Raw genomic sequence first — 56,371 nt, forward strand, 5'->3', positions numbered from 1 at the left:
GTAATTCCAACACTTTGGGAAGCCGAGGTGGGCGGATCACGAGGTCAGGAGATCAAGACCATCCTGGCCAACATCCTGTCTCTACTAAAAATACAAAAATTAGCTGGGTGTAGTGGTGCACACCTGTAATCCCAGCTACTCGGGAGGCTAAGACAGGAGAATCACTTGAACCAGGGAGTTGGAGGTTGCAGTGAGCTGAGATCGCGCCACTGCACCCCAGCCTGACAACAGAGCAAGACTCCGTCTCAAAAAAAAAAAAAAGAAATACATGTATTAAGTTACTTTAAATATGTATCCTGCAATTTTAATTGCTTTTATTCAGAGTGTCAGTCAGGGTACCCACTCCACTCAAGCTGGAAATAAGATGCTGTCCATGTATGTTAAAAGTGATCCTTAATAGTTCCTTAAATGTAGCCCTCTTGCTAATCTGGAGGCTGCTGAGGAATTCTATCTTGGATAGCATGGTCCTTGCCCATGGCAGTACTGGTGCCGAAGGAGTGACGTGTAAACCTCTGATTAGGAGCTTTAGGACCCAGTCAAGAGCCCATTTAGCACAGACTGATGTTAACATACGCACTGACATGCCACATTGATTGGCTCCTCTGTCAGAAACACAGCTTGCGGAATCCAGTCCAGCACTCAAATGAGGCACCTGTCATTAAAGAGGCCTTGGGCACCAGCTCTGTAGTTAAGGTCACAAGTGCCTTTTTAATCTCTGCCAAGGAATAATTTGGAATCCTATATCTGACCATGTCATTACCTCAAAAAACTCTGAATTCTCCAAACTCCACCAAAGCCTCTTCTAGGCTTAAATTCTGAAATGAAGGATCCTCAGGTTGTGATGGCTCTAATTGCTAAAAGGTGGCCTGTTCACGACATTCTCGTGATTTACATTTTTAAATACCCTCTCCTTTCATTAGGTGGGGATTTATCTGTCATTGGTATCCATTGTTACCACAGGAAATGACCTGGCCTTGGGCCCTCCGCACAGGAAACTGTGGGAACCTGGGCTGGCTCCAGTGCTCATGTGTTGGCTCCAATCCAGATGCTTCCATATGAGGAACTCCTAGTTGCTGAATCTGCACAGTCCAGTTCTCAGTGGACCTCCAAATCCTAATAATATATTTAGGACTATGAATGACAGATAATTTAACTATTATAATTTTTATTTAATTATTGGAAGATTGGCATAGTCACACCTCTCTACTAAAAATAACACAACCAGGCCAGGTGAGGTGGCTCACGCCTGTAATCCCAGCACTTTGGGAGGCCAAGGTGGGTGGATCACTTGAGGTCAGGAGTTTGAGACCAGCCTGACCAACATAATGAAACCCCATTTCTACCAAAAAATACAAAATTTAGCCAAGCGTGGTGGTGGCACCTGTAGTCCCAGCTACTCGGGAGGTGTGAATCGCTTGAACCCAGGAGGTGGAGGTTGCAGTGAGCTGAGATTGCGCCACTGTACTCCAGCCTGGGTGACAGAGGGAGACACTGTCTCAAAAACAAAAAGTTAAATTAAAATAAAAGAAAAAAATAACACAACCATAGGAGGATAAATTTGCTCATTAGAACATCAACATCTGTTATAGTCTCCTCAGGCTGCCATAACAAAGTACCACAGACTGGGTAGCTTAACGAACAGAAATTTATTTTCTCACAGCCCTGGAGGCTAGTCATATCAAGTTGACAGGGTTGGGCCAGGTGCAGCGGCTCACGTCTGTAATCCCAGCATTTTGAAGGGCCAAGGCGAGGGGATCATTTGAGCCCAGGAGTTCGAGACCAGTCTGGGCAACAAAGCGAGACTCCTGTCTCTACAAAAAAAATTAGCTGGGCATGGTGGCACACACCTGTAGTCCCAGCTACTCAAGAGGCTGAGGCAGGAGGATCGCTTGATCCCAGGAAGTCAAGGCTATCACAGTGAGCTGTGATAGCACCACTGTACCCCAGCCTGGGTGACAGAGGGAGACCCTGTCTCAAAAGAAAAATAAAACTTGACAGGGTTGGTTTCTTCTGAGGTCTCTCTCATTGGCCTGTAGATGGCCACCTTCTTCCTGTGTCTTCCCCAGTCTTCCTTCTGTACATGTGTGTCCAAGCTTACTCTTCTTATAAGGATACCAGTCATATTGGGTTAAGGCTTACTTTAATGACCTCATTTTAACTTAATTATCTATTTAAATATCCTATCTCCAAATACAGTCACAGTCAGAGGTACTGGGGGTTAGGATTCCCACATACGAATTTGGGTCGGGGTCACAATTCAGCCCATAACAATATCTAAAATAATAATCTGCAATATATCTTATCTCATTATAAAGCTTGGTGTTTCCCTTGTAATTCTTCAGTGACTCTTTGTTTTAAAGGGAAAGTATTTTATTTTCATGCCACCTTTTCCTTAGATAATTAGAAAGTTATCTTGGGGCAAAAATGTTGAGGTAATTAACATGATGGACTTGAAAGCAACATTTTAAAGCACAGAGCATAGTTGTCATCATTATGTAAGCATTTTTTATATCTTGCATTCTTAGGCTTTGCTTCTGGAATTGAAGGGGCACACCACCTGCCCGTTTACCACCCTAGAAATCATTGATTGCAAGATGGATCTGTGGTCTCTAGAGCGATTTGGGAAGGCTCTGCGGTTCAGTAGTTTGCATTCTCTTGTCCTTGATTACTGCAAGTAAGGCTGGAATTCCTGCAGGGCTCTTACTGCAGTCAGCTGGGGAAAGCAAAGATGGGGAGGGTTGGGGGGTTGCATGTCCAGTTTCCTTGCACCTTATCAAGGGATGGCTGAAGAGGACCCTCTAAAACCTTCTTAGAGTTAATGTTTCTGAGTAAATATTAGAGTTCTCGAGAAAAGTCACTTTCATTTATTTATTCTTTCAACAAATATTTGTTGAAGGCTAGTTTATGCAAGATATTGTGCTCAGTGCTAAGAAAGATACAAATATAGAAGGCAATGCTGCTGTTCCAGGATGTCCTTGGTACAGTAGAGAAGAGATGCTCTTAAGGCAAGGTAGAAAATCTGAAGACCACAAAAGATGTCCATGTATATTATTTTGGTAGTTTGGACAAGGGAAACCACAATTCCCTAGGTGACGGGTCAATATTCACCAGATGAGGAGGTAGAAAGAAAGGTGTAGTGGGCTGGGCACAGTGGCCCTCACCTGTAATCCCAGCATTCTGAGAGGCTGAGATGGGAGGATCATTTGAGCTGAAGTGGGGGATGAAAGCTGTGGTGAGCCAAGATCATATCACTGCATTCCAGCCTGAGTGACAGAGCAAGACTCTGTCTCAAAAAGAAAACAGAAGAAAGAGAGAAAGAAAGATGAAGGAAGGAGGGAAGGAAGGAAGGAAGGAAAGAAGGAAGGAAGGAAGGAAAGAAGGAAGGAAGGAAGGAAGGAAGGAAGGAAGGGAGCGAGGGAGGGAGGGAGGGAGGGAGGGAAAGAGGGAGGGAAAGGTGTGGTGTTGGGGAGGAGTGGAGCAAGTCCTTCAGAGCTGGGGTACCAAGCATGTTAAGGGAATGTCCACAAGATGAGAATAATAATAATATTTCCAGCTAATGGTTAATGAGTGTTTATTGTGTGCCAAACACGATGCAGGGATGAGCTCATTTATCCTCCCAACAACCTCATAAGCTATGCACCATTACTATCCGTAGACTGTGGATGAGGTCCACAGACTTGTTCAAGGCTATTCAGTCCCCCGGGGATGGAACCTTGATATGGATTCAGGTTGTCTGAATCAGAGCCCACCTCCGATCCATGACACTAGATTGCCCGGGGTCTGTAAGTTGCCATCCACAAACAACTTCAATCTGTGTGTACGAGCTGGAGTAAGTCACAGAACCTTTATGGTCTGTAATGAAATGATCTCCCGCACTCCAGGAGTCTGTGATTCTGTGACTCTTCCCATGCAATTGGGTGGGGCCTTAGACTCAAAAGGCCAGTGGGCTGTGAGGAGAGAAGGGAGATTCCAGCCTGAGAAGTGGTAGCCCAGAGACACAGAACTGGGATCCGGTCAGGGCCCTGGTGGTAAAAGCTGGGGAGAGGGCGTTCTCTGTGGAGGTTCTCAGGGTTTCTGAAATGCTGGGAGGAACGTCAGGCAGGGTCTTGTAACAGGGGGCAGCAGGAGCCCAATGCACACAGGACACCATGCAGTGACTGCAGGATCTGCTTGCGAGTCCCCCAGTTTCCCACTCTATTGGGCAGCACCAGCCCCACTGCTAAGAGACCCCTCCAGGCCCCATCTCCTAGGAGGGGCACCCAGAGACCTGCACTGGTGGGAAGACAGAAGGATGAAAGAAGGAATTCTCTTCTTCAGGAGACAGCTTGTTGTAATAGTCAGATGACATACTGCCGCTGACGCCAGGACACTTAGTGTTGTCAGGGTTGCCTAGCTGGGAATCACCACCTGAGACCTTAACACTGGTAACATTGCAGGATACTGGCCTCTGGGGGTTGCAGTTCTCTCCTCACTGTCTCCACTGAGAGGCCATGAGGTCCATCAGACAGTTGTTCTTTCTCACACAAACTGCATCCCCACGCCCACCTTTGTAGGTGGCTCAGGGAAGGCCCTCAGTCATTACTTGTTCATGAATTGATACATGTTAAAAGTTATTTCTGTTCGTCTTACCCACCTCATTTTAAGATTCAAGCTTTGACATTCCAAATTCCTTAAAGATGTTGCTTTCCTTCACTAAGCCTTGGTTTCCTGACCCGTGGCTTTTACCATTACCTCCCCGCAGAGGCTGCGGATGAGGCACAAGATTTCACTTTGCAAAGTAAAGCCTGCAATGCGAGAGGAGGGAACAGCCCTGCTGGGAGTCTCTAGGACTCCACCTGTCTCTGCCCTTCTCTGTAGGTCTTCTCTCTGGGGTTTAGAGCTTGTTCTCCATCCGCTGCCTGGATTGGGTAGTTCCAACCATCTTCTGCTCCCTTTACCCAGGAGGCAGACTTCCGGCCCTTTCCCTCATGCCCAGGCTACCCACTATGGCCAACCCAGCCCACCCCCATAGACAGCCCTGGCCCTGGAAGCTCAAATTAGGGATCAGCAGAAATGCTGCTAATTATCCTGGAAAGGGCTTTACAATTAATAATCCAGTGAGTGGCACAGGTTTTTGTTTTTGTTTTTTTTTGAGACGGAGTCTCGCTCTGTCGCCCAGGCTGGAGTGCAGTGGCACCATCTCGGCTCACTGCATGCTCCGCCTACCGGGTTCACACCATTCTCCTGCCTCAGCCTCCCGAGTAGCTGGGACTACAGGTGCCTGCCACCACACCCAGCTAATTTTTTTTGTATTTTTAGTAGAGACGGGGTTTCACTGTGTTAGCCAGGATGGTCTCCATCTCCTGACCTCATGATCCACCCGCCTCGGCCTCCCAGTGTTGGGATTACAGGCATGAGCCACTGCGCCCGGCCCCACAGGTTTTAAAAGTCACTAATTTGGCCGGGCACGGTGGCTCATGCCTGTAATCCCAGCATATTGGGAGGCCAAGGTGGGCAGATCACCTGAGGTCGGGAGTTCGAGACCAGCCTGACCAACATGGTGAAACTCTGTCTCTACTTAAAATACAAAAATTAGCCAGGCGTGGTGGTGTGTGCCTGTAATCCTTGGTGAATTTCAGAGCAAGACTCTCTCTCAAAAAAAAAAAAGAAAAAGAAAAAAAGTCACTAATTTGTTTCTATTGTGAAAATTGTCAGATTAAAATGGAGTCACTTGTGTTGAACAACAACAACAAGAAAACCTGACAAACAGAGCCGGGGAAGGCCATGAAAGAAGGGCTCTCATGCATAAATGCCTGGTAACAAGAACTATCACAAAAGACCCTGCAGCAACCACAGCCTTGCACAAGACCATCATAACTTTACACAAAAAAATACTTCTATGAGGACATCTACCCAGTAACTGTCCAGCCTTAGTCTGGTGCCACCCTTGTTATTGATCCTTGTAGTCAAGGATAATTATCTGAAAACAATGATGTAATCCTCCTCACTTTTCATTGAAAGACCGTTGTCTTCCTCTGCCTCCCTGAATATGCACATAGTTTACCATGGCCTGCGTATTCCCATTCCCATTGCAATTCTGGTTCCGAATAAACAGGCTCCTTTTAGAGAGCCTCTCTGTTATTTAAGTTGACACTGTCATTTCTTTTTAGATTTGGAAATGAAGAACTTGAGAGCATTTTCTCTGGCCTGGAGAACAACCAAAGGCTTCAAGGCCTCAGTCTGCGTTACTGTGGTCTGGGACCTCAGAGCGGGCTAAGGCTGGGTTCGGTCATCAGCCAGAGTGCCATTTGGTGAGACGTGTCCCCCGCTGCCCCCTTCTAATCTTGGCTCTATTCTGTCTTGAGTTATACAATCTGTTGTAATTCTAATCATCCTTTCCCCACTCTTGTTATTTTTGCTTGCCTTTTCTTAACCATAAGAGAAGGTCCTTTAGTTGAGTTTCAAAATCAGTGGTGTCATACTGAATGCAGGTGTTTGGCCAGCTGACATGGTCACTAGGTCTATTTTTTATGACATGACCTATTATTAATTAATTAATTATGATTATTCCTTATTATTTTATGACTAGGTATATTATCAGATGAAAACCTTACATCAATTTTTTTTTTTTTTTTGAGACGTAGTCTTGCTGTGTCACCCAGGCTAGTGTGCAGTGGCACAATCTCGGCTCACTGCAAGCTCCGCCTCCTGGGTTCATGCCATTCTGATGCCTCAGCCTCCCCAGCAGCTGGGACTACAGGCGCCCGCCACCACGCCCGGCTAATTTTTTTGTATTTTTAGTAGAGATGCTGTTTCATCATGTTAGCCAGGATGGTCTCTATCTCCTGACCTTGTGATCCGCCCGCCTCGGCCTCGCAAAGTGCTGGGATTACAGGCATGAGCCACCGTGCCCAGCCCTTAAATCCAAATTTGAGGAAGTAGAACTACCATAAAATAAACAATGTATTCTGCTTCCTTCCCCAGCGAGCTGTTCCTTGATGGCAATTACTTGGAATGTTCCGGAGCACTGGCTCTTCTCAGGCCCATAGCAGGCTTTGCAGAGACACAGGGGAACGACCAGCCAGCCCCAGGCTCACCAGACGCTGGAAATCCCCCTCAGCAGCTCCAAGGTAAGTGCTGGGGGACTTGGCACTAAAATCCTGTTGGTGCCACCTAAAAGGAGGATGCTTTGCTCTGTGATTAAAAGTGACCTTCTCAGTGGTCAAGTGTGATTCTTCTTCTTGAGTATGTGTGGGAGACAAAATAACGGCAAAGATGTCTTTGCCCTAATCTTCAGAACCTGTGAATATGTCAGTTCACCTGGCAAAAGGGACTCTGCCTGCATGAGTTAAGGATGAGAGAGGGAGATCATCTTGGATCATCCTCATGGGTCCAGTGTAATCACGAGGATCATTATAGGAGGGAGGCAGGAGAGTCAGAGAAGATGTGACCATGGAAGCAGAGGTTAGAGTGATGTGAGGAAGGGGCCAGGAGCTGGGGTACGTAGGAAGCCTCTACAAGGTGGAAAAGGCAAGTAAACTATTTTTCCCCAGGGCCTTTAAAAGAATACAGCTCTGCTGACGCCTTGACTTTTGCCTTTAAGACCTATTTCAGAGTTCAGACCTCCACTATAAGATCAGAAACTTGTATTGTTTTAAGGCACTAAGTGTGTGGTCATTTGCAACAGCAGCAATAGAAAACTACTACAGTGTGTTAATCAGATTCTTTAGGTTAAAAGTGAAAGCAACCCAAACAGGATTAAAGACCAGTATGGGTTTATAGGCTGACATAACTGGGACATCCATGGGTACAGCTGTCTCCAGAGATGACTGAATTCAGGGGCTCAAACCACCCCATCAGGAGACCCAGAATTTGCTGCTCTTGACTCTACTTCCCTTCCAAGGGTTGGCTTTTCTCCCTCCGGCTGCAGCCAGGCTTTCTCCAAGCAGGAAAAGACAGCTGATGTGCCTGCCAACAGTCCCAGGGCTACATCATCATGACTGTAATCAAACAGAAAGTGAAAGCTTCTTTGTTCCAATGACTATGTGTCAAATCCCATACGGAGATTCTGATCGACCCTCCTTGGGTCACATACCGACCTCTTGGCCCAATCTCAGGTCAGGGCGAAATGTGATTGGCCAGGACGCATCCCATGCCCATCCTGGAGGGTAGAGCACTGTGACCGGCAGCTCTGCCAGCACTACTGGATTTGCAGTGGGGAACTGGCAGTCCCCAAAAGAGTAGGCAGGTGGGAGGAGAAATGCAGGACAGACAAGAACAACAGCTGCTTACTCCCCTGTAAATGGCTTTCCACAGCTGACATTTAACTTCAGCCGACAGCCACATATTAGACAGTAGGGTGAGGAGTAGATGGGAAAGAGAGGCTAAATCTGGCAACCCTATTCCATTCCCATCACGTGTGAACAAGGTTTCTCAGTATTTCAACTATAACAATGAAAAATGGAAATAGAATTGATGCTGAACTCTGCCTCATGCTAGCAGTAATATTTAATGAATACATGAATTAATTATAAAAACAAATAAATAAAACTGCAGTATCCATCTCACTGAGCAATGCATTCAAAAAATTTATTTTTCTATGTAATTAGAATCAATTACATACTTTTAAAAATTGATGAATAACTGGAGAAGAAACTTTTTTTTTGAGACAGGGTCTCACTCTGTCACCCAGACTTGTGTGCAGTGATGTGATCTTGGCTCACCACAACCTCTGCCTCCCAGCTTCAAGCAATTCTCCTGCCTCAGCCTCCGGAGTAACTGAGATTATAGGTGCAGGCCACCATCATACCCGGCTAATTTTTGTATTTTTAGCAGAGACAGGGTTTCTCTACGCTGGCTGGGCTGGTCTCAAACTCCTGGATGGCAGCAATCCATCCATCTCAGCCTCCCAAAGTTGGGATTACAGGTGTGAGCCACTGCACCCAGCCTGATCCCAAGAAATTTTGAAATTTGAGTATTTGTACATGTAACATTTTTATTACAAAGAAGTATAATAGGATTATCTATAAAATCTTTTTTTTTTTTTTTTTTTTTTGAGATGGAGTCTTGCTCTGTCGCCTAGGCTGGAGCGCAGTGGCATGATCTCGGCTCACTGCAAGCTCCACCTCCCAGGTTCATGCCATTCTCCTGCCTCAGCCTCCCAAGTAGCTGAGACTACAGGCGCCCGCCACCACGCCAGGCTAATTTTTTGTATTTTTAGTAGAGACAGGGTTTCACCGTGTTAGCCAGGATGGTCTCGATCTCCTGACCTCGTGATCTGCCCACCTCGGCCTCCCAAAGTGCTGGGATTTCAGGCGTGAGCCACCGTGCCTGGCCTATAAAATTCTTTTTAATATAAGATTTTACAGAATAAACAGAATGGAAATATACGTAAAACACAAGAAGAAAAGGGAATAATGTAAAAATGTCAATTGCTAAAGAAGAGTTTGCTCATGTTTTCTGTTGTTGCGATATTCTGGTAAGTGATGGCGAGTATCAAATGGTTTGGTTTATATTCCACTTGATACACTTAAGGGAATGATATAACAGATTTTATTTTTAAATGTCACTATTTGCCATATTCTAAAAATCTCTTTTGAAAATTTAAAAGTGATGATGGACTGGGCCTGGTGGTTCATGCCTATAATCCCTGCACTTTGGGAGGCTGAGGCGGGCAGATTACCTGAGGTCGGGAGTTCAAGACCAGCCTGACCAACATGGAGAAACCCCATCTCTACTAAAAGTATAAAATTAGCTGGGCGTGGTGGCTCATGCCTGTAATCCCAGCTACTTGGGAGGCTGAGGCAGGAGAATCACTTGAACCTGGGAGGCAGAGGTTGCGGTGAGCCGAGATCGTGCCATTGCACTCCAGCCTGGGCAACAAGAGCGAAACTCTGTCTCAAAAAAAAAAAAGTGATGATGAAAAACTTAGATACCAACCTAAAAATGTGCAAGATGGTCCATAAACTTTTTAATATTCCTCTATGTTGTTATGAGAACAAAAATGTTTGAGACCACTGCTGTTTGAGGACCAAATGTTTGACCTCCTGTTCTGTGAGCTACTCCCAGGCCTCTCGGTAACTCTTCCTTCTGGCCAGAGTCAGCCACAGGGGCTTTCAGTTGAAAGGGGCCCAAATGCCTTAGGATCCAATGACAAGTTTGTTTTCTTAATCATAATTACTTGTTACAGTGTAGAAATACAATTTTATTTGTTGTTTTTTGTTTTGTTTTGTTTTGTTTTGTTTGAGATGGAGTCTACCTTGTCACCCAAGCTGGAGTGCAGTCGGGCGATCTTGGCTTACTGCAATCTCCACCTCCTGGGTTCAAGCTATTCTCCGGCCTCAGCTTCCCAGGTAGCTGGGATTATAAGCATGAACCACCATGCCCGGCTAATTTTTATATTTTTTTTAGTAGAGTTGGGCTTTCGCCATGTTGGCCAGGCTGATCTCGAACTCCTGACCTCAAATGATCCACCTGTCTTGGCCTCCCAAAGTGCTGGGATCACAGGCTTGAGCCACCGTGCCCGGCCTGAAATACTTTTTAATACAAGATTTTGCAGAATAAGTAGAATTGAAATATAAGTAATATGTCAATTTTTACATTATTCCCTTTTCTTCTTGTGGGCAGGAAAGGGTGCGGGTGGGCAGGGAGGCCTGCTGGGTGGCCGCTGACCTCTAGGAGAGAGCTGTCTACCCAGGTGAGACAAGGGCAATAGCAGGGAAGGCAGTGAGAAGCAGTCAGACTCTGCATTATCCCACTTCCTAAGGGATTGGATGTAGGGTACAAGAGAAAGGAAGAGTCCAGAATGACTCCAGAGTGATATGTTCTAATATGTTGCTTTAAACATGCCAAAAAAGAGTTCCTCCCTGCTACATTCTTACTAATTCCAGGGCCTTGGAGTCACTTTTATAGAGGGCAGCTTTGAAATGTAAAGAAGAAGCAACACGAGGCTGGCAGGATGGTTCTTGGGGCTCTACTTGGTTGCATGTTCACCCTGAGACTCTAAGGAAAGAAACACAAAAACCACAGGACCCAGCTGGGTGCAGTGGCTCACACCTGTAATCCCAGCACTTTGGGAGGCTGAGGCAGGCAGATCACTTGAGGTCGGAGTTTGAGACCAGCCCGGCCAACATGATGAAACCCCATCTCTACTAAAAATACAAAAAATTAGCCGAGTGGGGAGGTGCACACCTGTAATTCCACCTACTCTGAAGGTTAAGGTGGGAGGATCACTTGAACCCGGGAGGCAAAGGTGCAGTGAGCCGAGATGGTGCCATTGCACTCCAGCCTGGGCGACAGGGCAAGACTCCATCTCAAAAAAAAAAAAAAAACACAGGACTGAACTGAAGTGAATGTGATCTCGACAAGAGGTCAGATCATTCTCTTTTGTGAGAAATATCTCTGCCTAAAGTGAACATAAAATAAAGGCCATAACCAACATCGAGGTGTGTCAGAAACCCATTCATTTGACTTTGAACAGGCTGCTTTTTAAAAAGTCTTTTTTTTTCAACCAGCCAAACAGAGAGGAAGTTCAACTATGAACCAGATTACAAAATCGTCTGAAGCTGTAACAGTGAAAACTACTTCAGGGAAGAAAAAGAGAAAAAAAGGTATTTTTTCTGTTGTCGTTTCAACTGTTCCTTCCACTTCCCTCATCTTCTAAATCACTTCCTCCTTTCATGAGCTGTGTGTTCCACTACTAAGTAGTTGCACCAAACAGAGAAAAACTCAAGTGGAGAAAAAAGAACACTCAATGTCTTGTGACTTCATGTAAACCAAACACCAAATGGCTTTGCCATGGCCATCAGAGGCATTCATCTTTGACATGTTCAACAAGAGTAATGGGGCCTCAGCTTGTCTGGGAATATCTCTGCAATGAACAGCCTGTGGAATCTGATCAGTTCAGCTCACAGACTTGCATCCTATGATTTTTACTTAGAATTAGCAACTGTGTAATCTAGAAGGAATTTTAAGAAATCAACAACTCTGTAACCTCTGAACTGGGTTAGACTATATGAGAAGCTATCTAAGTATTAAAGATGGGCAGCTAAGCGTTAGGGACCCGGATTCTATCCCTGACACTTCCACTAATGTCTGGCTCTCTGAATCCTCTTCTGCAAAATGAGAACTTTTCACTCACAGGATCCTAAACTCCACCCCAGCTTTACCATTTTGAAATTCTAAAGAGACAACGCAAGATTGTCACTGCGTGGTCATGAACACAGTCTTTGGGAAGCTCCTTGTGGAGGCTAATCTCAATTTGTGTTGTTCTGTTTTAGTCCGTTTCATGTTTTTCTCTGCCATGAGTCTGGGGGAGGGCAACTGGCCCTTATAATGAAGTTTGTCACCTTTTGGCTTTCTCTTCTTCAATATTCATCTGTTTTTCTGCAGTCTTTTTCTGTCCTGGAAATTATCCTTATAACTCCTCCGTGAAATCTCATTGAATTAGAAAATTACAAATTCTTATGATCCAAAATGTCAAATGAAAATGTAAAGTAAGAAAATTCATCAGACTGGCCAGGTGTGATGGCTCAAGCCTGTAATCCCAGCACTCTGGGAGGCCGAAGCAGGTGGATAACCTGAGGTCAGGAGTTCGAGACCAGCCTAGCCAACATGGTGAAACCCCGTCTCTACTAAAAAAAATACAAAAAAAATTAGCTGGGCATAGTGGCAGGTACCTGTAATCCCAGTGACTCAGGAGGCTGAGGCAGGAGAATCTCTTGAACCCAGGAGGCAGAGGTTGCAGTGAGCCAAGATTGCGCCATTGCACTCCAGCCTGGGTGACAAGAGCAAAACTCTATCTCAAAAAAAAAAAAAGAAAATTCATCAGACTGTCTCTGTTATCTGATATTGGCTAATAAAGGCTATTAATATAGCTTTTCCACTGGGCAGAGCTAGTTTTGGAAAGTCTATTAAAGGAAGAAAAAAAAAAGAACCAAGTGAGGTTATCATTTGTTTTTGACGGTGTCTTAGTCAGTTTGGGCTGCTAGAATAGAATACGATAAAGTGAGTGGCTTAAATAGCAAACATTTATTCCCCACAGTTCTGCAGGCTGGGAAGTCCAAGATGAAGGCACTGGAGGATTCAGTGTCTGGAGAGCGCTGCTTCATAGATGGCCATTTTTTTCCAGTGTTCTCTCATGGTGGGAAGAAGGCTAGAGAGCTCCCTGGGATCTCTTTCCTAAAAGTACTGTGAACCCAGGAAATCTGAGACAGGTCTCAGTTAATTTAGAAAGTTTATTTTGCCAAGATTGGGGACTCCCCCAGACACAGCCTCAGGAAGTCCAGAGGACATGTGCCCAAGGCGATCAGTGCACAGCTTGGTTTTATACATTTAGGGAGACATGAGACATCAATCAATATATGTAAGAAGTGCATTGGTTCAGTCTGAAAAGGCGGGACAAGTTAACTTGAAGCAAAGGCAGGAAGCAGGGAGGGAGCTTCCAGGTCACAGATAGGCAATACACAAACTGTTACATTCTTTTGAGTTTCTGCTTAGCCTTTCCAAAGGAGGCAAATCAGATATGCATCTATCTCAGTGAGCAGAGGAGTGACTTTGAATAGAATGGGAGGCACATTTGCCCTAAGCAGTTTCCAGCTTGAGTTTTCCTTAGTGATTTTGGGGGCCCAAGATACTTTCCTTTCATAATACAAATCCCATACAATGGGGGTTCCACCCTTATGACCTAATTATCTCCCAGAGGCCTACACTTCCTGTTTCCATCACATCGGGGTTTAGGGTTTCAGCATATGAATTTTAGGGTGACACAAACATTCAGTCCATAACAGAGTTACCATTTGGGAATATGTTCAGCCAAAAATTCTTCCACAGGAGTTGGGATTCCTGTGAAGATGAGAATAATCAGCATCTCCAGGACAAGTGGCCCTGCACTGGGCTGGATGACCTCAGAGGGGAGAGGAACTCTGGGTCGCCAATCCTAACTTGGAATCTAGGCTTAGTATCTTTTACCAGAAAGTGGTAAAAGAACAAAGGAGCATCTAACTGCATCACACTGTGCAGCTAACTCGGCACTGCAGAAAAACCAGTGGGTCAAGATCTGTTTGGGAGTTTCAAGCCTTCTGAAGGCTGGGGTCAGGCCCTGACCACTCATATTTCTTGAGCCTTCCTGATTTTAAAAACAAAAATTAATTAATGGCAAAGAAGGTTAAAATAAATAGCATAATATTTGATGACTTTATGTTTGATGCAATAACTCTCCTAACACACATAAAATCCCAGCGAATGCCTGCATAATATCATTAGGTAACAGTACCAGAAGGTGACTGTGGCCCTTTGTAAATGTGACTCTTCCTATGTGCCACACCCCCAGGGTAGCCCTTGCAGGTGTTAAACCCCCTTAGAAGGTGGATAGTTTGAGAGAAAAGTTAAAAAAAAAAAAAGAGCAATACAACTACTCATCCTTCAGCTTTTAAATAACAGCATTGTTGAGGCCTGTCCCTCTGAAGAGACCACCAACAGGCTTTGTGTGAGCAATAAAGCTTTTTAATCACCTGGGTGCCGATGGGCTGAGTCCGAAAAGAGAGTCAGCAAAGGGAGACAGGGGTGGGGCAGTTTTATAGGATTTGGGTAGGTAGTGGAAAATTACAGTCAAAGGGGGTTGTTCTCTTGTGGGCAGGGGCGAGGGTCACAAGGTGCTCAGTTGGGGAGCTTCTGAGCCAGGAGAAGGAATTTCAAAAGGTAATGTCATCAGTTACGGCAGGAACCGGCCATTTTCACTTCTTTTGTGGTTCTTCAATTGCCTCAGGCCATCTGGATGTATATGTGCAGGCTTGGGTTCAGAGGCCTGACATTCCCGTCTTCTTATGTTAATAAGAAAAACAAAAGAAGATAGTGGTGAACTGTTGGGGCGGCAAAAATTTTGGGGGGTGGTATGGAGAGATAATGGGCAATGTTTTTCAGGGCTGCTTCGAGCAGGATTAGGGGTGGCATGGGAACCTAGAGTGGGAGAGATTAAGCTGAAGGAAGATTTTGTGGTAAGGGGTGATACTGTGGGGTTGTTAGAAGGAGCATTTGTCATATAGAATGATTGGTGTTGGCCTGGATACAGTTTTGTATGAATTGAGAAACTAAACGGAAGACACAAGGTCCGAATAAGAGAAGGAGAAAAACAGGTATTAAAGGATTAAGAATTGGGAGGACCCAGGACATTCAATTAGAGAGTGCCCAAGGGGATTCAGCATAATTACTTGCTTGGTTGGCGAGTTTTTGGGCTCTATCCTTCAGTTTTTTATGTTGTCATATACCAGGCCAGATTGATTTAGGTAAAAACAACTCTTCATTTACAAATATGCAGAGTCCTCCTTTTTCAGCAGTGAGTAAGTCGAGGCCTATTCCTGTCTTCTTATATTCATAATAAGAAAAACAAAACAAAATAGTAGTGAAGTGTTGGTGTCGTGAGGGGAACAGGAAGCTGTTCGGTCCTATTTGCAAATTGAATTTTGTGAGTAAGGAAAACTAGTGTGCATGTGCATGTCCAATTAGCAGGTAAACACATGTAGGTGGAGGAGGCACAGAGGAAGAAGAGACATTTTGTAAGGCAAAACTGGAAATGTAAAGTGAAAAGATGAGGAGAAAAATTGATCTTGAGGGACAGAAGTTGGAAGGCTAGCTGCTTGTTTAGTTATCTCATTAGCATAAGCGTTGCCTTGAGCAATGGGATCTGATGCCTTTTGATGGCCCTTGCGGTGAATGACCCTAGCTTCCTTGCAAGTAGAGCAGCTTTAAGAGGAGTTTTTATTAAGGAGGCATTAATGATGGAGGACCCTTGTGTAGTGAGGAAATTTCTTTCTGCCCATATAACAGCATAGTGGTGCAGGATATGGAAGGCATCTTTAGAGTCAGTCTAAATATTGACACATAGTCCCTTTGCAAGAGTGAGGGCCTGAGTTAAGGCAATGAGTTTGGCTTGCTGAGAGGTAGTGGAGCTGGGCAGAGCAGCAGCCTCAAGGATAGATGTGGAAGATACTACAGCATAGCCTGCCTTTGCTGGTGAGTGGCGATTGGGCCTAGAAGAACTATCATCAATAAACCAAGTGTGGTCTGGGTGGGGAACAGGAAAGAGGGAAATATGGGGAAATAGGGAGAATGAATGGTTTAGTTAGGAAGGCAAAACCAGGTATCCAAAGGTGAAAGTACCTAACCATGTGTAGGAAGGAAAGTTGTTGTTTTGTAGAAGGAGTTGGGGTTTGGAAGATTAGCCAGACACGATCAGCAGGGAGAGAACGTGTGTTTTTATGAAGAATTATGCCGAGATAGGTAATGGATGAGGAAGAAATTTGGGCTTGACTGAAGTAATGGGAGCTGTCCCTGAAACCTTGCAGCAGTACAGCCCAGGTAAGTTGCTGAGGCTGATGGGTGTCAGGGTCAGTCCAAGTGAAAGTGAAGAGAGGCTGGGATGAAGGGTGCAAAGGAACAGTAAAGAAAGCATGTTTGAGATTCAGAAGAAAATAATGTGTTGTGGAGGGAGGTATTGAGGATAGGAGAGTATATGGGTTTGGCACCATGGGGTGGATAGGCAAGACAATTTGGTTGATAAGGTACAGATCCTGAACTAACCTGTAAGACTTGTCCAGTTTTTGGACAAGTAAAATGGGGGAATTGTAAGGAGAGTTTATAGGCTTTAGAAGCCCATGCTGTAGCAGGCAAGTGACAACAGGCTTTAACCTTTTTAAAACCTGCTGTGGGATGGGATATTGGCATTGAGTGGGGTAAGGGTGATTAGGTTTTAATGGGATGATAAGGGGTGCATGATTGGTCATCAAGGTAGGTGTAGAGGTGTCTTATATTTGTGGATTAAGGTAGGGAGACACAAGAGGAGGGTGCGAAGGAGGTTTGAACTGGGGAAAAGGGGAGCAATGAGGTGTGGCTGTAGCCCAGGAATAGTTCGGGAAGCAGATAATTTAGGTAAAATGTCTCAACCTAATAAGGGAGCTGGACAGGTGGGGATAATTAAAAAGAAGTGCATAAAAGAATGCTGTCCAAGTTGGCATCAGACTTGGGGAGTTTTAAGAGGTTTAGAAGCCTGGCCATCAATACCCACAACAGTTACGGAGGCAAGGGAAACAGGCCCTTGAAAAGAAGGTAATGTGGAGTGGGTAGCCTCTGTATTAATTAAGAAGGGGACAGACTTACCCTCCACTGTAAGAGCTACCTAAAGCACCCATGATGGTCCAGGAGGCTTTTGAGATAATCAGGCAGCGTCAGTCTTCAGCCACTAAGCCTGGAAGATCTGGGAAGGAGTTAGTCAGAGAGCTTTGGGCCAGAGTTCCAGGTGCTCTGGGAGTGGCTTCCGGGTGAGTTGGACAGTCTGATTTCCAGTGGGGTCCCACAGAGATGGGACATGGCTTAGGAGGAATCCCAGGCTGCGGGCATTCCTTGGCCCAGTGGCCAGATTTCCAGCACTTGAAGCAAGATCCTGGGGGAGGAGGTCCTGGAGGAATGCCTGGCCGCTGCAGTTCAGGCATTTTGAAGTTCTTCTGTGCTGGAGATGTGGCTGGGGTTTCTCTCACAGCGGAGGCAAGTAATTACAACTCTTCTCTATTATTGTACACCTTGAAAGCGAGGTTAATTAAGTCCTGTTATGGGGTTTGAGGGCCGGAATCTAATTTTTAGAGCTTTTTCTAATATCAAGAGCAGATTGGGTAATGAAATGTATATTGAGAATAAGACGGCCTTTTGGCCCTTCTGGGTCTAGGGCAGTAAAGTGTTCAAGGGTTGTTGCCAAATGGGCCATGAACTGGACTGGATTTTTATATTTGATGAAAAAGAGCCTAAACGCTAACTGATTTGGGAGAGGTCGGATAAAGAAAAAGGAGCATTAACCTTGACTATGCCTTCAGCTCCAGCTACCTCTTTAAGAGGAAATTGTTGGGCAGGTCGGGGAGGGCTAGTCATGGAATGAAACTGTAAGCCAGACAGGGTGTGAGGAGGGGTGGTGATAAAAGGATTATAGGGTTGGGGAGCGGAGGCTGAGGAAGAATTGGGACCTGGCTCAGCCTGGCAAGGAGCAGTCTGGGGAGGAGGGGAGAGGTCAGATGGGTCCGTAGAAAAGAAAAATTGAAAAGACTCAGCAATGCTTGGGGTTGGGACTGAGGGGACAGGAGGGAGGGAAAGAAGGAAGATTTGGGATGAGTTGCATTGGGAACAGAGACTAGGGAGGAGCCGATGTGTAAAAAGAATGCCTGGACATCAGGCACCTCAGACCATTTGCCCATTTTACACCAAGAATTATCTAGATCTTGTAGGATGGAGAAATTGAAGGTGCCATTTTCTAGCTATTTGGAGTCATTGTCAAGTTTGTATTGGGGTCAAGTGGTACTGTAGAAGAAAATAAGGCATTTAGGTTTTAGGTCAGGTGTGAGTTGAGGAGGTTTTAAGTTCTTGAGAACACAGGCTAAGGGAGAAGAAGGAGAAATGGAGGATGGAAGGTTGCCCATAGTGAAGGAGGCAAGCCCAGAGAAAAGAGAGGGTAGAGACACGGAGGGTGGGGGTACTTGCCCCCCAGGGGAGGTGGTGCTTTCCACCAAGGTGAAGGATTAAGGCCGGCATCCCCGCAGTGATCAGGCACCTCTGAAATGTGGGTGAATAATCAAGCAGGCATCCCCGCAGTGATTAAACACCAAGGGAAGACTGTCTTCCAGAGTCCGTGGCCGATGCCAGAGTTTTGGGTTCACAGCTAAAATGCGTCTCCTCTGTCTCTACCAGAAAAGGAAAGGAACTGAAATTAAGGTAAGGCAGAGATTGAAGAGTGGTGCCAAAATTGAAAGGAGAAAGAGGCTGAGGGATAGTGAGAGAGGTTGGAGAAGAGAATAAAATGAGACTGCTTACCTGATTTAAATTTGGTGAGATGTTCCTTGGGCTGGTTGGTCTGAGGACCCGAGGTCGTAGGTGGATCTTTCTCATGGAGCAAAGAGCAGGAGGACAGGGGATTGATCTCCCAAGGGAGATCCCCTGATCCGAGTCACCAAATGTCATGTGCATTTGTGTGAAGAGACCACCAACAGGCTTTGTGTGAGCAATAAAGCTTTTTAATCATCTGGGTGCAGGGGGATTGAGTCTGAAAAGAGTCAGTAAAGGGAGTTAGGGGTGGGACAGTTTTATAGGCTTTGGGTAGCTTGGGCTCAGAGGCCTGACAAGACCCAAGTTACAACAGTCCTTTCAGCTACTAATACTCCATTACAGACAAAGGATGCAGCCCTGAGCTTACAAAATGATGGGTTTATATGGGGGAGAGAAACTGTGGGGTTGTTTGTTGGTTAACTCTGCCACATATCACCTTGTGACGTTTATGGTGCCAGAGGGTGTAGGTAAAGTTTGTTTATGCTTGCCACGACCTCCCCTTGTGCGGTCTGGATGGTTTGTAATTGGGGTTTGCTTTATAGCAGTAAGGCCTGATAGGTAAAGTCTGCTGGCTTCACTGTGGTGCCTAGATAAGGGCTTAGAAATGTAGAAAGGCTTGGGGGAAGGGGAGTGGGGTTGGCAATACCAAGAAGCTTTTTTTGGGGCAGTTTGTCTCTAACATTCCAGCCTTTTAATAGGTAATAGAAGAGGGACACCATTGTCGTTTGGCTACTTCCTGCTGGGAAGGGGTGACGGTTATGAGGAAAGGCTGGACGGTAGGGACTGCTGTTCTTGGAGCTGTTGGTATTCCTGGAGCAGCATCATATTTTGTATTGTCCAGCAGGTGAAGGCTCTGATACAGTCCTGTAAAAACTGGGTTAGAAGGCATAGGAGACATGAGCTGAAGGCTGGAAAGAGAAGAATGGTTATGGCTGGGCCTAGGAGGGGTGTTAGCCATGGAAACCAGGTGCTAAAGGACCAGGAGGGCCACGCTGGCCATTGGGGGACATTTTTCTTAAATTTTTGTGTTCAGTCCTTTAGTCTTTTTACAGCATCTTGTACTAAGCCAGATTGATTAAGATAAAAGCAACACTGTTTATCTAGAAAAAGGTAGAATCCTCCTTTTTTGGCTGTGAGTAGGTTTAAGCCTCTGCGGTTTTGAAGAACTACCACTGCTAAAGAATCTATTTGTGATTAGAGAGTTGTGATGGATTTGGCTAAGTCTGCCAAGCTATTTGTGAGGTCTTTGGAGAGGGATTAGGAATAGGAAACGGAAGTGGCTAATCTTGCAATCCCAGTTCCAACTTCTGTAGTTATTCCGAGGGCTACTAACAGAGGTGTGAGTTGTATAGCATGGCGGTGTCAGATAGGGGTATTAACTGGGATTGGTAGGGGCTGGTCTCCTGGGGCAATGTTGATTTTTGGACTGAGGAAAACCAGGGTGCAGGTGCCTCTCCAGTTAGAGGGGAGGCAAATATAAGTTGAGGTACCACAGAGGAAAAGTCTGCCTTGGCTTTGTAGACAGAACTTGTTGCATATGCTGAAAAGATGTACTATTTTGTTATTTTCATGCATCCATAGTTCTAGGGTCCCGGCTAGGGCTGCTGCTGTAAGTGGTTGTAAAGGGTGGTTTGGTTTGGGCTGGGAGGCTTTTGGGCTGTTTTTTCCCAGTGTGAGAGGAAGCATTTTGTGTTTACTAAGATTCATGTGGGAGTGTGGCTGGATGTTGGGATAAGGAGACAGTTGCGGGTGGTGGGTGCAGGGATGGTGCGTGGAGAGGGGAGCCAAGGGAAGCGGGATAAACAGGGGAGATGTTGGCCGTTGTAGTACTCTGAATTTTTGTTAATGAGGTGGGAGGTGTCAAGGGCTGGGGGGCTGGAGAAAGGAAGCCTGTCTCTATTGTTGGCAGCTTTGAGAGTAGTATGTTTGGTGAAAGGTTTGAGTTGTAAGGTACAGTTTCACAGTTTGGAATTTAGGTGGCTGAGGGGACTGCCAGAGGGTAGATGTCATTGGATGCACAGTGATGCTGGATAAGATAAGATTGTGTGGGTTGTTATGGCTCCTAATATGGGTTTATTTACGGCTGCGGCAGGGGGATAGTTTGGGGATAGGTTGTGTAAGTAGGGATGTAAAGTTGTAACTGCCGGACCAAACTCGCTAGCTAACTGGGGGGAGATTTTTGTTAATGCCTGTATTTTGAGTTTGAGGGGGCTGTTAATGAGGATGTTAGGATGGTAGGTTACTTGGGTGGAAGTTCAGTTATAGGCTGAGGCAGGGATTACATTGTATGTTGTGGAGTGGAGGGATACGCAGAACCAGAAGTCTCTTGCCAGGGAGGAATTGGAGTTTTTTAGTTTCTGCGTAGGTGTTTAGGGGTCGTAGGTATTGGTTGGGCTGAAAGAAGGGTTGGAGTATTAATTATGGGACAGGTTAGAAAGGCAGAGAGTGAGCAGAAAAGTAAATAGTTTGATTTTGCCCGGAGTGAAGCCATAGAGAGAGCCTTGGAGGAAAAGTTCGGTTATCCACTCAAAAAAGGCTTCCAGAGTGTTGTTCCATGGGTGGAACCAGGAAATATTCTGTGAGAGGCATCAAGGAAGAGAGTGAAGCAGCAGGACGGACAAAAGCAGGGCATCTAGGGAGGATGTGGGAATGCTTGTTCATTAGCGATTGTGATTTTTGCCACAAGGATAACGATTAGGCAGAAGGCTAAAGTGAGGGAGACTTTTTGGCTGGTATTCCAACTGGAAGGAGTTATACTATATAATTTTACTGTAAACAATAGGGTAAGTAGTATAATAGATGGGGAATGGAGGCCTCCTTGAGAGGAGGCGGCAGAGCATATATGTCAGTTTGAAGTTACATTTTTTAGTGAGGTGAATAGGTGAGGGGAGAAGAAATATGGGTGGAGGAGGAGATATAGGGGGCGTGCATTAATATGGAAGGATTGGTGGAGAGATGTCAGAATTCTGTCGGTTTGGCACTGGGGTAGGACTAGTCTCGGGTCCTTAACTCTCCAGCCTCCCTGGAGGAAGGCTCCTTGTTGTAGTAATGAGACTATTTCAGTGGGGGCATATTGAGGTTGGATTGCAGGGGTAATGAGGAGGAGGGAGGCAGGAGCAGAAGAGGCTTCTTTTGCTGCTTTATCAGCCTTTCCGTTCCCTCTTGAGGTTTTATCTGTTCCTGTTTGATGTCCCCGACAGTGTATAACTCCCACTTCAGTTAGGAGGTGTGCGGCCTGAAGGAGTTGGTAAATAAGGGGGCCGTTAGTGATGGGGGTCCCTTTGGCAGTAAGAAATCCTCTCTCATGCCAGGTGGCAGTGTGGGAATGAAGAATGTGATATGCATATTTGGAGTCTGTGTAAATGTTGACTCATTTGCCTTTGGAGAGGGTTAGGGCTCTGGTGAGAGCTATGAGTTCTGTTTTCTGAGAGGAGGTTCCTGGAGATAGGGGCTTAGCTTCGATTACTCAGTTAAGGGAAACAACCACATACCCAACAATTTTCGGAGGGCCAGTGGGCCCAGAAGAGGAGCCATCTATGAATAGCTGGTTATCGGGGTTGGTGAGAGGCTCAGAGGAAATGTTTGGAAAGTGTGGCTGCAGGTGATCTAGGATGTCAGGGTAAGAATGAGTAGGAGGGGAAGAAGACAAAGGGAGTGAGGATGCTGGGCTGAGAGGAGCACTGTTGGCAAGACTGAATTTAGGATTTTTGATAAACAGAGCATGGAGTAATTGTATTTGGGAAGGAGGAAGGGAGCCTAATGCTTAGCGGGAGAGGAGATCCTATATATTATGAGGACTGTAAAAGGTGATATTTTGACTGCATGTTACTTTTTTGCTTTTTTAGAGTTAAAGTAGCTGCTGCTGCTAGCCTTTTAAGACAGGTTGGCCATCCTCCAACTGTGTTGTTTAATCGTTTAGAGAGGTAGGCTACAGGGAGCGAAGAAAGGAGGATTTCTTTTTTGTTGTCCTAAGACACCGAGGGCTGTTCCTCAGCTTTTGGCAGTATAGATAGTGAAATGTTGGAACATATCAGGTAAGGACAGAGCTGGTGTAGTGACAAGAGCGGTTTAGAGTTTGTGGAAGCTGGGGAGTATGTTATGTGAGGGATTTAGGGGTTTATTGAGAGGGTCTTTGGCCGCTTTATAGAGGGGGTGAACTAGGAAGCACAGTTGGGAATCTATATTTTAAAGAAGGCTGCTAACCCTAGGAAGGAAAGGATTTTGCTTTTGGAGGAGGGAGCAGGTAGATGATCTATTAATGCTGCTTGGGCTGGCCTCATAGCCCAGGCCTCAGGGGAAAGTTGAATTTCTAAGTAGGTTACCATGGAGGTGGAGAGTAGTGTGGAGTTTTGAAAGGATGTCTCTGCCTAGGAATGGAGTTGGGCATGAGGGCAGGACTAAGAAAGAGTGAGTGAAGGAAATGGTGTGCAGGGAGCAGAAGGGTGGAGTGGGGCTCGGGGTTTGGAGACTTGTCCATCATTTCCTATAACAGAGAGCTGGGAGGACTCGGTAGGTCCTGAAAAATTAGGTAAAGCAGAGTAGGTTGTCCCAATATTAATTAGAAAAAACATACTAGCCTACCTGCCACCACCAGGGTTACCTTGGCTTGGATGAAGTGATGGTAGTTGCCAGGGTGTCTGTTCCAGGGCACCGTCAGTCTTCAGCCGCAAGGCCGATGAGATCCGAGTAGCAGGTTTTGGCCAGCTCAGGAAGGGATGGGGGCAGCCCTTGTGGGGGTTGCTCACAGTATGACTTCCAGTGGGGTCCTCCACAGAGGCGCACAGCCTGGTGGGCTTACCTGGGTTAGGGCATTGTCTGGACTAGCGGCCCTCACTGCCACACTTGAAACAGGCGCCAGGTGGAGGTGGATTGCTAGGAGATTTCTGCGTGGAGCTGCGGCCCCATGGGCCTGCAGGGCCCCTGATGACAGAGGTAAGCGTTTGAAACTCTGCTTGTTTTTTGCCTTTTTTTCCTCATCATGATTGTTAAAGACTTTGAAGGCTAAATTAAGAAGGTGGGGTTTGAGGGCCGTTGTCAACCTTCTGAAGCTTGTGCTGAATATTGGTGGTTTTGGCTGGGGACTGCCTTTGCACCAGTAGGCTGGGCAGGAGCCTGGTAATGAATGGTACAGCATGTGCCTGAGCTAGGGTCCAGATACAGTCCCGGTCTTCTGGGGTGAGGGTGGAAGAGAAGATAACATAGAGGTCATGCCAGGTTAGTTCATAAGACTGGGTAAGGTACTGAAACTCCCTAATATAAAAGGCAGGATCCTCTGGAAATGAACTGAGTCTTTTGTTAATTAGAGAGAGATCAGTGAGAGAAAAGGGAACACGAATTTTATCAATACCTTCAGCTCTTGCTACTTCCCGGAGAGGAAGCAAGGGAGCTGGTTGCCGAGCATGTTGGGCCTGAGGACGGGTGAGGGGCAGAGACGGAGAGGACTCAGATTCAGAAGCAGGGTGGTTAGACAGAGGGGGAGAGAGGGGGAGAGAGGGGTAGAGCTGGAGCAGGGACATACAGTGGAGGATTATGATGCTGTTGGGGAGGGGGAAAATCGGCCGGGTCAAAGGAAGAGGAATCGTCAGCTGGGGCTGTGGGATTGGGGGCAGGAGGTGAGTCAGGTTTGGAGAGGGCAAGGAGAATTTGGAAAGTAGAACAGGACTGACAGAGGGAAGGGCAGCTATGGAGGGTGAAGAAATTCCTGAACATAAGGAATTTCAGACCATTTCCCATTGCAATGGCAAAAGTTGTCTAAGTTTTTGAGAACGTTGGAATAGAAAGTGCCATTTTCGGGACATTAGGAGCCACGGTCCAATTTGTATTGAGGTCATGCAGTATTACAGTAAAAAAATAAGCCTTTTAGGGCAGATTTCTGAATGGAGGCTGAGAGCTTTGAGACTGCGGAGGAGACACCTAAGGAGGGTGGTCTTGGAAGGGGTAGACTGAGAGGCTCTCATAGTGAATGGAAGGGGGCTGGGGTAGAGGAAAAAGAGACTGCTGGTGACAAGGATGGCAGGAGAGGGCATCCCCTTTCCTGTGGAACTTGTCTGGAATAGAGGAGGTAATTGTCAAGTCAGGCGTCCCTGAAACAGAGGAACCAGAGGCCCGGAGGCTGGAGGAAACCCTTGGTCCAGCGTTGGGTCTTTTGGAAACGGAGAGATGGATGGTCACGGGTTCTGGGGAATGGTAACAGTATCTTTTTCACTCACCCTGGCGGAGGCTTTGATGGTGGATGAGGTTGCCAGCAATGGGAGACTCTAGGAGAGTCTCTGGGTCTTCGGCAGGTTCTGGGAGGGGAAAGTTGGCTTGGAGAGGGGTGATAGGGGAGAGAGAGAGAGAGAGAGAGAGAGAGAGAGAGAGAGAGAGAGTCCCAGCCAGAGTCTGTCTCCTTCCCCGGTTTTGGCACCAGAATGTAAGGTCAGCTGAGAGAAAGGACAAGAGAGAGAGACCCAAGTTCAGGTGAGTAAGTTTATTGAACCTGCTGGCTGCTCCATTACAGACAGAGGAAGCAGCCCTGAGCTTACAAAATGAAGGGTTTATATGGGGGAGAGAGACCCTGGGGTTGTTTGTTGGTTAACTCTGCCACATATCACCTTGTGATGTTTATGGTACCGAGGGTGTAGGTAAAGTTTGTTTATGCTTTCCGTGACCTCCCCTTGTGCGGTCTGAATGGTTTGTAATTGGGGTTTGCTTTATAGCAGTAAGGCCTGATAGGTAAAGTCTGCTGGCTTCACTGTGGTGCCTAGATAAGGGCTTAGAAATATAAAAAGGTTTGGGTGAAGGGGAGGGATGTTGGCAATACCAAGAAGCTTTTTTTGGGGCGGTTTGTCTCTAACACCTCCCTAAATCATTTTATGAAGCCAGTATCACCCAAATACCAAAACCAGGAAAGGACATAACCAAAATAGAAAACTACAGACCAATATCCCTGATGAACATAGGTGCTAAAATCCTTAACAAAATACTAGCTAACTGAATCCAACAACATATCAAAAAGATAATCCACCATGATCAAGTGAGTTTCATACCAGGGATGCAGGGATGGTTTAACATATGCAAGTCAATAAATGTGATACATCACATAAACAGAATTAAAAACAAAAATCACATGATCATCTCAATAGATGCAGAAAAAGCATTTGACAAAATCCAGCATCCCTTTATGATTAAAACTCTCAGCAAGGTCAGCATACAAGGGACATACGTCAACATAATAAAAGCCATCTATGACAGACCCACAGCCAACCTAATGCTGAATGGAAAAAGTTGAAAGCATTCCCTCTGAGAACTGGCAAAAGAAAAGGATGCCCACTCTCACCATTCCTCTTCAATATAGTACTGGAAGTCCTAGCCAGAGCAATCAGACAAGAGAAAGAAATAAAGGGCACCAAATTGGTAAAGAGGAAGTTAAGCTATCGCTGTTTGCTGGTGAGATCATTGTTTACCTAGAAAACCCTACAGACTCCTCCAGAAAGCTCCTAGAACTGATAAAAGAATTCAGCAAAGTTTCCAGATACAAAATTAATGTACACAAATCAGTAGCTCTTCTGTACACCAACAGCTACCAAGCTGAGAATCAAATCAAGAACCCAACCCCTTTTACAATAGCTGTAAAAAAAAAATTAAATGCTTAGTAATATACCTAACCAAGGAGGCAAAAGACCTCTACAAGGAAAACTACAAAACACTGCTGAAAGAAATCACAGATGACACAAACAAATGGAAACACATCCCATGCTCATGGATGGGTAGAATCAATTTTGTGAAAATGACTACTGCCAAAAGCAATCTACAAATTCAATGCAATTCCCATCAAAATACTGTCACAGAATTAGAAAAATCAAGTATAAAATTCATATGGAACCAAGAAAGAGCCTGCATAGCCAAAGCAAGGCTAAGCAAAAAGAACAAATCTGGAGGCATCACATTATCTGATTTCTTTTTTCTTTTTCTTTTTTTTTTTGAGACGGAGTCTTGCTCTGTCACCCTGGCTGGAGTGCAGTGGCGTGATCTCGGTTCACTGCAACCTCTGCCTCCTGGGTTCAAGTGATCCTCCTGCCTCAGTCTCCCAAGTAGCTGGGACTACAGGCGCCCGCCACCATGCCCGGCTAATTTTTGTATTTTAGTAAAGATGGAGTTTCACCATGTTGGTCAGGCTGGTCTCAAACTCCTGATCTCAGGTGATCCGTCCGCCTTGGCTTCCCAAAGTGCTGGGATTACAGGCGTGAACCACAGCACCCGGCCTGATTTCAAACTATATTATAAGGCCATAGCTACCAAAACAGCCCTGACTGGTATAAAATAGACACATAGACCAATGGAACAGAATAGAGAACCCAGAAATAAACCCAAATACCTACAGCCAACTGATCTTCAAGAAATCAAACAAAAACATAAAGAGGGGAAAGGACACCCTTTTCAACAAGTGGTGCTGGGATAATTGGCTAGCCACATGTAGCAGAATGAAACTGCATCCTCATCTCTCACCTTCTACAAAAATCAACTCAAGATGGATTAAGGACTTAAATCTAAGACCTGAAACTATAAAAATTCTAGAAGATAACATTGGGAAAATCTTCTAGACATTGGCTTAGGCAGGGATTTCATGACCAAGAACCCAAAAGCAAAGCAATGAAAACAAAGAGAAATAGCTGGGACTTAATTAAGCTGAAGAGCTTTTGCATGGCAAAAGGGACAGTCAGCAGAGTAAACAGGCAACTCACAGAGTGGGAAAAAATCTTCACAATCTGTACATCTGACAAAGAACTAATATCCAGAATCTACAATGAACTCAAACAAATCAACAAGAAAAAAATAAACAATCCCATCAAAAAGTGGGCTAAGAACATGAATAGACATTCTGAAAAGAAGATATACAAATGGCCAACAGACATGAAAATGCTCAACATCAGTAATGATCAGGGAAATGCAAATCAAAACCACAATGCAATACCACCTTACTCCAGCAAGAATGGTCATAATAAAAAAGTAATAGATGTTGGTGTGGATGCAGTGAACAGGGAACACTCCTACACTGCTGGTGGGAATGTAAACCAGTACAATCACTATGGAAAACAGTGTGGAGATTCCTTAAAGAACTAAAAGTAGAACTACCATTTGATCCAGTAATCCCACTACTGGGTACCTACCCAGAGGAAAAGAAGTCATTATATGAAAAAGATGCTTGCACACGCATGTTTATAGCAACACAATTCACAATTGCAAAAACGTGGAACCAACTCAAATGCCCATCAATTAATGAAGGGATAAAGAAACTGTGGTGTATATATATGATAGAATACTACTCAGCAATAAAAAGGAATGAATTAATGGCATTCACAGCGACCTGGATGAGATTGGAGACTTTTATTCTAAGCGAAGTAACTCAGGAAAGGAAAATCAAACACCGTATGTTCTCAGTCATAAGTGGGAGCTAAGTATGAGGATGCAAAGGCATAAGAATGACACAATGGGCCGGGCGCGGTGGCTCACACCTGTAATCCCAGCACTTTGGGAGCATGAGGGGGACAGATCATCTGAGGTTGGGAGTTCAAGACCAGCCTGACCAACATGGAGAAACCCTGTCTTTACTAAAAATACAAAAATTAGCTGGGCATGGTGGCGCATGCCTGTAATCCCAGCTACTCGAGAGGCTGAGGCAGGAGAATCGCTTGAACCCAGGAGGCAGAGGTTTCAGTGAGCCGAGATCGCACCATTGCACTCCAGCCTGGGCAACAAAAGCAAAACTCCGTCTCAAAAAAAAAAAAAAAAAGGAATAACACAATGGACTTTGGAGACTTGGGGGAAAGGCTGGGAAGAGGGTGAGGGATAAAAGACTACAAATAAGGTTCGGTGTATACTGCTCAGGTGATGGGTGCAGCAAAATCTCACAAATCACCACTAAATAACTTACTCATGTAACCAAACACCACCTATTCCCCAGTAATCTATGGAAATAAAAAAAATTTTTTTTTCAAAGGAAAGGCTTAGGTGAGGAAGGACTTAAGTGAGGAAGAAGGGCCTTAATGCAAGCCATGAGCCTGCAGGTTTAGGTAGAACAAGAGGATGAGGGGAGGGCGGCCCTTGGCAAGAGGGGAGGTCATAGTAAGGAAGAGTTTGCATATTAGATGGAGAGTTTATACTTAACCTAGTAGACATTGGGAGCCATTAAAGTCTTGTTTCCCAAGGAATTCTTTGCCTCAAATCCTTTTATATCTAATATCATACTTATTTTATAGCTTCCTTTCAGGGCAGACTAGTGTCATGCTTTCCAGAGTTCACAAAGCAAATTCAACAACAGCTTCCCACATTTGACAATTGTTTTTGCTATCATAAAGTGTTTGGGGGGTGAGTTTGGTCTTTGGTAGAAGAGTTCTACTTGTTTCAAAGTAAAGGTTCAGATTGATCTACATCAGCCTCCTGAGTGACAAGTCCAGATGGTTTCCATTTGGCTCTAACTGGAAACAGTCAAACGATTTCCATGCTGACCTCTTTGTGGACAAGAGGCTTTTGGCCTGCTGCTTGGAAAGTTGTCCCCACAATGCCACTGAGGCAAAACACCCATTAGGAAACCTGATGCCTATTATTATTCCTCTCATTTGGAGTGATAAGAACATTTAGAGCAATACGAGAACTTGACAGCTTTACATTGAGCAACCGTTTATAAGTTAATAAAGGAAGCAAAATATCTTCTTTCTTTGTTTGCCGGAGTTAAAGATTTTTGTCCAAATCAGTCTTGCCTCAGTGCACCCCTGAAGATGAAGAGTTATTAGAACAAGGGTCCTCAAATTTGAGCAGCCTCAGGGGTACCCAGAGGGCTTGTTAAAACAGACTGCTGGGCACCACCCACCAGGTTCTGAGTGAGTAGATCTGAGTGAAGCTGGACAGTGTGCATTTCTATCCAGTTCCCAGGGTGCTGATGCTGCTGGTCCGAGGATCACACTTTGAGAATCACTGTTTTGGACTTGAAAAAATCAGACTGTCTGCTCCTGATTTATTTTGCACAATGAAGAAAATCAGAGAGCAGACCGAGGCTCTGAGATGCCTCTTCTCTGCCCTGAAAACTGCAGAACAGACAAGACTCAGTCCCATTTCCATTCTGGCTTCTCTGTCTTCTTCTATACTGTCTTCTATACTTTCTTCTTCTATACTCAGGGAAGCCACCTCTGAGCCCCATGGCTCTCTGTACCATGGGGATACAGGAACTAGGAATCGTGGGCCTGGAAGTTGATCGGTGCTCAAGTGGATGATGTCTGGCTTGGTCTATGCCTAGTCACAAACCTGCGAGATCCACAAAGAGCCAAAAGATAGCTGAAGACTGGAAGTCACTGTAAGGTCATCAGGAATAGCCAACCCCAGTTTGGATGGTTTCTCTGAGCCCTATTCAGCCATTGCTGCCTTGTTGCCTCAAGGCCCCCAAAGTTCTTGAAAGACCCAGTGAGGACTTGGGGTATCCTGTGCCTGTTCACTCCCAGCCCAAGCCCCACAGACAACCTCCAGGGCTGTTTCAATTTTGGAGGATTTAGGACAGGGAGAGCCAGTAAGTGACTTAGGCATGTACATGGGCCAAAAATCCAACCATAAAATGGTGTGTCCACAAACTTGGGATTGATCAGAACTTTACTACAGTACCTTGCCACCCAAGTGGCAAATACACTTCCCCAAATAAGGCATTATTGCTTGTATCATAGCCACAGTCCACAGAAATACCAGTGGCATTAAGGAATGCAAAGACCAAGTTCAAAAGTCAAGATGTAATCTTCAAAACAGCTTTATTAGTTGCAAAACAGGAAGTTGCCAGTTATAATCCTGCAATTATTTTATTTGGGGCTTCATCCTGGGGTGACAGCTAAACAATGGAAACCTTTATAGAAAGGTCCCAAGGCCCAAGGTGTGAATCATCAAACACTACATTTTGCCTTCTTAAGTCCTATAATCAAGCAAACAGTTTATGTTCTGGTTTGTAAAACTAGGACTTACACAGGAAATTACACACGTTCCTTTTCGATGGAAAGAAGCTATTTTTAACAAGTTAAAAAAATAATTCAACCACAAGGAGAAGGTCTACCAGGGCCTGGCATCCACAGATGAACATTTGAGTAGTGGTTAATCTGATGCCCCCAGAATGTAGAATGCCCACCTGTTCTGGTGGTCCCAAAAGAGGCCAGCAAGTGAAGGATATGGAGAGCCTCTCTGGGGGATGCTGGTTCCATGAAAATTTACACTTGACCTTTGAGTACTGGCCCATTTAGGAAACAGGGCTCTCCTTGGAAGAAATGAGAAGAGGTTTGTCAGCTGCGTTAAGCGAGGAGGTTCCACGCAGACAGACCACATGAGAAAAGGCTAACAGGAGGAAGGTGCCTGGTGTATTAGGCATCTGGAGGGGTGACTTTTGCCGTAGAGCGGTCACTGGGAAAGAGGCTGGAAATGTGACTGAAGAGGCCAGTGGACCCACATGACTGAAAGCCATGAATGCTGAGTTCAGGAGTTAGATTTTCTCCTATGTGCAAAGAGGGAGACATGATGGTTTTGAAGCAGGACAGTAGCATAGTGAGAACTGGGTTTTTGAAAAGCATCTTCGGCAGTTTTGCAGAATGTGCTTTAGAGAGAGGAATAGTTAGAGGATAGGAGACTAGTTATAGGCTTTTTTTTTTTTTAAGTTTAAATGCATTTTATTTTTAGACAACCTATGTGACATGTTTTTTTTTTTTTCTTAAAAAAACAAGGCCTTCACTCCACATAAATCACAGTCAAAATAAATGAAGGGCCCATTTATCTTAAGACCTGGTGTTTTGTGGATGGCAAGCAGCAGCCATTTATGATGATAGGTGATATATTCAAAGTAATTGCCAAATCTGTTAATATTTACCCATTTCTAAACCATTGTTAAAGAAAATCTTACACAGGGTCACACCATCCTCACGGTCGTTCAGAAGAGCAACCATGCCATCAGGATTCATGTTTTCATCAAAAAAGAACTGGTAGTTTTTGAAATTAGCAAGGATGTGCTTGATTTATTCTGCAGCCCTACCATAAAAGGTTTTACTCTTTCTGATCTCTCTCCTTCAAGTTCGCCTTTCATTGATTTCGTGTCATCGTTAATGTACTTCTTTTTTTTGTTTTCTTCTTGAGATAGGAACTCACTCTGTGGCCCAGACTGGAGTGCAGTGGTGTGATCATGACTCACTGCAGCCTTGACCTCCTGGCCTCAAGCAATCCACCCACCTCAGCCTCCCAAGTAGTTGGGACCACAGATGTGACCACCATGGCCAACTAATTTTTTTTTGTACAGACTGGGTCTCTTCACGTTGCTCACACTGGTCTCAAACTGGTAGGCTTAAATGATCCTCTCACCTCAGCCTCTCAAAGTGCTGGAATTACAGGCAAGAACCACCTTGCCCCGCTGATGTACTTGTAGGCATCCTTTGTGAAGCTGGTTTCCTGCAAGTGATGGTTCATGACAATATCAACACCAATGATGACTTTGGGTGCTTTGGATACCTTTGCCCTTGGGGCCTTCAGAGGAGGCATTTCCACCAACTAGCAAGTCATCAGTGTTACCCTCTGTCCTGGTGATTATCTTCTCCTCCACTGTCAGGCACAGTCTATCCACAATCTCCCAGATCTCATCAATGTCAGAAGGCTTCTCATCGTGTCTGACGAGGTCCACTGAAGGAAGAGGACAACTGCACTAGCTTAGCAGGATTCTGGAGCGGCGTCGGGAGTCGGGGATGAGAGGGGAGCGGTAGGAAAAGCAGGAAGCTTTTACGCTGGTTCAGGCAAGAGAAGATAAAGCAAGGCTGCAGTGATAGAAAGATGGAGTCTCAATATATTTAGAAGGAAGAGAATTAACAGGACCTAGCAGCCAGTTCAAAGAGGGTGGTGAGAAAGATTCTGAAGTCCAGGACACCTGGGGAAGCTTGGCAATTGACCAAAGAGAAAATGAGAGGAAGCACAAGGCTGGGTGGGTCCATACTGGATCTGTGGAGTGGCTGCCAGGGAAGGCGTGCCATTGTCCTCCTGATCCTCAGGGAGACAGTGGTAGAAGGAAGGATACCTGCACATGAAGTTTCTTCACCAGGTTGCTCCCATTTCAGTGTTTCAGTGACGTATGAAATCCAGAGATAACGCTGGCAAGTGAGGCACTAAAACTGTGTCCTACGTGCCTCTACCACCACTATTTCACAATGCTTCCCAGCCGTCCTCACAATGCTTCTAAGAGATGGGTATTATGATCTCTATTTTGCCAGAGGAAATTTAGATTCAGAGAAGTCAAGTGACTTTCCAAGGAGTTTCATAGCATTTTCTGGAGAGGTTTTAAACCTGGACATTCCGCACATCTACTACACCACCCTGCCTCTTGGGCACAACCAGGCATAGCTATGCCACTGCTAAATTCTCCCAGACAGAGGGGGTAAATTAAAATGGTCATTGTTGGTGAGCTTGTTTTTGTTTCAAAGTAAAGAAATGTAAGATTAGGTAAAAATGGGTTACGGTGAATACAGCTGGAGTGTATCAAGTATTACCAAGACCTGAGCACATACCCACCCTTACTCCAAGGAATTTGTTTTCAACCTAGGGGAAAGAATCCAGTTTTGCTTGAACTTTGGTTAAAGCTCTGGAGCAGGAAGTTCCTGTACTGAGCAATGCCAGCCTTCCTATTATCTAACACGGCCACCATAACTCATTAGAGGTCTAAATTCTGGAGAGTGGTTTAGACTAGCATTTTCCAAACTGGTTATTTTTCATGGGCAGAGATGACATTGTGACTGTCTTATCATCAGCTGGAGGGAGACTTTGATTGTTTTTGCCATGGGAGTACACGTTGGACAAGGCCATTCACAGGCCTGGAAGTCCCTTCCTCTCCAAGGGCACACATTTGTGCCACACTGGCTAAGTTAGGGATGTAGACTGGCTAAGATGATGTATTTCCTTGCAAAGCTGAGCAGCTGGAAAGGAATTTAGCTTTTGGCTTTCAGCCTTGGCCCTGTTGGTCACCACTGCTTTCTATCATGCCAGAAAGGGGCAAAAAGAAATGGATGCCACATGTGATCAGTATCCACATCGTTCATCATTCTGGGCAGTCAACTTATGTTTTCAAACGCATTTTTCTTTGTGAAGGGATTTTACAAATAGAAAAATCATATTTCATCTTGTTCACAAGTGGTCTCAAGGCATTATTAGCAACACCGTACTTGGAAAAGCACTGAACAGTGAGATAAAGTTTCCATAACACGATTGTACTTTACACTCTATTAGTCATTGATTCATTGATTCATTGAACAAACATTTATTAAATACCTACCATGTGCCAGATACTATTCTAGTGTGAATAATGTAGCACTGTTATATCATTCATGACAGCTGTCGTTTGCTATCATTCCCATGCCTTACTTAGATGTAAGGATGAATGAGATTTAGACAAGTTAGGCTTACCCCTAATAAAACCAAAAGATGGGCCAGTGTTCATCCCTCCAACTGTGTTCTAAGGGAAAATAAATCCTGCCTGTTTCCCTTTTTTTTTTTTTTTTTTAAGACAGATTCTTGCTCTGTCATCCAGGCTATGCGGTGGTGCAATCTCAGCTCACTGCAATGTTTGCCTCCCGGGTTCAAGCAATTCTCCTGCCTTAGCCTCCCAAGTAGCTGGAACTACAGGCACATGCCACAATACCCGGCTAATTTTTGTATTTTTAGTAGAGATGGGTTTCACCATGTTGGCCAGGCTGGTCTCAAACTCCTGACCTCAAGTGATCTGCCCTTCTTGGCCTCCCAAAGTGCTGGGATTACAGGCATGAGCCATGATGCCCAGCCAATCCTATCTGTTTCATCCAACAACCCAGCAGATTAGATTCATGTCCAAAGAAACCAATCAAATCCTTTTTTTAAAAGCATACTTTCTACTCTTTTTCCCCAACCAGCAACCTAGGAAGGCCTGATGTCCAAATTTATCTCCTTTTCCTGAAAACTAAGTTTTCCCTCCAGGCTTGAAAACTTATGCTTGATTATCCTTGACTCTGTTCTCTTCCTTGCTCTAACCACGCTAGTTAACATTCACTTAATGTCAGCTTCATAAGGGCAGGGATTTTTGTCTCTTTTGTTCTCCGTTGGGTCCCTGGCACCTACAACCCTGCCTGACACATAATAGGAGCTGGAAAATATTTGTTAAATGGTGAAGGAATTCAAGTCTTGTCTAGCTCCAGGGTTAGGCTCTCGATGGTGGACATGGTGGACAAAATTAGTGTATAGTTAAATGATCCTTTAAAATTCCGTAATTTGCCCATACATTACAATATCTAGGCATATTATCTCTAAGTCCCACACAGTTTCTTCCCCAGTTTTGGAACAGATCACTTGGTCTTTCTTCAGTTGGGTCCAGATGAAGTAGTTGGTTAGTGTTTAGGGGGCACATATAACTCTAAACACTTGTAGGCCCCCAGAAAAAGGTTTGAACTTGGGACTGCCAATTCCGATTTCCCATCTCATACTTACTGAGTGGATGAGCCCGCATTATGCCTGTGATTATTTCTTTTCCTCCATTCCCTTCTTGTATTTTTCTTTGCCAAACTCAACTTGAACTGACATAAATTAAATGTGGACCTGATGTTGTTTCCCAGCACTGACAATAGACTTTACAAAAGCTGTGTCAACTGACAAGGGTGAACCAACTCCAGGATCCCTGAGTCCAGTCATGAATTCTACAAAGGCAGGATGGTTCTTTCTCCTTCAGATTTTCTCTTTTAAAACTCAAAAAGGTAACAGCTTTTCAGGCTCCTTTAAAGGGCTGAATTCCTTCATAAGAACTATCACTTCCCCTAGATCAGTGGGCAACTCATTCATCTTCTTCCAGGAAATTTCTAAATACATCAGTTTTCCTCTTCAAAGTAAAGGCAACAGTCTAAATCTTAGATGGAATTTCCTTTCATGCAGAGTAATTTTGGGCTTCTTGTTCTAAAGAAGGAAGGATGTACTGAGTATAAAACAAGGACTTTAAAAATTATATATACAGTATTTCCTTGACTATACTGCAAATGCATCTACTCACACAAGTCCAGTAAAGTACAATCTAAAAGAGTAAAATCAGCTTAGCTGGTGACAAACAGGGGAACTATTGTCTAAAAATAATAAAATACTTTGATTTTCTTATAGGAATCAAGAAGAAAATTGAAGGTCTGATGGAAACTGGTCCTTGGTTAGTGAAGTTGCATTTGGCAGACAATGGCATAGATGGAAAAGGAAAAGAAGGAGAAAATGGTTTATTGGAATTCATTCAAACTTTAACATGGTAAGTAGCAAGTTAAGAGGCTTTATTTGTTCACCTTTTAAAACTAAGTGCTTGAATTAAATCATGGGGATAATTATTTAACTGCACCTTTTTAGCAGTTTCCAGTGAGATTTTTCAGCTCTGAGAGCCAAGCAGTGACTCATCTTGGTCTTGGTACCTAACGTGGCAAACAGTTGTGTGTGGACCATAAAGCAGTCTCAGAGACCTCACTAGAAGCCCCATTTTAAGAAGTTGGCAACTGAGGAAAAACAGGAAGTATGACCTCCCAATTTTTCTTTCTTAAAGTCAGGATATAATGTAAAATGTAGTCAATGTGACCTGAGGAAGAAGGGCGGCCTACTCAGGAGTGAACACTCTTTTGCATTTGATTACAAAGTTGTCCCAGCCTCCTCAGGCAGAAGGACACAGCTATTCTCAAAAGCTTCTCAAAAACAGGATATTTCCTTGCCGTGTTTGTCTTGAGAATCTTAGACATTTCCCTGTCCAGGCCTACTGAGTCCACATCCCCAGTGGGCCAAGTAGGATTTGCAGCTACTGTAGAAAAAGCTTGCTGGGTGGAAACAACTCCAAGATATATAGTTTCAGGTAGTCGATAGTGACAGCACCATGGGGACAGTCAAGGGCAACAGAACACAGCCAAGGCTGGAGGCTTGAGGGCTTGATGGATGGCTGCTTAGTGTTATTATTACTACTTTTATTTTTATTTTTGAGACACGGTCTTGCTCTGTCGCCCAGGCTGGAGTGCAGTAGTGCAATCTCTGCTCACTGCAACCTCCACCTCCCTAGTTCAAGCAATTCTCCTGCGTCAGCCTCCTGAGTAGCTGGGACTACAGGCGTGTGCCACCACACCCAGCTAATTTTTACATTTTTAGTAGAGACGGAGTTTCACCATGTTGGCCAGGCTGGTCTCAAACTCCTGACCTCAAGTGATCTGCCCACCTCAGCCTCCCAAAGTGCTGAGATTATAGGTGTGAGCCACTGCACCCGGTCTACTTATTATTTTAGAAGAAAAGTATTCCTTCTCTGTCTGGGCATGGTGGCTCACACCTGTAATCCCAGCACTTTGGGAGGCCGAGGTGGACAAATTACTCGAGGTCAGGAGTTTGAGACCAGCCTGCCCAACATGGTGAAACCGCATCTCTACTAAAATACAAAACAATTAGGTGGGCATGGTGGCAGACACCTGTAATCCCAGCTACTCAGGAGGCTGAGATAGGAGAATCACTTGAACCCAGGAGGCAGAGGTTGCAGTGAGCCAAGATCGTGTGCACTCCAGCCTGGGCAACAGAATGAGACTTCATCATGAAAGAAAGAAAGGGAAGGGAAGGGGAGGGGAGGGGAGGGGAGAGGAGGGGAGAGGAGGGGAGGGGAGGGGAGGGGAGAGGAGGGGAGAGGAGGGGAGGGGAGGGGAGGGGAGGGGAGGGGAGAGGAAGGGAGGGGAGGGGAGGGGAGAGGAGGGGAGGGGAGGGGAAGGGAAGGGAATCTTCTCTAATATACTTATTCAGGAAGGATGGGAAGATTTTCAACTTTAATAGCTTCTCTGCTTTTTCTATAATAATCCTATTAATAAGCTTCATTTCATTGTCCTTTTAATACAATGCTGATTTAATATATTGCTGATATATTATGCTTTTAGTATATTGCTAAAATTTTGTTAAGGATTTTTGCATCTATGCTCATGAAGCATATTAGTCTGTACTTTTCTTTCTTTTTTTGAGATGGAGTCTCGCTCTGTTGCCTGGGCTGGAGTGCAATGTCATGATCTCGGCTCACTGCAACCTCTGTCTCCGGGTTCAAGGGATTCTCCCACCTCCGCCTCCCAAGTAACTGGGACTGCAGGTGCGGATCACCATGCTTGGCTAATTTTTTGTATTTTTAGTAGAGGTGGGGTTTCACCATGTTGGTCAGGCTGGTCTTGAACTCATGATCTCAAGTCATCTGCCCAGCTAGGCGTGAGCTACCACACCCAGCTGTACTTTTCTTTTCTCGTAATATCTTTGTCTGGCATTAAGATCAGGGTAATTCTGGCTTTACAGAATGAGCTAATAAGTATGCCCCTCTCTTCTATTTTATGAAATAATTTGTGTAGCACTGGCATTATCTCACCCTTAAATATTCAGTAGAATTATCAGTGAAAACATCTGGACCTGGAGCTTTCTTTATGGGAAGGTTTTTAACAACAAATTCAATTTTTTTTTTTTTTTTTTTTTTTTTTTTTGAGACGGAGTCTCTCTCTGTCACCAGGCTAGAATGCAGCGGTGCAATCTCAGCTCACTGCAACCTCCGCCTCCCAGGTTCAAGTAATTCGCCTACCTCAGGCGTAAGCCACCATGCCTGGTCTAAATTCAATTTCTTTAACAGATATAAGGCTATTCTGGATATTTTATCTTGAGTAAAGCTTTAGTAGTTTGTGTCCTTCAAGAAATTTATTTCATCTAATTTGTCAGATTTATTGGCATAAAGTTCTTCATAATATTTTCTTACGATCCTTTTAATGTCTGTAGCATCTATAGTGATGTCTCCTTTTTCATTCTTGGTATTGATTACTTGTGTTTTCTCTTTTTCTGATTGATCTGGTTAGAAATTTATTAATTTTATTGATCTTCTCAAGAAACCACTCTTGATTTTCACTACTGTTTTTCTGTTTTTAACTTTATTGATTTCATCTCTTGTCTTTATTATTTCCTTTATTCTGCTTACCTTGGGTTTAATATGCTCTTCTCTTTCTAGATTATTAAAGTGAAAGCTTAAGTTATTGATTTTAAATCTTTTAATTTTTCTAATATAAATGTTTATATTAGCACTAAGCACTGCTTTTATTGTATCCTGCAAATTTCAATATGTTATATTTTCATTTCATTCAGTTCAAACTATTTTCTAATGTTCCTTTTCATTTCATCTCTAACCTACGGGTTATTTAGAACAGCTCTGTTTAGTTTCCACATATGTGTATATTTTTTCAGATATCATTCTGTTTTAATCAAGAGGTTAAGAATCTCTTGATTCTTAATTAAGTTCTGCTGTGGTTGGAAAACATACCTGGTGCAATGGCATGATCTCGGCTCACTGCAACCTCCGTCTCCCGGGTTCAAGTGATTCTCTCACCTCCACCTCCCAAGTAACTGGGACTACAGGTCCCATGCCTGGTGTAGTCATGTAGTCCCAGCTACTTGAGAGGCTGAGGTGGGAGGATTTCTTGAGCTCAAGAGTTTGAGATCAGCCTGGGCAACATAGCAAGATCTCATCTCTAGCGGAAAAAAGGAACACACTTGTTTTATTTCTTTTATGGCCCAGATCTGATCTATCTTGGTAAATGTTCCATGTACATGAGAAAAGAATGTGTATTCTGCTGTTACTGGATTGAATGTCCCATAAATGTCAATTAGGTCAAGTTGGTTGGCAGTGTTATTGAAGTCTTCTATATATGTACAAATTTTTACATGTTCTATCAATTATTGAGAGAGGGGAAAATTGTGATTTTGTTTATATCTCCTTGTAGTTTAATCAGTTTTTGCCTCATGTATTTTGAAGCTCTGCTTTTAGGTACATAAACATTTTTTATTGTTGTGCCTCTTGATGAATTGACACTCATCATTATGAAATGGTCTTCTTTATCCTTGGTAATGCTCCCTACTTTGACTGATATTAATATAGCCACTACAGGTTTTTTTAAATGAATATTTACATAATTTATCTGTTTTCATCCTTTGGTTTTAACCTATCTGTGTTTTTATATTGAAATTGGGTTTCTTATAGACAGCATACAGCTGAGAGCTTCTTTTTTAATCCATTTGACAATCTTTGTCTTTTAATTGTTTAGACCATTATATTTAATGTGATTATCTTTATGGTTTGTTTGGGTTTTAATCTATCATCTTGCCATTTGTTTTCCATTTGTCTCATCTGTTCTTTGTTCCTTTTAAACTAGTTTTCTGTTGCTTTTTGGATTAAGTAACGTTTATAAATCCATTTTTAAATCTTTTATTGGTTCGTGAGCTATACCTCTTAGTCTTTTTTTTTTCTAGTGGATGCTCTAGTGTTTACAGCCTTCACCTTTAACTTATTACAGTCTACCTTCAAATAATGTTATACTACTTCACTTATAGTATAAGAATCTTACAACAGTGTACTTCCATTCTCTTCCTACCCTTTATGTTTTTGTAGTCATATATTTTACCTTTACCAGTGTTATAAATCCAAGGATATATTATTATTATGTCTAGTTTAAGCAGTTGTTTTTTTTAATAAGGGGGGAGTTTTTTATGTTTATTCACATATTTACCATTTCTGGCATTCTTTATTCCTTTGGCTATATTCACCTTTCTATGTGATATCATATTCTTTTGTCTAAAGGACTTACTTTATACATTTCTTGTAATCCTGGTCTACTGGCGATGAATTCTCTAAGCCTTTGTATATCTAACAAGTCTATGTTGCCTTCATTTCCAAAGGTTTTTTTTTTTGTTTTTTTTTTTTGGCTGGATACAAAATATTTGATTGATAGTTAATATTTTTTTTTTTTTTTGAGATGGAGTCTCGCTCCTGTCACACAGGCTGGAGTGCAGTAGCACAATCTCAGCTCACTACAACCTCCACCCCCTGGGTTCAAGTGATTCACCTTCCTCAGTCTCCTGAGTAGCTGGGATTACAGGCGTGTGCCACCATACCTGGCCAATTTTTGTATTCTTAGTAGAGGCAGGGTTTCACCATGTTGGCCAGGCTGGTCTCGAACTCCTGACCTCAGGTGATCCACCTGCCTTGGCCTCCCAAAGTACTAGGATTACAGGTGTGAGCCACCACTCCCAGCAGACAGTCTATACTTTTAAGATGTTGCTCCACTATCTTCTGCTCGTATTGTTTCTGAAGAGGCACCACTATCTTCTGCTTGTATTGTTTCTGAAGAGACATCATTTTTATCTCTATTCTTTTGTATATAATTTGTTTTTAGTTCCTCTGTATGCTTTTTTCCTTCTTCTTTTTTGAGACAGAGTCTCACTGTCACCCAGGCTGGAGTGCAGTGACGTGATCTTGGCTCACTGTAACCTCTGCCTCCCTGGTTCAAACAATTTTCGTGCCTCAGCCTCCCAAATACCTGGGACTACAAGCATGCAACCAATATGCCCAGCTAAATTTTTTTCGTATTTTTAGTAGAGACGGGGTTTCGCCATGTTGCCCAAGCTAGTCTCAAGCCCCTGGCCTCAAGTGATCCACCCACCTTAGCCTCCCAAAGTGCTAGGCTTACAGGTGTGAGCCACCGTGCCCAGCCTCTGGCTGCTTTTAAGACTTTCTTTTTATCACTGGTTTTCAGCAATTTAAGTATGACATGCTTAGTGTGACTTTTTTCTTGTTTTTTCAGATTGGAGTTTGTTGAACTTCTTAGATCTATGCGTTTGCAGTTTTCATCAAATTTAGAAAATTTTAGACCACTCCTTTTCAAGTATTTTTTTTCTATCACTCCTGTCTTTTATTCTTCTGAAACTCTAATTATATATATATTAGGATACTTGATTTTGACCCACAGCTAAATGATGTTGTATTCTTTTTTTTTTTTTTTTTCGGTCTTTTTGTCCTCTGCATTTCACTTTGGGTAGTTTCTGTTGCTATGTCTTCACATATTGTCTACAACGTCTACTATGTTGCAAAGTCCATCCAATGTGTTTTTCTTATCTCAGACATCGTACTTTTTAATTTCTGAAAGTTCAATTTAAGTCTTTTTTTTTTTGAGACAGAGTATCGCTCTGTCACCCAGGCTGTAGTGCAGTGGCGTGATCTCAGCTCACTGCAATCTCCACCACCCAGGTTCAAGCAATTCTCCTGCCTCAGCCTTCCAAATAGCTGGGATTACACGCACTCGCCACCATGCCTGGATAATTTTTGTATTTTTAGAGATGGGTTTTCACCATGTTGGCCAGGCTGGTCTTGAACTTGAAATATTTTGCACAGATGAATTAAAAAGGCACCACCTCTGGCCAATGAATCAGAGGAAGTTCCCCTTCCAGGTCCATGCTTTGGAGCCCAGCATTTGGCAAGCAGAACTCTGTTGGATTTCAGCCCCTCTTACCCTCTTGGAAGGCACCTTGTGCAGGGCACAAGCACTTAACCATGTGGGTGGCCCTGGTCACAGCTGACGTGTAGTGAATGCTCCATCAAACCTTAGCTCATGTGAGGCTGCATGGTGTAGTGGTGAGATCCAAAGCCTCTGGAGTCGACCTAGATGTAGAATCGTTGAGTTATGAAGTTTGTCCTCCTCACTTCCTGCCCTCCTTCTGTGGACACTCTCTTCTGCCTCACATCCCTGCTGTCCACTCATTTTGTCTGAAGACACTGCACACAACCAGGCAGTTCAGGAAGCCAAGGCTGGTCAAATCCTGACTAGGCCGATTGTTTCCTCAAGAGCAAGACCTTTGAGAGAGTCTGGCAGGACGATTCAGCTCTGGCCTTGCATTCCGGCTGCTGAATCAATGGAAAATACATGCAATGAGCGAGAAAGTAGCCTCATATTCAATGTGGACCCTAACTGAAATTTCATACCTGCAGCCCATGGTAAGGGCTTGAAATTGTTTTATTGATAGTCATATAACTTCTTTCAGAGCAGAGGCCACGTGTCAAACCTCTCTTAATCCCTGCAGTGCTAGGTACATAATATGCATGTAATAAGTATGCACTCAATATACCATCAGCAGCATTGCATTTGCAAAATGGTTTCATAGAAATGGCTTCATTCTGTTTTCACTACAACCTTATGAAATAGGCAGAACAGCCTTTTTCAGGCCAGTTTTATAGATGAAGGGGGTGAGGGCACGTAGCCTGCCGTCATCACATGATCTGACACATGATTTGACAAGGGGTTGAAGCTGGCCAGGAGTCCAGGCCTTTGCCCAGATTTCTTATTCACTCATGATGCCAGAGAGTCCCAAAGACCAGTCAGCAGTCCAGTGCAAATTTCCCGTGGTGGCACATGCCTGAATTCTAGCTACTTGGGAGGCTGAGGCACAAGAATTGCTTAAATCGGAAGATGGAGGTTGCAGTGAGCCAAGATTATGCCACTGCACCCCAGCCTGGGTGACACAGCGAGACCCTGTCTCAAAAAAAATTTTTTTTCAATAGTCCTCAAAGAAATTACAAACATAATGACAGTACAGTTTACTTTTCATAAAACTAAAGTTATTTGATTTAAAGAGCTATCCTTTGTTTTCAGACTATGCCCTTCCTAATTTGATGTAAAAATGTTTGCTCATTTACAGTGTTGATAGTTGTTATTTCTTGACATACTAAAAGTTGCCAAACCTTTGTCTGTCCCTCTAAACTTTTGGACATTTGCTGGTATGTAAAATCTAAACCAGGAAGTCCTGCATTACATTATATCATACCATATCTTTTGAGTAAATAAACAAATTAAGGACTTAAAGCAACCAAAAATCCTTATTGTACCAACTTACCTAGGAGAAGTATCTAAACTAGAGAGAATAGATTGGTAAAAATTGGTTTCGGGGTGTCTTTGGTCTCACGTTGGGCCAATGCATCATCTTGGGTTTGGGGTTGGGGGAGGGGTTTAAAAAGAGAGATCATTCTCCAAAATAACTGGATTGAGGTTCTTTGAGTAACAATGCTTGACACGATGCCTGTGTGTGTGTGTGTGTGTGTGTGTGTGTGTGTGTGTGTGTGATTTTCTTTTGACAGCCTGATCAAATACTCTGCCCACTTAAAGGAAATTGACCTTGGAAACAATGTTCTGGGAGAAATGGCTGCTGCTAACATACTTGAAGCGCTGAGAGCCAGAAAGACAGGTAGAGTGTTTTCAGGTTATGTGTTTCCCCTCCACCTGCCCACAGCCACTCACTCCTAAACGCTGTACTACTCACAACTTGCTCCGCTTTTTCCATTTAAGTAACTGGCCTGAACTATGCAATGACCAGGAACACTGTCACAGGCCAGCCAGCATTGTGTCAATTTTCCCGGTGATTTGCACAGAGTTCAAGAATTTCTAGGATGTCATATGTAGCCTTCGATCTAAGTAATGCATGTTTTTAAAGGGAAATTTTCTCTATTGCTTTTTTTCTGTCTTGATCCTCTCATCCTTGCCTGTTCTCGAAGAAATGCTTCTCCCACTCTCCATTCTCCTCTTAGCCCAACCCGCAAAGAGGTCTCCAGATATCAATTGGAAAACTCAAGTAACACCCCCCATGAAATTTTGATGTGCTTTCTGGATCATCAAATGATGATTAAATTGTGATCAGCATAGGGAGAGCAGTAAGTCTTTTATGATCCTGCAATCCTTTGAAAAGGAGAGAATCACATGTGGAAGGAGTTGGTTCCTATGGCCACTCCTGCCCTCTCCATCGCCAGCATGCATGACTGGAATTAATGACAGCTGCTTGCCCTGCTAATGCAGAGGAGGTGAAGAAATGTCATTTTAAATGAAGCTCAATGGAAGACTTCATAAACAGATTTGAAAATGCAAATTCAACATTAAGAAAAGTAGAAAGAACTCTTGGTATTTACTGGGCAGGTCAAGTGGAGAGAATTAAGCAGTCCAAGCATCTGTCTCTACCATTTCCTCAGAATGGTCTTAGAGACATAGCATAATCATAGATTGCATTTTTCTTTTAATGCTCTAGAGTTTTAGATAGAAGAATTATAATGATATTACTGTATATTGTATTGACATTTTTAAAACTAAAACTCCTACATTTTTTACAGCCAGTCAAGTGATTCCATGATGTTTAAATTATCCCTTTATTTTAGAGAAACAGAATATCTACTTTCTATTCCATTAGAGTTGAATTCAATTTCAGCAGAATTACTCTGTTAAATTTAGTTCAAATATAGCTTTAAGCTTGATAAACTGAAGGCAGGTTAATGCTTTCATTTTGTTTTTCCTGGCACCATAGTAACTTTTTCATTATACATTGAGGGAGAAGATGTTACAAGTCTACAGGCAGTCTCGTGACCATGACTATAGTGAATGCTAATGACAATCAGTCTCAGATGACTTGATGGAAAATGATTATCTCTGAGTACGTATTTGGAGCTGGAAAACATCATGCTTTGCTTAGTAAATGTTTTAATTTGCATAAATGAGAAGATAATTATGAAATATCCACCTGAAAATACAAATACTCACTTAGAAGGCATTAAAAAGTAATTTATAGTTCAAGAAATCTTTTTTTCAAATATAGTAATATATATCATGAGTAGCCTTAATGCATCCCTCTCTTGAGCTGAAATAATTACGGTGTTTCTGATGGAACGCTTCAATTGGATTGTTAGTTTGAACACCAAGAAGATTCCTCAAAACAGGGTTAACTGGTTGGGTTTTATAGGGAAAATCTCTTCCCATTCAGCCCTAATGGCATCATTTTAAACATTAAAAGCAATTAGTAGTATTACTGATTATAGAACTAATGTTCTTCAATTGATTGTTTCTTAACATTTGCAAGTTAACAAGCTAATTTCCAATTCTAATTCTAATTCGTTCATGAAATCCAAATTAACAGCCTGAGGTCACTTACTTGGCTATCAAGGAGATCTTAATGACCTGCCTTTAATGATGGACTAGGCCCAATGAAATCTTCCTCAGAAACATTAGCAAGCTCATTTCATTAAAAAAAAGAAAAATAGCTAGCAAAACAATAAGCTGTTATCCTGTCTTACTGCTTTTTCACTAATAAGAAAACAGAGTACTGAAGGAACATTTCATTTATTCATTCTTATTTCTTTCAATATATATTTGTTAAATGCCTATCATGTACCAGGCCCTGTTCTGGGCCTGGTAGGAGGAGAGTCATGAATTCCTGCCTTCATGAGGCATATATATGATTGTATATCTGATGGGGATCATACTTAGAGGAAAAATAAAGCAAATGGGGGGGGTAAAGTGTGTGTCAGCGCATGGGGGTTGCCATCTTAGGGTAGCTAGGGAAGGCTTTGCTGAGAAGGGACACTTGAGTAAAGACCTAAAGTAGTGATGGAGCAGGCCATGTGAATATCTGAGAGATGAGCATTCTGGCTAGAAGGAACAGCAAGTGCCAAGGCCTTAAGGTAGGAGCCTCCTGGTATGTTCAGTAAAGCAGCCAGCATGGCTGAATGGAGTGAGCTAGAATGGGAGAGTCAGAGGACAAACAATTTGAGGTGCAAGTATGCAGAGCAGAAAGCCTTCTAGACCCTCGTGAGGACTTTCGGGTGTACCTGTTGACATGGAAAGGCTTTTGAGAATGATAAACCTAGAAGTAACTTGATGTAACCCACATTTTAACAGGATTGCTTCAGCTCTATGTTAAAAATAGACTATAGGGGAGGCAAGGGCAGAACAAGGATTCTAGTTAGGGAGTTTTCTCTGGGAAAACTACACAGAGCCTTTCAGCAGACCCAGAACACCCAGCAAGGTGGAAAATGTGGGTTGGGGAGAAGCTACAAAGATGAGAATTAAGGAAAATTGTATACATTGAGCAGTTGAAACTCAGTCCTTACTACCACCCCAGGCTTGTCTGCCCTGCTTCCAGAAGGCTGACAGCCATGTAGAAGATTGGGGTATTCCTTGAGAAATTGAATAGCCCTAGAAAAAGAAATTCTAGATGCTGACAGCTGGCCATCTCCTCACCATTCAAAGAAGGCTAGCAGGTCAGCAAGCCCTGAACATACATGACAGCTGCCCATCAGCCTTTGTATGTCTTATGCTTCATTGTGAACAGATACCTGAGAACCTCCAGACACTTGAGGCAAGTCTCCAACACGAGAGACCAACCCTGAAACAGAGGGAATGAAGGAACCCTGAAGATACAGAAACAATGCAGAAAACTAAAGAAAAACAAAAAAAGCTATAACATTATAGCATTCTGAATGGAAGAAAAGATAAGGCATCCATAAAAAGGGAATGGGGTACTATGAAAAAAGAACAATTACAAAATAAGAAAAAGTTTTTGGACAGTAAAAAAGACAAAATAAAATATTCTGGGGGGAAAAAAAGGTAGACAGATGAAATCAAGAAAGTCAGCCCTCTGCTCCTCCAGTTCGACAGACAGCTGCATTTTCTCATGCAGCGCCAACTGCGCCCCTCAGACACCAGTGTGAAGGTGAAGGCCAGAATAAACAGATGTATCCACAGTGGGCCCTGGTCACCAGAGCTGCTTTTAACTCTGGCAAAGTGGATGTTGTCACCATCAATGACCCCTTCATTGACCACAACTACATGGCCTACATGTTCTAGTATGAGCATGTTCCAGTATGAACAAGGCCAAGTTCCACATGACCTCCAAGGAGTAAGACCCCTGGACCACCAGTCAGAGCAAAGAGGACGAAAGAGACCCTCAGCTGTTGGGGAGTCCCTGCTGCACTCAGTCCCCCACCACACTGAGACTCCACCCTGAAGAGGGAAGGGCTGGGGAACCCTGCTTTGTTGTGTACCATCAACAAAGTCACCTGTATTCAGCCCCCACCCCACCCCCCAAAAAAGAAAGAAAGCTTCAGAAGTGAAACAAAAGGTAAGAAGATGAAAAATTGGTGAGAAAATATAAGAGACAGAGGATCAACCTACGAACATCAGTGTCTAACTAAGAGTTTTCAGAAAGAGAAAACAGAGAAAAGTGAAGACAGGGAATTATCAAAGGAATAAATAAAGAACTTTCCCAGAACCAAAGAACATAAATCTGCAGGTTGAAAGAGCCCATTGGGTGTCCAGCACAGGGAAATACAAAAAGTATATCATGATGGCATTCAGAACACTAGGAATAAAAAGGGGATCCTAACAACTAACTAAAAGAAAACAATTTACATCCAAAGGACTGGGAATTAGAATGACATCAGACTTCATAACTAGAAGCTAAGGGCAACAAAGTGCTACTGTGACAATTCTATGAGAAGTCTATACATTCCCAACTTCTAACCATGTATGAGGCCAAAATAAAGATGTTTTCAACATGCAAGCATTCCAAACATGTGCTTCCTCTGAGTCTATTCTTAGGAAACTTCCAAAGAACATGCTTGAGCAAAATGAGAAAATAAACCAGGAAGACAGGCCAGGCGCAGTGGCTCATGCCTGTAATCCCTGCACTTTGGGAGGCTGAGGCAGGCGGATCACTTGAGGTCAGGAGTTCGAGACCAGCCTGGCCAACTTGGCAAAACCCCCTCTCTACTAAAAATACAAAATTAGCCAGGCATGGTGGTAAACACCTGTAAGCCCAGTTACTCAGGAGGGTAAGGCAGGAGAATCACTTGAACCGACGAGGCGGAGGTTGCAGTGGGCCGAGATCGCACCACTGCACTCCAGCCTGGGCAATAGAATGAGACTGTCTCAAAAAAATAAATAAATAAAAATAAAATAAAATAAACCACAAAAGAACGCCAAGTTCAGAAATCGGAAGGCCCAATACAGGACAGTAAAAAAGGGAGTCCCAGATGATGGTTGAGGTAAATCCAAATTGGAGCAGAAAAGTAGAAGACTTTGGAAAGGAGAAAGACTTGGTTAAAAACTGAACTTACAGAGCATGTGAAATACTTAAGTATTTTGTCAACTGAGGTCAGGAGCTCGAGACCAGCCTGGCCAACATGATGAAACCCCCATCTCTACTAAAAATACAAAAATAAAAAATAAAAAATAAATGCTTAGGTATTTTGAAAGAAATATTGATAAGTGTATGAGAAATGACAAAAACCTGTGGGAAAATATTTAGAATAGGTACACAGAAAACTCTGCAAATGAAAAAACAGGCAATTATTAACTTAGACAAAAGATAGATATACAATGAAATATGTACAAAAATATACCAATGAATACACCAAGTGTTGATTTAACTAAAAATTGTGATATATCTTTATTGGGAGGCTTGGTGAGAGGAAGTTACAAAAGTCAATATGTAAAATTTTAAATGGAAATATCAAGAAATAATATAATAAGCACTTTGTTTAAAATCAGGCAGTAAATATCATGAAAAACTGCTGAATAAGTTGAAAGTGGCTGCCTCTGCAGAAGAGGACTTGGGGCCACGTGCAGTGGCCTACACCTGTAATCCCAGCACTTTGGGAGGCTAAGGTGGGAGGATCACTTGAGCCCAGGAGTTCGATACCAGCCTGGGCAACCTAGGGAGACCCCATCGCTAGAAGAAGAAGAAGAAGGAGAAGGAGAAGGAGAAGAAGAAGGAGGACGAGGAGGAGGAGGAGGGGAGGAGGAGGAGAAGGAGGGGGACGAAGAAGAAGAAGACGATAAGAAAAGAAAGAAGGAAGGAAGGAAAGAAAGAGAGAGAGAGAAGAAAGAAAGAGAGAAAGGAAGGAAGAAAGAAAAAGAAAGAAAGAAAAAAGAAAGAAAGAAAGAGAAAGAAAGAAAGGAAGGAAGAAAGAAAGAAAGAAAGAAAGAAAGAAAAAGAAAGAAAGAAAATAAATTGGTCTGTTGCCCAGGCTGGAGTCCAGTGGCATGATCTTAGCTCACTGTATCCTTGAACTTCTGGGCTCAAGTGATCCTCCTACCTCAGCCTCCCAAGTAGTTAGGACTACAGGCATGTGCCACCATGCCTGGCTAATTTTAAATTTTTTGTAGAGGTTAGGTCTTGCCATTTTTCCCAGGCTGGTCTTGAACTCCTGAAACCCAAAGTGCTAGGATTGCAGGCATAAGCCACTAGCCACTGCACCCAGCTAAAAATATTTTTAAAGAGAGAATTGAAAAGTGCCTAGCTTTCTCACCATGTAATTTGTTGTTATATAACTCCAGGTCAATACCTAATGCTAGCTTAAATCATCTTAGTTTCCACAAAAGAAGAGGAAGTCTCATACCCTTGGGATATGCTTCACTGAAGAATGAGTGAATTTTATAAGTGGAAAATAAGTATAAAGGATGACTGAAAGTGTGGCGTCCAGGAAGCATAACAGTCTTTTGTGAGCTTAGGTGACACATGAATCCTCTGAAGTCTCAGCTGGCCTCCATTCCACACTCCTGGCCCCATTTCAAATGGTCTGTAGCATATGAAACACCTCACAGCCTTTGCCGTGCATCCCACACTCCCTCCTTGCCTCAGTGGTCAAGACTTTGACCTTTGTTTTCCTACTGAAGGCTTTGCCTTCCCCTGCTTTGGACCTGTCCTCTTTATATTTCTAACTCCAAGAAATATAGAAAATATTGTTTTTCTCCTTGACCATGATTTATACCTGTTTCCGATTAAATACTACATCATATAGAGATAGTGTTTGGCTACAGGTAACAGAACCAGCTACAGTGCCCTACACAGGTGGAAGAGGACTGGGCAGGTGCAGCTACTGCACCACATCATCAACGTCCCAGATTCCTTCTCTCCTTCTCCACCATCGCCTCAGCAAGTGGCCCTTATCCTCATGGCTGCAAGGTGGCTGCCACATCTGTGACCTCTCATCTCCAATCCAGACCAGAAGAAGGAGAAGAAAGGACAAGGAGGAAGTGCTAGTATCTCATTTCTGGCCCATTCTTTTTTTTTTTTTTTTGAGACAGAGTTTCGCTCTTGCTGCCCAGGCTGGAGTGCAATGGTGTGATCTTGGCTCACTGCAACCTCCACCTCCTGGATTCAAGCAATTCTCCTGCTGCCCAAATAGCTGGGATCACAGGCGTGCACCACCACGCCTGGCTAATTTTGTATTTTTAGTAGAGACGGGGTTTCTCCACATTGGTTAGGGAGTCTGAAACTCCCAACCACAGGTGATCCGCCCGCTTCGGCCTCCCAAAGTGCTGGGATTACTGCGCCCGGCCTCAAGTTGTGACATTCTAAACCACATTGTCTTACACCTCCAGGTTCTTTCCATATTCATCCGCCTTGCCCTCCACTGTTCTTTCCTGTGCCCAGCCTGATTCGATCTCATGCTTCTACAACCATTTTCAACCTCAATTTACCCTCTGTAGCTGAAATTCAGTACTATTTTCTAAAGTTCTTGTTTTTCCTCTCGACTGTATTTCTTGTTTTCCCTTCTACTTTTGGCCTGTCCCTGGAGAAGCCTGGCCTCCAGAAGCTGTAGTGTTAGGCACCTCCAGCCTTACAAGCGGGACCTGGCCATATGGCTAAATGAAAAGCAGGAAGGAGGAAAAGGGAGAGTTCCATGGAAAAGAATATGGAGGAGGGGTTGACACAGGCTCTCTAATAACACATTAGGGATTTGGCTCTTTATTTTATAGGAAAATCAGTGAGAACTCTGGGTTTCAAGTGATACAAAACCAATTCAAACTGACTTAAGTACAAAAGTAAATCTGTTGACTCCTGTAAATCCAGGGTGGTTCTAGCTAAAAATCCAGCTGGAATCAAGGGTTCACATAATGCCACCCACCTCCATCTCCTGGGAGTTCTGCTGCTTTCTTGACTTTACTCTCAGGCAGGCTCTTTCCCACATGGGGGCAAGTTGAGCAGCATTAGCCAGAGGGTTACATTCTGCCTCGTTAATAATCTCAAGAAGGAGCTCTTCTTTGGACTTTCACTGGACAACCATGAGTCACATGCACACCTGTTAACCAATCACTGTGCCAGGGAGATGAAATACACTAGACATCCCTGGGCTATGTGCATACCCTGGAGGGCAGGGGAGTGGAACCCTAAAACAAACTCAAGGTGCTGTTGCAAAAAGAAGCTAAAATGGAAGCTGGGTAGGTGGAAACAAGAGATGTCTACTAAAGAAAGAGGGCCAGTCATGGTATTAGAGCTGGTAATGATAAGATCAGCATGTTGCTTTCAGATGATTAATCTGGAAGCAGGGTCCAGGATGGGCTTGGGATTGGGGAAGTTTGGGATTAAGAAAACCAGTTAGAAGGCTACTCTATCATCCAGGTAAAAGACATGACAGTGAGAATGGGAAAGACAGGACAAGTGTAAGAAGTTACTTCAGAGGTAAGTTAATTGTCAGCATCACTCGCACCAAGAAGGTATAAGGAAGAGGTATGAGGTCAGAGGAAAGTCACTCGGCTAATAAGAATGTGGGAGAACGCCTCTCTCAGAAGCCTAAGATCCACTCCCTCTAATGTAGTTGAGAGATATCCTACCTACTTATGATTATGTTCTTTCCCCGTGCAGGTAAATTACCGGTCTTAAAAATTACAGTCACTCCCCAGATCTCTTCAGATACCTTCAGATCAATTTGGAAAAATAGCAAGAAGTCTAATACTATCCGTAAAAAGAAGAAAAAGGTAAGTTCTTGGATGTCTGTGTCAGTGAGGAGCAGCCACCAGGGAGTGCTCTGTGGAGCCTGGGCCCTTGGGGCAGATGGCACCATCAGCTGCAGGTTTTGCATTTGATTATATGAGAATTTAGGTTCTAGGTCATGCTCCCCTAAACCATCATTCCAATCTGATGGATGATGATTGAACCAAGAGACAAGTAAGTAAGAGAACAATAGTTTCCTCAAAGATTGGCACAGACGGGGCCTCCCCTCTTTAATTCCCACCGCTACCTAAATCCTAGTTGCTGCTAGCCTATTGTGGATCTGAAAAGATAAATTTACTTTTAAATTTACCTAAACTCTTTATGAAGGCTGTGCTACCTCTTAGGAGGTAATGCTTTATATATGTTTATTCTCTACTGTAAGAAGTTGAACTCCCTTTTTTCTATAATTTATGATTTCCTGTTTATTATTTCACAGACTAAAAACTGAATATGGGTGCTGTATTTCCATATGGATGTCATCTATTTCCATGGCCAAGCAGACATGCCTAGATAGATATTGCTTATTCTATAGTAATATTTTTCACTGTAACCAAGTCCCTTTGAAGTTCTCAAATTTGATGATTATTGTATGAAAGTTTAAAGTCATGTGATAATCCTGTCTTGTGATGATCCCATCACACTTGTCATTTTCTAAAATGTGGGTTTCACAAGTAGGCCTTAGTAAAAAAACATTCAATTCTCTGAGGCTTCATCTCTCCTGCATATGAAATTTATAAGTTGAAGTAAGTCATACTTTTATCTAAGAAAGAAAGAATCCTCTTTCATAAATATACCTGTAGTTGGGAACAATAAGAATGGTTGGAAATAATAACCACTTCCTAAAAGACACCATCCCTAAAAATGAGGATCCTCCCTAAATGAGGAAACTTTTTTTTTTTAAGACGGGGTCTTGCTCTGTTGCCCAGGCTGGAGTGCAATGGCGCAATCTTGGCTCACTGCAACCTCTGCCTCCCGGGTTCAAGCGATTCTACTGCCTCAGCCTCCTGAGTAGCTGGGATTATAGGCGCGCACCACCATGCCCAGCTGATTTTTTGTATTATTAGTAGAGACAGGGTTTCACCATGTTGGCCAGGCTGGTGTCGAACTCCTGAACTCAGGTGATCCACCTGCCTTGGCCTCCCAAAGTGCTGGGATTACAGGCCTGAGCCACAGCGCCCAGCCAAATGAGGAAACTTTTAATTCCTCTGCCCCACCATGAAGATGCCACATAGCCCCGTGAGAAATGGAAGAGGTGTGGTTGATTGATGTACAGATGACAGTGGGTGAGTTGAGTTTTATATGCCACAACAATATGGTGCTGGATGAAGAGCATGGCCTAGGCAGTTAGATGAACCAGAAGTCTCTGTGGAGGAACTGCCGCTTTCCAGGTACTGAGCCTGGGCAAGTCAGTTCACCTCATGCTCCTCAGTTTCCTCTTATGTAAGACATAGTTAAGAGTAGCAGGGCTGGGTGCAATGGCTCATGCCTGTAATCCCAGCAGTTTGGGAGGCTGAGACAAAAGGATGGCTTGAGGCCAGGACTTCAAGACCAGCCTGAGCAACATAGTGAGACCCCCTATCTCTACAAAAAATTTAAAAATTAGCCAGCTGTGGTGGCATGTGCCCGTAGGCCTCACTATTTGAGAGGCTGAGGCAGGAGGATTGCTTAAGCCCAGGAGGATAATGCTTCAGTGAGCTATAATTGCACCACTGCACTCCAGTCTGTGTGAGGAAGTGAGACCCTATCTCAAAAAAAAAAAAAAGAGTAGCGCCTATCTCAATTGGTGAGCATTGAATGAGACCACACATGTCAAGCATTTTAGAACAATGCCTTGTTCATATTATACACTCAAAAATAAATATGAGTGGCTCTTATTATTGCTGCTGTTATTGTGGATGTTAGAATTGAATGGTGCCAGTTATTTCACCTATGACAACCATACAAGAAACATAGGAAAGAAATGAAAAAAAAGAAGACTGAAGACCTCTTCATTTTGTAAAAATAAAAAACAAAAACTTCATTCATTCTATCTACAAATTTAACAAGTGCTAGCAAGTTTGTGGAATCAAACTAACTGTAGGGTAAGACCCTCCACTCTCCAGGGTCTTAGGATCTAGCTAAGAAGACAAGATCTTCGGCCAGGCGCAGTGGCTCATGCCTGTAATCCCAGCATTTTGGTAGGCCGAGGCGGGTGGATCACCTGAGGTCAGGAGTTCGACACCAGCCTGGCCAACATGGTGAATCCCTGTCTCTACTAATAATACAAAAATTAGCCAGGCATGGTGGCACATGCCTGTAATACCAGCTACTCGGGAGGCTTAGGCAGGAGAATCACTTGAACCTGGGAGGCGGAAGTTGCAGTGAGCTGAGATCACGTCATTGCACTCCAGCCTGGGTGACTAGAGCAAAACTCTGTCTCCAAAAAAAAAAAAAGACAAGATTTTCTTGCATTAAAAGTGAACAACAATAAAGTACACAACTTGGAAAAATATGTGTCATTAAGCAGGATAAGAAAGGCCATAGAGTAACAAGGTCAATGTAACAAATTTACCAGAACTGATGTATCCAATATGTGAGAGCTCCTGAGAACTGTTCCTGCTTAAAAGAAATGAAAATAGACTGGGCGGGCGCCGTGGCTCATGCCTATAATTCCAGCACTTTGGGAGGCCGAGGTGGGCGGATCACGAGGTCAGGAGATCGAGACCATCCTGGCCAACATGGTGAAACCCCATCTCTACTAAAAATACGAAAACTAGCTGGTCGTGATGGCCCATGCCTGTAATCTCAGCTACTCAGGAGGCTGAGGCAGGAGAATCGCTTGAACCAGGGAGTTGGAGCTTGCAGTGAACTGAGATCATGCCACTGCACTCCAGCCTGGCAAAAGAGCGAGACTCCATCAAAAAAAAAAAAAAAAAAAAGAAATGAAAATAAAATTCAAAAAGACCTTTTTTGAAATTTGCTACACATATCCACTGGGTAGGAGTGTAAAATCAGAATACCTCTTTAGCGGGTCTTTTGGCAGTGTTTATTAAAATGAAAAATACATAGCTTTTGACTCAGCCATTCTACTTTTAGAAATTTGTTTACTGTCACGTGTGCAAGGAAATATGTATGAGGACGTTCACTGCAGCACTCTTTATTTTACATGGGAAATAACTAAATTTTTCTCAAAGAGTTTCAGGGGAATAAATCACAGTAAATGTATGTGGTAGAATACTATGCAGTCATTGAAAGAATAATGTGGATACGTAAGTGCTTATATGGAAAAGTATCCAAGTAACACCATTTTTAAAAACAGGTGAGAAAATAGTATATGTGAAAAATTCATACAAAAATGGATTGACATAGTATAATCCAGCAATTTCACTTGTGTGTATACATCTAAAAGAATTGAATGTAGCGTCATTAAGAGATATTTGAACACCATGTTCAAAGCAGCATCATTTACAATAAATCAAAAGTGGAAGTAGCCCAAATGTCCATGGAGAGATGACTGGATAAATTAAATGTGATATATACATAAAATGGAATATTACTCGGCCTTAAAAACGAAGGAAATTCTGACACATGCTACGACATGGATAAAACTTTAAAGATATTATGCTAACTGAATAAGTCAGTCACAAAAAGACAAATACTGCATGCCTCCACTTAGATACTTACAGTAGTCAAAATCAGAGACGGAAAGTAGAATGGTGGTTGGGAGGACGTGTGAGGAGGGAGTTATTGTTTAATAGGTACAGAGTTTCAGTTTTGCAAGATGAAAAAGTTCTGGAGATTGTTTGCACAACAGTGTGAACATACTAAACACTACTGGACTGTACACTTAAAATGGTTAAGATGGTAAATGTTATGCAAATTTTACCACAATTTAAAAAAATTTTTAAATTGATGCATTGTGCGTCTGCTTGTACATATACAGGAATTTCTGGAGAGTCTATTAATGGTACTTGGGTTTTTATTGTATTCCTGTTTCACTGTTTTTATCATTTGTGAGCTGTCAATTTTTAAAAACTTAAAATTGTTCAGTAAATTATGCTGAGCTTGTTAAACATCTGTAACAGCGCTCTTTGCTTGCTGTGTGACCTGGTGCCAAAAGTGTAGAAGAAGCACA

General features: G+C 43.5%; 1 protein-coding gene across 3 annotated transcripts; it reads left to right on the forward strand.

Moving 5' to 3' along the window:
- Positions 1–2,482: 2,482 nt before the first annotated feature.
- On the forward strand, positions 2,483–54,391 carry LOC103889245 (uncharacterized). Of its 3 annotated transcripts, XM_024244904.3 has the most exons (8): positions 2,483–2,674; positions 6,150–6,290; positions 6,964–7,109; positions 11,493–11,588; positions 35,983–36,118; positions 43,799–43,905; positions 52,129–52,241; positions 52,694–54,391. In XM_024244904.3, the coding sequence occupies exons 1-8, from the start codon at positions 2,595–2,597 to the stop codon at positions 52,703–52,705; spliced, it is 831 nt and encodes a 276-aa protein (XP_024100672.3). In that variant the 5' UTR covers positions 2,483–2,594; the 3' UTR covers positions 52,706–54,391. The 3 variants fall into 3 exon arrangements, 2 of the variants coding, with proteins under 2 accessions (XP_024100672.3, XP_024100673.3); XM_024244905.3 differs by lacking the exons at positions 52,129–52,241; positions 52,694–54,391 and adding an exon at positions 46,810–48,115; XR_010139258.1 differs by lacking the exons at positions 2,483–2,674; positions 6,150–6,290; positions 6,964–7,109; ... (2 more) ...; positions 52,129–52,241; positions 52,694–54,391 and adding exons at positions 22,248–22,456; positions 23,689–23,769 and having other exon boundaries at positions 35,983–36,068.
- Positions 54,392–56,371: the final 1,980 nt, after the last annotated feature.

The sequence above is a fragment of the Pongo abelii genome, chromosome 2, assembly GCF_028885655.2.
Source record: "Pongo abelii isolate AG06213 chromosome 2, NHGRI_mPonAbe1-v2.0_pri, whole genome shotgun sequence".
Lineage (NCBI taxonomy): Eukaryota > Metazoa > Chordata > Mammalia > Primates > Hominidae > Pongo > Pongo abelii.

Excerpts from the sequence above, each read along its gene's own strand:
- LOC103889245 (XM_024244904.3), top strand. The coding sequence starts at position 2,595 with ATGGATCTGTGGTCTCTAGAGCGATTTGGGAAGGCTCTGCGGTTCAGT. Across the intron at positions 6,291-6,963 it reads ATCAGCCAGAGTGCCATTTG|CGAGCTGTTCCTTGATGGCA; the intron begins GTGAGACGTGTC and ends TTCCTTCCCCAG. Across the intron at positions 43,906-52,128 it reads GCTGAGAGCCAGAAAGACAG|GTAAATTACCGGTCTTAAAA; the intron begins GTAGAGTGTTTT and ends TTCCCCGTGCAG.